This window comes from Apteryx rowi, unplaced genomic scaffold, assembly GCF_003343035.1.
Source record: "Apteryx rowi isolate R43461 unplaced genomic scaffold, aptRow1 scaffold_581, whole genome shotgun sequence".
Classification (NCBI taxonomy): domain Eukaryota; kingdom Metazoa; phylum Chordata; class Aves; order Apterygiformes; family Apterygidae; genus Apteryx; species Apteryx rowi.
The window spans coordinates 494,305-566,393 of NW_020450851.1; the positions used below are offsets into that span (position 1 = coordinate 494,305).

General features: G+C 40.3%; 1 protein-coding gene across 5 annotated transcripts; it reads right to left on the reverse strand.

Annotated features, from left to right (window-relative positions):
- Window positions 1–15,808: 15,808 nt before the first annotated feature.
- Window positions 15,809–50,285, reverse strand: ZBTB20 (zinc finger and BTB domain containing 20). 5 transcript variants are annotated; one of them, XM_026082576.1, is made up of 5 exons: window positions 45,797–45,827; window positions 44,614–44,681; window positions 42,419–42,606; window positions 21,832–23,439; window positions 15,809–17,285 (listed from the first exon to the last, which is right to left on the reverse strand). In XM_026082576.1, the coding sequence occupies exons 4-5, from the start codon at window positions 23,417–23,419 to the stop codon at window positions 16,867–16,869; spliced, it is 2,007 nt and encodes a 668-aa protein (XP_025938361.1). In that variant the 5' UTR covers window positions 23,420–23,439; window positions 42,419–42,606; window positions 44,614–44,681; window positions 45,797–45,827; the 3' UTR covers window positions 15,809–16,866. The 5 variants fall into 5 exon arrangements, with proteins under 5 accessions (XP_025938361.1, XP_025938362.1, XP_025938360.1 ...); XM_026082577.1 differs by lacking the exons at window positions 44,614–44,681; window positions 45,797–45,827 and adding an exon at window positions 50,225–50,285; XM_026082578.1 differs by lacking the exons at window positions 44,614–44,681; window positions 45,797–45,827 and adding an exon at window positions 18,776–18,845 and having other exon boundaries at window positions 17,205–17,285; window positions 42,419–42,482.
- Window positions 50,286–72,089: the final 21,804 nt, after the last annotated feature.

The window sequence follows — 72,089 nt, forward strand, 5'->3', positions numbered from 1 at the left end:
TACCTTTTTTTAATGAAAGCCAGAAGCTATCCAATACAGCTACCTCAGTGTCTGACTAGTTGCTTAAAGTAGAGATAACCCCAGTTCTCTTTCAACCTGGCCAGGTTTATGGCATATGCTGTTTTCTGTGCCTATCCCTTTCTCTTTTCCCTTCCTGCTTAATTGGCCCCTTCCAAACCCACCACATGTAAATACGTTTCAGTAGTGCAATGCAGTGCAGTGCAGTCATACTTAGTGCAAAAATAAAAAGCCTTATCCAGACCAAAAAAGCACAAACTCCCTCCCCACCCCACCCAACCCCCAAGAAATCAGCTCTCAGTAAAAGTATATGAATGCCCCAAAACAAAGGGGGATTTGCAGTCTCCCAGCCACGCTTTCACATGCCTCATTTTCTCTCCTCCCACTCAAAGCAGAGTTACTGTTAGTAGATAGGACATTTATTGAAAAAATAATAAGACAAATGACTGAAAATAGAAAGGAGGCAAGTCATTGTTTAGGGACTACAGAAAGAAGAAAGAACTAAACGGATACAGCAAAAAAAGTCAGTAGTGGTTTTAGACAAAGTTGTCAGATGCAAACTTTGCAAGGTACACCTTGCAAAGGGCATGTGTAAGTGTGGATAAAAAACCTAAAAAGCTTCCCTGTTCCCAGTATACAGTCCTTATTTTAACAGTGCCCAGGCTAAGGTTCTGTAGTGCAATCAACTCTTCAAAGTGGCAGCTCTTTGTGGCCACCCTCAAACAAATGGACAAATCAACACTAACTTGAGTTCTCTCCCTCTCACGCAGACACGCGCATGCATGGACAACTCCCTCCTCCTCCCTGCAAGTATACACACTAGTGTGTATATAGGATTTTTTTCATGGTCCTTTCAGGGCAACAGTAGGAAAAGCAGGAATTTTAATTACAGCCATGTACGCTCTTATGTACCTAAAAATGAAAACACTTAAAAAAAAACAAAATAAAACTCACTAATAACAAAGGCAAACAGGTTAATGAGTCCCAGTCGGTCTATACCTCCCCTAGTCTCTCTCTTTTAACAAAACAAAACATCTGCCAGGGCTTGCCACTCATTAAGGTATCATTTGGGAAAACACAACACTTTGGGGTACTCATTGGTTTGGAGATTAATTCCAGTTTGGACAGTCACAAAAGCTTCCATCTAACCCTCATAACAACTAGAAAGGAGTGTGGGGAATCACTAGAGCAGCGTAAGAGGCCACAAAAGGGAAGGAGGAACTAGAACGGGAAATGTATGGAAAGAGGAAACGTGAGGGCAATTTTACTGCTGCTTCACTAATCTCACTGTAATTGCTTGGTATATGGAGGAATATTGCATGATACAGATTCTAGGCTCAGGCACATGCTTCCTCATCTCTTCTCCCTCTTCTCCCATTCCCAGTCCCTTGATGAAGACTGCAGTCCACCCCAACATGTAAACAAAAGCAAATAGCAACAAAAACCCACCAATCAATAACTGAGAAACAGGTTCCTCCTTTTCCCTCTCTTGCAAAGATGGGAAAGTCTTGCCCTCCCCTCCAGACACACAGATACACTCTGTTTCCTTCCAGTGCAGAAACAATTAACAGAGTTTCAAATGAACTGAAATAAGAAAGGAAGGAGTCTAAGAAAAGAAAGCTAAATAGGGATGCAGTGATCCTGAAAATCCATCTCCAAAGTAGAAAAATACCAGGCCATAAGAACTTTTGTTTTTAGCAACAATCCTATCATGAAAGATTAAGAGAGCACACTGGAATCATTAGCCGTGGCAAGGGCCCAGTGTCTAAACCCACTCTTTCTGGGTGCAGAGTTACAGTGGTGTGCCCATGTCAGAGAATATACGAGAGACAAAACTGTTAATGCTTGTTTGCTCTTCTGTAAAGTCTATAAACATCAACTTAGCCAATATAATCATCAGCAACACATTTTCTTGCTTTTCAGCTGGCTGTACTTTGAGGGTGTCCTACATGTTTGCTGAAATGCTAAGCTCACACCAGACTGCATGGGTTCACATCCATTCTCCTGCATACACAGTGCAGTAGCATATATTAAAAAAAACCCCACACAACACTACAGAAAAGCTTTCCGCAGTGCTATACAATTCCATATTTCACTGGATGGATATTCTGAATTTGGGGCTATATAATCAGATATTACAAAGAAACAGCTTTCTTTCACCTGTCTGATTTTATGTAACCATCTTCACAGAAAAGGTATGGCCAGGGAGCTTCTGGCTAAAGTAGTTAGAAAGCTAAAACCGATTAACTCCAAATACCACTGCTGCAATGTCACTGGGTCATAGCTCTCATTTATGCCACAAATGCTTCACATCATTGTTCTGTCAATAGAAAAGTGACATAGTAAGGGTGTAAATTAGGGAAAACACGATTGCTGTGTAACATGTATCTACACTAGCTGCTGTGGCTTACTATTTAGTTATTTAAGTATTTTATTGAAGACAAACATATGCTACCACTGATTAAACCAAATTTTTAAGCCTCCTAGCAAGAAGGAAAGCATATTTAATCACAAAGCTCTTAATACAAGCAAAATGTGCCTTGTGGAGTGAAATCAAATCTTGGGTCCATTTTATGAAGGACAGAAACATACTAAATTATGGGGGACAGTCCTGTGACATCTTAAAGGGTGTATGTGAAAACATTTTTTGCTGTAGCTTTCTGTAGGATTAAGTTTGCTTTATCTGCCAGAAAAGATGCACTGAAACCAACAAAAGAGCACGTATGAGTCAGGCTTGCAGAATCTGGCCCAGAGAGAACTGGTCCAACCAATCTGCAGCATTAAATACAGACCTCACTGATGCTGACGAGAGAGGTTATGCAGCACACCCTGCTTGAACTGAGCAGCCCATATATCTTACGTTTGGTGACAGAAGTTGATTATGGGTGGAATTCATGGGAAACCACCAATTTTCTGCCTCCTTTGAATGGAAGAATTTCTCTGAATCTGAACTTTGGAGTAAGGATCACAAGGACTGAATGCTCAGCACATATGAACCTGGGAATAAGTGAAAGATCTGAAGGATCCCTATGAGTTTTGCACCAGGTCAATCTACATCCTGGCATTAGGACAAAGGACACGAGGCACACCGAAAGACAATGAAACTTGTTGAGGATACTTCTGAACAAGTTTACCTCTGACTACAGTAACTGAAAAAGTGACACCTCTTCCACCAATAAAAAAGAACTATACATTTTAAAAGATATTCATATTGAAAAAAAATAAAGAGCAGCAGCAGATGCTGGAGCTTCAGTCTTTTCCTCTAGGCAGCATGGGTGAAGAGCAAGTCCCTTGTATGAAGTTCAAGCACTCCTCTCTCCTGGGAGGCCCCCCGGTCTTTGGTGCAAGCACCCCCGAGGTGGGAACTCTCCTTCTGTTATTATTCAATCTTGCAGCGAAGAGCTTTAAAATCCCTTTCTGTCCCTGAACAGCAGCACAGAGCAATGTTCTGTTTGTACAAGGTTCTCCCTCTCGTCATGGCAGTGCTACCTACTTAAACTGTTGTGTTCCTCAAAAGCTGTATAACACAGAGAAGAAGTGCAAAAGGGAGCTAAATATAAATGCTATAGACCATAGCAACACGAGACCATGGCTTGCATTAGCCCTGAAGGTCTACTTGGTCAACAAAGAAATGGAAAACAGAAGTAATAATGAAAACCATATACTAGAATAAAGCTAATATTTGGACATGGCCTTCCCTTAATGTATCAGTCAAGGAAAGTCTCCAATGCAAGAATCTATAAATCTGTAAAGCCAGTATCACCTTGTGTTTTCTCTCTCCTTAGAAAAGCAGAAAATATGTACATATGAAATGAGTTTCTTAGACTATCACAATTCTCGAGGTTAGTATTTCTTCAGAGAATGAAAAAGAAAGGCTACATTCAAAAAAGCAAGATTTCTGGATTCACAAATGACTGACTGTCCTTTATGTTAAAGATAAGTTAAAGTAGTGTTCACCAGCCGATTTTTTTGTTAGCTTCACTTTCCCTTAGGCAATTGTATCTGTACACACTGCATTCTAAAAGTACAACCTCTAGTGTGGATAATCTACCTGTTTGGTACCATCCTGTTTGTAAAACCACTTCTTAGTCTAAAAATATAAACTGTAAACTGTATAAGATGCAAAATGAACTGAGGTGCTTAAAAAAAGCGTCAGGAAAAATAAAAGGCAACAAAGAAGTTAAATCAAGAAACATATTAACTAGTAATTATCCTAAATGAATTACCGAACCTTACAAAGGATTAGCAGGGAAAGCGTGGAATGGCTAAGCAGCTGTTTAAATGATCAGGCATTCTCAGTGAAGGGAGAACGCTCTCTAAGAAAATGTGCACGATTTAGAAATCAGTCAAAGGAAAAGGCAAAGACCATGATAACAAAATTGTGGACCACTGAATCAGCATTCTGTTGCAGCAGCTAACTGGAATTAATTTGGGAAAGGGCACCTGTTTGGATTAATGGAATAAAAATCCTCCTTTTCATAATAGGGTAATTTAGTTTTGTTACCTGTGTAATTAATATTGAGAGGATAGTCTCTTTCTTCCCTCACAAATGGATATACACAGAATAAAGAAAAGCCAGACTTAGAAATCACTGCTGGAAGACCATGACTTTTAAACTGCAAGTAGAAAGAAACAAGATGTGGTAGTGGTCTCCATATAAGTGCAAATGGCAGATGACAGGAGTATATAAGGAAAGCTAGTACTTGCTGATTCCTGCACCTGAAATTCCCTTCTTCTTATTCTGTGGATGTGGCTCTTTCCCTCTCTTCCCACTCCAAAACCAGTTTTAAGTTTACTGATTTGCAGTGACACAGCTTTTCTCATTATCAATGACAGCAGGTTGTAATGGATGTGACCATCCCCCATTTCTCCTAATATTTACAGTTAAGAGAAATGAGATACAATGAATGCTTCTTCTGCAACCTCCATCCACTTGATTTTGCACATTTTCATTTAGGAGTGGCACGTTATCATCCAAAGAAATAAAGGTCAGCTGAGATGTACCTGAATTAGAAAAGCAAATGTAATTTCCCAATCTCTTTTAAGTTTGGACTCTTAAGAAGTTTGGATCCAGACTTGCTGCCTGGGCCATCTGTTGCAAGATGAGAATACAGAAAGGACACCCTGAGCCTTGAGGCTTGGGTGTCCATCAGCTTCCTCTGGACTATTTGGATCTGGATGCTGACATATTTCTTGTCACATTTTTTTCAGCAGCTCTGTGGTGACGATGAAAATCCACTGGGACTGACGCAAACTTCAAACTCAACAGGAACATTGTATGAAGACAAAAAAAAGGCAACACTTTCCAACAAAAGTTGGAAAACTTTTGAATTGAAACTCAAACCTGCTAGAGGTTGTTGTCATTTGAAAATGGTGAAGATCAAGCAGACAAGTAAAGATGCAGTTACAATACGTTAACAGGAAGAGGTGGAGGTAATTTGTATCCTGTTCCTGTCAAAATTCACTGGCCACATTTAGAATAACTGCACAGACAATAGTATTCTTCTACGCCCACATTACTGTGGTGGAGATTTTAGGAAATCTTAAAACTCTTAAGAAATAGAACTTGGAAAGAGTGAAAGATCACTTACAGCATCTTTCTCCAAGGCCAGTAAAGGAAGAGGAAGTCTGACATATACTTTCACAAATGAAACAACAGGACATCTCCAAAGAGAGCTAATACATAATCTTAATTGTTTTGATTAATTGTTTTTCTGATATGAAAGGGATAGCAGGGAATAATCTCTAACTTTTTGTAGAGCCTAATACTGTTTTACCTTTTCTTAAAAAAAAAAGTTATTTTCCTACATCTTGCTACATAGAGATTAAAAAAGCCTGAAAAAAAAACTTTTAAAGACGAGTAAAGAAGCCAATAATATGAAAAGCACACTAGAGCTGTAATAATGATTGTTAAATGCTTCAAATAGCTGCAGCAGTTGATTGGATTGTGAATGATACATGTGAAAAATAATTTTTCTATGATCATAGGCAGATGCAAAAGTTAAATGATTATACTATGTATATATATTGATATAGAATTGCTATATATATTGTGTACTGTATGTTCTAGCTTTCAGAAATACTGTATTGTAGTGTACTGTACTTAACTAAGCAGATCTAAATAGCAACTTGTCATTTTCCACAAAGTCACTAGTACTGTTAACAAAAACCAAAAAGTCTATTTTTTCCAGTAAAAGGAACACGTACTGTTACAGTCACAGACATTTTGACTATAGAGAGACAATGTACATTTAACCAAAAAAAATCCCTAAACCAAAAAAACTCACCCCAAAAGCAGCCAGCCAAAATTGTTGCATTTATCATCTTACTCAAAAGGGGAAGGGAAATGCCACCAATACACGAAGAGGAATAATATTTACTCAAGTTTGTATGAGTGAAAATGAAAGAAATAAAACCAAAAAATCCCCAGTAACCCTTTCTGTGACAAAGACAATCCCCCAATCTGGCAAAGAACTCTGGAGTGAAAAGACTAACATTATTTTGGGGCCACATGTTCCCAAAATCGGCAGCTGTAGCTAAACATACTTATTCAGCCCACTAACTAAATGAGAACAAAATGAGTTCTAGAAATCCTGCAGTTTGCACAGATTAGATGCTCAGTACTCTCACTGACCAATTCCTTCTTCTTCTGACCATCTACCAGTCTTCTAGACACAGTAAACACATATATTCCCGAAAAGATTTTAGCAAAGGTCACACAGCTTTCAAGAGAGAAAGTTGTTAGTCACTGAACATTCTGACCAAATTGTTTGAATTGCTTGTAAAGGTATTCAACAGCCAATGTGTTGTAGAGTCCATGAGGTGGGGAAAGAGCTGTTTTATATGAGGCTTTGGAAATAAGACTTGAGACTCTATACCTTGATTATTGTAAGTGCCTGTCCTATCAATACATTGTGTTGCTGTTTAATGACTTCATATTTTTTTACTGTTATTTTAAGGGGAGCAGAGAGGCAAGTTTGGATTATATCACTTGCTTTTTAGTCCTCTGCCACATGAACATGATGAAATCCAATGGAAATGAGTGACCGAACTCAACAGTGTAGCTCCAGAGCTGTCAGCCCTCATAAATATACATTTCTGTTAGTGAAGCTCGCTGAGCTGGACTATTTTATTTATTTGGTGGCTGAAAGGCCACATGAGGCTCTGAGAGGCACACTTTGGCCTTCCCTGCAGAACGGGTATGTGTACTCACAAAAATAAACTGGACTAAATCTTGGAGTCATTACTCATGTTTTGAACGATGTCTTATTTGGGCAAACATCCAGTTAAGAGAATTTGACCTACAGAATGTGTTTTATGAATATTTGTGTGCATACATACTGTATAAGTGATGTACTACAGACTCATGCTAAGAGCTTCACAGCTAATGTTGTAACCATGTTCCCTGTAAACTTTTTCCTGAACCATGTGTGTCCTCACACCCAATTAGCAACTGAATTAGTAAGGCGAGAAAGAGATAGCTAGCTATCCCCTACATACACACACACCCATGCACACTCACACATACGTCTGCATGCATACACACACACACACACACACACACACACACACACACACACAGAGGCATATAATTCAGTTTTATTCAAGGAGCTCATAGATACCCACAGAATATGGGATAAATGAAAACTGCCTAAAGGACTTCATGGGAAGAATGAGAATAAAAAAGCTATGATGCATTTCAGGGTACTAAACAGCTGTGTGAATGTGATCACACCTACAGAATATCATGTTTGTTTTCAGTTGAACAGCTTATATTCAACATGAGGGCGCTTTTGAAGACTCTATAAGCATCAACAAAGAACATGGCAATATCCAGGTGTCAAAATCAAAAGGAACAAAATGAAGCAGACAAGGTGCCTAATCAAATGTATGGATCTCAGAAAGATACCTGTCTGTTTTGCAGGAACAGGAAACTGCAGAACAGGACAGCTGAGCACAATCAGTAAGTATCTAATCACGCTCTGCCCATTCCTCAAGTGTCATACGACTGCTGAACTTGGCAAAAATCACTAAGTCAACTGTATGAACTGTGCACGCTGCAGAAGAGTACAGTTCTCCCTGGAACACAGCTAAAGCAGGAAATGCTTTGCTACACTGGTACCAATGCCTCCAGCAGGATAAGCTGCACTGGGACCTTCAGAAAGCACAAGGGCTACTGTAATACTTAAGCGCAACTTGATTTAGAGCATTTATGAGAGACAGTTGGGGTGCGGCTGCATGACTGGGTGTGAAGCTTTGCAGCACAAAGAAGGCTGAAGTGCTAATAAAGATCGCATGAGGAGTGGAAACAATAATGTACCTGATGGGCTTAACTGGATAGAATTTCTCATGCATGATGGGATAGCCATGCTTCATTTATTTGTATAATGATATTACTGCAGCAAAAGGATATTGTTAGAATGCTTTTTCTTAAAAAAAAAAAAATCACAACTGAAACAATAGAAGGGCTTACATATTTCTCCAGTGACATTCATGCAATCCCAAAAGTGCCAATACAGGTTGCACTGACAGAAATTAAAAACAGAATTTGTCACAGGGAGGCAGCTTTTCACTGGATTTCTCTGTTATGAATTCACTGGTGGGGCAGGCCTGGAGTCAGTAGTCAATTCACAAAGCCTGACCTTCACATTATTAAATTCAAGGGAAGCTTGGCCTAGGAACATGATTTATCCTCCAATGTTTTACAGGGAGCTGATGCCAACCCCATGAAAAGGAGGAGACCATTCTGGAAGAGGACCAAACCTGATGCCATAATTGAAGGCAACAAACAGCTAAGAAGCGCCATGCAATATAAAGAGGCCATGATGCATCACTAATACTTGTTGACTTATTCCCTACCCTCTAAAATAGGAAAACACGATATATTGCATTTCATACGAAGGGAATGTTTAAGATGAAACCTTGCTACAGACACAAAACATAACTACATTCCAAACTGCTCAGACGCATTTCTGTTTTAAGGCAGCAATTGTGTATGAAGCTGCAGCGTATTTGCTTCCTAAAGAAATATCTTACATTGTTCCGTTTTTTGAAAAATAGTTATAGGGACAGAATTCACATTAGTTGCTCAGGACAAAAGTGTAATTTGTGGGGGAGGGTTAAAACCCAAGTTGACAGAGTGCTTGGAAGACCTTCCTGGTCTTCTTACCTCAATGTTACCCCAAAACGTTGCACTCCTTTCTCCCTATTTCTCCTTACTTGCTGTATGTATTGCAGAACCCTGTTCAAGACAAAGGGAAACATTAAGAGCCTTCCTTGGGCATATGTGGTTGTGCACTAAATCTCAGTTCACTGAGTGCTGGGAAGGGAAGTGAGATTGTGAAGTAGGTTTAGTTCTGGCAGTGGAAACTGTAATCATGTGATGCTATTAGAAGAATCATGTTATACTAGCAGAGTTCTGCCTCTCTTAAATTTGCCTCTTATTATTTTAAATGCTTTCACTGAATAATTCTGGGGGGAATTAGCATGTTAAAAACCATGACTAATTCTTCTCCTGATGTGGCTTTGTAAGAATTATGGTTAGGTTGAGTCTGACTCCTTTTATTTTGTAATAAACCCACAAACATCTTTACTTGAGATACCAATTTCAACTTAAGTAGTGACTTAAAGCACATTCGTGGTCAGATTTACTTTTTTACCTTGTTCATAGTAGATCAGTCAACTCTGCTTCTCCTACGCTTGGACTCTCTTGTAACATCTGGGATCAAGCACTGCTGCAGAGGCTTAAATGCAAAAAGAAGCCAGTACCACTGCTAAATTTATCATGAAAAACATCTATTAATATTTAACTTTTTTTTCCCCACTAGAAACATAAATTTTAGATGAAAATTACCTAACGTTATCCTTGTGATTATAAACGTTAATTTAGAGTGCTGCATGTCCAGATACAGACAGACATACACAAGAAACCAATTCTTCTTTCTTTCTCCCCCAAATTATGCACTTGTGTAACTCCACTGCCTTCATAAGAGTTATTCCTGCTCTATACTGGAGGGATATCAGAAATAGAAACATTGAATGCATAACACTTTTTCTGTTCCAAGAGGCATAAAACCTAGTTGATTAGATATCAGCATTGGGAATAATTAGACGGATATACACTATTACCTAACACATCCTTTCTCTCATTTACATTCTTTCTTAGAAAAACAAAACAAATACTCCTCCTTGCGTTTTGCAAAAACAGGCCTAAGAGAGTGAAGCATTCTTACTTTAGACAGGTCCTCACTCTCAGTGTCATACTTGTGGACCATATCTGTCTGTTCTACAGTGAAGAAAACATAAGCTGCCCCTTGGTTTTGTCTGAATTAATTTGAACAATATGCACATACTCTAACTATTCCACCTAAAACGCTCTTTCCCACTTCAGTCATCTGTCAAAATCTGGGGACTACTTTGCTCCTGCTGAAGCCAACTGGTTCACTCAGTGACTTTAGGTGGAAGCTGACTCAGACCTTAAGCATTACTTCTAGCAGGACAAATAAGGTTAACAGAAAGCAGCAGTAACACTGACTTAGCACTGGCAGAACATACCCCTGACAGACAGGAATCTAGCATTAGGCCACCTTCATACACTTGGCTGTCTCAGCATGCTGCAGAAACATGTCATTTCTAGTATCTGCCCCTCTGCAAGGATTTTCCTCTTGATTTTGTTTTTTGTCAAGGAGACGCTCAAGGAGACACTTTCCACTATATTTACAGACTCAGGACTCCAGATTTAACATACTATCAACAGTTTCTCTCATATGCCTTCCTTCAGGAGAGCTGTGATCACTTAGGGGCCAAATCCTACTTAGTGACAAGTCTCTTGGGAGCTCAAGAGGCTCAGAACCTCTCAGGGCCATCTCTTAGTTCTCATCACATTATATCTCCTTTAGGAATTTTTACAGCAAGCATAAAAATGAATTGGGGAATGTGAAAAGCAGCTATTACACTTCAGCTGATGAGATGCTGCTTCAGTTAAGTACCTGCTGATTCATTTCTATCAGGTTTATTTCAATAGCTCAGAGGAGCTGGATACCAGAGCAAAAGGCATGGATTATCAAGGTCTAGTTTCCCTTGACAGAACAGCCACCAGATATTAAATTAATACTGTATTTGTTTTTGAGCAGCAGTCAATTTCAGCAGTGAGAATTGGAGAATACCTTAGCATAAGACTGTCAGAAGGGTCACAGACCTGCAGTCCTAGGCATACAAGGGATCTGGTGATGTTTGAAATGAATTGGGTGCTTCTGATCTTGGGTTGGACTCAACTGTCCTGCAAAGAGTATCTTTTGAGCCTTCTCCCTATGGGATTTTGTTTTCACTGCTAAGAGAGGCAGGATATGCTAGCATCATACTTGCTAAAGGCAAGAGATTTGTTTCTCCACCAGGCAAATGATCCAGCATTCATCAAGTACCTCAAGGCTGACTGAAATCAATCAGTTTTGGGTTAGGTAAGAAGTAAGGGGCTGATGGTGTACTGACTATTACTCATCTCTCCTTTGGATGAAAAAGAAATCAAATTAACTAAGAAAAATGGATGTCACGTGACCTCTTTGATCTTAGGGCAAAGGGAAATCTCATTCTCTTTGGGAGTCAATATTATCATTAAACGCTACATTTCTCTTTTAGCTTATTGTGAATTTGGGCTGGTTTTGAAAGTAGCTAATAGCATGGGCCAGAAGCAGGCCTAGGGGAAGCTGAGAAACTGTCCCCAGAGCAGCTCCTGCAAAACGTCTGCATCTATTCCCCTTGTGAGAGACTATTAATAGTGTCAGGAGTTTTGTGAGAGAAGGGACCAGCTTGAAATGATCATACTACAATTTCTAAAGACTGATGTATTCTCTTGCTATGTTCTCATTATTTATGACTTGCACCTGCTACTCCTGTGCAAGAGATTATTGTAGTTGAACCTCACTAATTCACACACCCCAGACACACACACACAAAAGCTATCCTCTCCTTACTGATCAGCAGAGACTGACGTTGTGGTCCTGCATTCCTTGCGGATTCAGATTTCCCAGAGAGAGGCAGACTTCAGCAGAATGGGCAAGAGAAGACAGATTTTGGTCCTCTGATTTATACTTTCAAATAATACATGAACAAGGGGGTTTCAGTGAACAGCAACAAATTGAACCTGAAAAGGAAACACTTTTTTTCTACAAGGCAGTAATTAATCAGCAGAACTCACTTCCATAGGATACCACTAGGGCCACCTAGGAATTAATAGGCTAGTTCTCTATAGGATAGTGAGAATATTTGCCATAATATACAACTTCCATATGGCATAAAAAGTTAAGGCCATAAATTATCATGTCTTTAGGCTAAAAGCAGATATACAGGTAATGAGGCTGATAATAATTTTTCTCTCTTAGGCTTATTACTCCACAATTATCCAACACAGTCTTTTCATTTTCCTCCAGACCATGTGAAACCAGCCACAGCCAGAGACAGAATACTGGGTCAGGTGGACCATAGGGCACATTTGGTCTGGCCATTCTTACATTTTGGATTGACTTCACTAGCCTCAGCAGCAGTAAGAGAAGGCACTTTCTCTCATTTACCCTAAGGCTTCCTTTATTGCACTTCTGCCTTGTAGAGAGGCCTTGATTCATACACTTGTATTGGTGCCCTACTAATGCCCTTTTCCATTGCCAAAGCAATACAAAGAGCTTTAGGGATAGTGAGAATCAGGCTCAAGGAATGCAGGATATTTCATGCTCCATCAGAGGGATGTGCTACAGTCTGCTCTTTCTCATCCACATCATTTTATCAGGTATTTTGAAGCAAGCCTTTCAAGCATGCTGAGACAGATGCACTCGAACAGTGTCACTAGCAGTTTGCAGATCATTGTGATTACTAGTGTATTACAGGTATTCTTTCTACTAAGGAACATAGTAGCAATACATGAAGCTTAGAAATACCTGCAATATTGGGATATTGTAGTTGTTTCTACAGACAGGAGGAAGCATTATTAAAAAGAACTGAACATTTTAAAAGATAAAGGGGTTGATGTCTGAGCTCCTAAATCCATAAAGGGGCACTTAAAAAATAAGTGACCTGATGAGCAATTTCAGCTACATTTGTAGTCCAGCTGCCAGATCCTCCTTATCTTTACAAAATCAAGTCACTTATTTTTAAGCCTGGAAGTTCAATAAAATCAGTTTATATTTGAGGCAGCCATTTGTGAAAACCTTGGCCTAAACTCTTTGACAAGTGATTTAAAATTCAGTCTCGGATGCCTTAGCTTTACTTTAAGAAGTTTGTTTACTTTTTAATTGGCACCTTTCATTCAGTCACAACTGATCTTTAATTCACTTAAATATTGAAGATGCTGTGTTATAAATTTGCAATTCAAAGATGATGCTGCTTTGATTTAGGGAAGGTTGAAAAATGGAAGAATCAAATTTGTACAGGATTTTTCTTTCTGAACATGGTTGTATTTGGATTTTGGTGGACATAAACCCCAATTCTTATTTCATGTACGCTGGCATATCTCTTCTGATATCTGAGCCATATTTCAGAATGTGTTACATCTTGACTTTAGCTCACAAGACTTATCAACAGCTAATTAAACAGCTTTTCCCAGACCTCAGATGGCAAATGAGCAGCTATAGTTTTGAAGCTGGCTAAAATTTTTCATGGAACTATATGGGAGAACACAAAACTTTTTGATACCAAAGATCTCAGGAAAAAAACCCACAAAACACAACTTTCCTCAAGGAAACACCTTCAAATCCTTTTGTATACCTTCACCTCCCATTCTCCCCTCCCTCCCCCTTGTCTCTTGAACATTAATTTTTTGTACAAATTTCTGTACAGAATGTCTTTACATAGCAGACATTAATTTGCCCTCTCTGTGTCTTAGGTTTTGTCTTTCACTTCATGGTTTACATGTCAGCATTGATTTTATCAATGCAGCTATGAGAATAATATTTGTTAACTAACTTGTGCTCCTTCTCTAGCCCAGCCAAACTAATGGAGATATTTTTAAAAATCCTTAAACTACCCAAAACAAATTGGTGACAAAAAAAAAAAGTGCTACCAAGTAAGAGGCTCATTTGCCCTTGCCTCAAAGTCTCTTTACACTGTCTAGTGCAATTGAGAATCAGGCCTTCAACATTTAGGATCTGCTGAACAATACCTTGCAGGTTACAAAAAGATTCAGAGACTGAATTGTCTGTCAGTTTTTTCCCCATAATAAATCAGTAATGGAACAGGTCTAGAACATAGCAACAAGGTTACCTGTGCTGAATCACAGACACCCGATACAGAAGCTGCAGGTGTAAAGAACACTCAAGATTTTATGTGGAAATCTACTGATTCATTATTTAGAAAGTTGTCCAGCATAAAAGAATGCCTCATGTGAAATATTCAGTGTTTACAAGCAACATTTTGTAAACTTAAGAAAGCTTAATTTAAATATAGACACATGTAAAAGCTAAACTAGCAATTTTTCTTTTTTTTCTTTTTGCATATTTTTGTTAGGTGCTTCTTCTCTGCCTAAAATATAAAGTCCAGAGTGCAGCTGGTGCAAATCCTAAGATTTCAAGCAAGACAAAGATAGTGTCAGACACTGATCCAACTGAACTAAGGACCCATGTACTTTGGGAGTTGGCTTTGGGGGGAAAAATTCTCACATAGATACACAGAAGACTAGGGAGAACACCAGCCCAAACACAATAAAACATAATACAAACCACCAACATATATAGGCAGATCAGGAACCAATCTTTCACACTGATCCTACATTCCTTGCATAGGCTTGGGTATGCAGAGAATGCAGGATATGGCCCTTAAGTTAGACATTTTTGCAAATGAAGAAGGGAAGATTATTTGCAATGGTAAAATATTAAGTTATTTTGGCATCAGCACAAATTACAGGGGTAGGATCGGATTCCCACACAAATATGGAAGCTCTCTAGTGAGCAAGGCAGGGATGTGAGAACAATACAGCAGATTAATTCTTCTCCAGTGACCAAAAAGAAGGGAAATCCTAGTTATTACACATTTCCAAAACTTTCATTATTTTTTCAAATAAGAAAAAAAGAAGGAAAAAAAAAAAGTTTATAACATCTATCACCCCAAAGGCCAAGGGAACATTGCTAGAAAATCTCTTTCTCAAAAGGAACCTTCCTTCAACAGAAATCTGAGATGGAACCAAAAAAAAGAAACAACAGAACCCAGTAAGAGCCAAAAGAGAACCACATAACTCAAAAACAAAGTAGCAGTTCAAATGATACTGCAGGATGCACAAACTCCAGTAGATAATCTCACAGATGACTTCACAGAGCCCCTCATCGACCCAGGTAATTCTTGATTCCATTAGAAAAAAAAGAGGGGGGAGAGGGAGAGAGAGAGAGAGAGAGAGAGAAAATAATACTAGAAAAGAAAATTAAGAAACATTCTTCCTCTTTTCTAAAAGAAAAATCAAAATCATCTCCCCTCCTCCCCCCTCTATCTGGAAGCAGGTTAGCTAACCTTAACAGTCTCAATTTAAAATAAAATATATATTTATATATATATTCATATATATAATAAAAGAGAAGATATTAGTGGCAGTGTATGCAAAACAAAAAAGAAGACAAAGAAAAATTACTTTTAACAATCTCACTTTTTTTGTTTTTTTACACAAATACTGTTGTAAATATATTAAAAAAATCAGCATTCTATCTGGTAAACGTCACTTTTGCCCCTCTATAAAATTTTGAATTAAAAAAGTCCCAAGAACTCTTTTTTTTTAATTTTTACTCCCCTCCCCACCCACCCTCTATTCCTCCTCCTTTCACAAGAATAAATCTTGATGCAACTTTTTTTTTTGCAAAGATTGTGGGAACTAACCCTTCTCTTGTACCTAGATCCATAGGTTGCAACCTCTGATATCTTTGATTTTCCTCTGTGTTCCTCTTTGCCTTCTATGAAAGTCCCTCTTGATTGTGCTGAGGCCCTGGGCTCAGCGAAGACACTGAATAAATTACAAAAAGCCACCGTTGCTCGTTGTCTGACTCTTCTTGGTTTCTGCTGTAAGGTGGTAGTGGTGGTATGGGAAAAGCAGTGGGGAGGGTGAGCCAGAGAGCGTGGGATGGAGCAGAATCCAGGTGAGGAACCTCTGATTCTCCTTCCTCATCCTGCAGGGACTCCACACTATCCAAGCCACACTGCCTTGCACTCCCCTCAGCCCTTTTGTGTGTGTTGTGGATGCAGGTGTGTGTGAGAAAGCAGACGTGGTGGAAACCAGCAGGGCCTTGTTTCCTCTGGTTGCTGTTCAACCAGAAGCAAAATATTCCACAGTTCTAACTGGATACTGTGAAGTCCAAAAGCGGTCAGAATTGTGAATTATGTCCATTGAAACACTGCGAACGGTGTACTTATAAAGACAGTAGGCCTTGTAGATTTTGTAATATATTTTGTTTTGTTTTTTTTGTAGTGCTCTTCACAAGTGAGAAAAAAAGAAATTGTTTTTTGTTTTTATTTTTTCTGTCTGTTTTTTTTTTGTGTTTTTTTTTGTGTTTTTTGTTTGTTTTTGTAGTAAAGAAGGGTTGTATTTAGAGGCCAGTAGCTAGAGATCCAACCAGTGGAGCTCATGAAGCACTACCTGGCCTTAAGGCCACCATCCAAGGGAGGTTGAGAAAATTATTATTCACCCAGCCTCCAGAAATGTAATGTACCAGCAGGCAAAAAACAGTTCTTCATGTAGTACAAAAACAACAAAATGAAACGAACCCAAAAAAAGGAGGAAAATAAAGGTAAAAATGAAACAAAAATCATTTCTTAAATTCTAGTGCCATAGCTTTTTTTGTTGTTTCTATTTTTTGTTCATAACAAAGAGAGAGAGAGAGATTCTACTTATCCATCTGACACATGCATCCTCATGTGGTCGTTGAAATGCTCGATTTGGTCAAACTTAGCTGGACAGACAGAGCAGACATACGTGGTCCCCTCTGTGCAGGCCACCACCCCAGCAGGGACGGCCCTCGCACCAGTGCCCGTGGCTCCAGGTGTGCCGTTGGTGGCGCTGTGCAGGGCCACATGCCTCTCCAGCAGGGTCTTGTGGGAGAACTTTTTCTTGCAGATATAGCACTCGTAGGATTTCTCCCCGCGGTGGAGGCGCATGTGCACATTAAGGGAGCTCTTCTGGGTGAAGCGCTTGTTGCAGATACTGCACTGGTATGCCCTCACGCCAGTGTGTGTCACCATGTGTTTGATTAGGTAATCCTTTAAAGAGAAGGAGCGCCAACAGATGCTGCATTGGTGGGGCTTCTCACCTGCCCATTACCAGAGAGAGAGGAAGAGAAAGAAAAACAGACAAAAAAAAGATAATAAAATTAAACCACCTCTGTATGACTCTTTGTAATAAACTAATGGTTAAGACTGACTGGGATCTCTGGAGGGATGCTCTGGCTAAGAGAGAATAATTGCATTAATAACCGTGCTTTCAATACAAAAAAGTATTTTGTGACTAGAGGTTTCACAATGCTTTCCAAATGAGGCTGTTGGTATTCCCTATTTACACACAGTAAAAAGAAGCTCAGATGATTTGTTCAAGTTCACATGGTAAGTGGTGGCAAAGACAGGACTAGAATTAGAAGGTCCTGGCTTCCGCCCCTGTGCTTCAACAACACAGCCTCTGCTGTCCCACAGGCTGAGGGAGAAGCCTGGCGTTCCTTTCTTGTCCTCATTTCTAGAAGGTCTTACTCAAGTTATGTTACCTTTAAGTGCCTCCATCTCTCTACTTGTATGCAATAAAAATATGGACAAAGCTAGCGATCTACCTGCCTTTCACAGACAGCTGACCCTTAATGCACTCTTGTCACATTGCTTTAAATTTCTCAGAAAAGAAATGCTAGAGGAATGCAAAGGAATTCTGCTCCTTATAAAAGGTTTACATTTGTTGTCCCTTTTTCTGATCAAATCTGGTAGCTGAACCATGGACAACAGTAATTAAAAGGGTGCTTCAATACACAAAATGTCTTAGGCCATCCAGCACAATGGAAATGGCAACCCAACAGATATACTTTCAGAATAATGGACATGAAATTTAAATGCTGTGACTGCCCATTAAATAAAATACCTAATCAGGTAAATCAGAGATATCTACCACATTGCCTTCCCCACCCACGGCCATTGTAAAACTGATGGCAGCAACTTGTATAAGCGAACTCTGACCCCATCCAGACAAACCAGTGACTATGAGGATGCACTGAAGAAAATATTTAGCCCATTACATACGACTGGTTTGTCCAGACTTCTCTTAATTGTTCCTCATGCTGAGACTTCTTTTGAGAGACAATGCCATAGCCTCGTATTTCATAGGATGAAGCAACATTTTCATGATACGCAGCCATATCGATAATGTAGCCAAGTCCCTGAATGCCCCATCAAAATCTCTCTTTTAATTTGTTTCCTACACTACTTGTGGTATATTTCAGGTGTGGCAATTCGTCATCGAGAGAGATGGTATCCTAGCTCTGAATCAATCAGAATAATTCTCTATTTCACTGACTGAAAAATGGTTTTCCTTTGGTCATTCTGCAATTTCCTATCTAGTGGAGATTCTTCACTTCCACAGACACCCCGCTTGCTTCTTCTTACAATCTATTTGGGACTACTTTAAACTCTGAAGAGTCAGTCTTCAGGAACCATAACGTATCTGTGGCAATATATCATTTACTCTTTGTAGAGCGAGATTACAATACGCTACTTATATCAATTTTAAGAGAAGACAATTAATATAGATTGGATGGGAAGGACCTACATTTTTATTTCCTCTGAGTCTTCATTGCTCTCTCTGAGTATTTCGCAGTTTGCAGATATGATGGTAACATCTGTGAATGAAATTCACAGGCTGTTCCTCCTTGCACCAATGATGAATTTGTCCCTACTTGGTGAAAGACACTTGGTCAAAAAAAAAAAAAAAAAAAAAGATCAAGTCCTTACTTTCTCTGCTGTGCCAACAACAGTAGTGTGGTAAGTGTAGACAGGCCAATATGCTGGACACGTGCATGTTATGTGGAAAATAATAGCGTGCTAGCTCTAATCATGCCAGATTAATGTATGAGAGACTGATTATATTTACCTTGCTCCTTTTTGCCTTAGGTGGTGTATCTCTCACAGTCTGTAATAAGATCTCTGCTCTAGACCCTGTTAAGACTATGCTATAAAGCACCCTAATTTTTGTCTATGCATATTTCAAATATACAGTGGGTTCTGGCATTCTAGCCTTAACTTCAAAACCTTACTGGGAATTCTTCTCTCTTAAGAATCTCACAACATTTTAGGTTTTCTTTTTTGAATGCAAATTTATTTGCTTCCTAAGTGAACACTGTGTTGCCTTTTCCCACTGTGGATTCTTTATTCTCCTGATTCTTCATCCTGAAGTCAAAGAAAGCATTGCTCAGTGAATTAGATGTGTACGTTCCTCCTCCTGGTTCTGTATTTCATACTTGGCTGTTTTTAGACAACAATATGGGACAGCTATTGCATATTAATCATAGTATGATATGAAGGCAATGATGAAGAAGGCAATAATGGCTTACAAGGTGCAGAGACACTGCATGCGTTCTAAAGCCAGTCTGGAGGAAGCATAGCAAAATATCAACCTCTATTATGTTTGCATCTATGTGAGGCAATAAGGGGAGGTAGGTATGTGCCTACATTGCACTGCTTTCCTTGCATAAAAAGCTAGAGTAAAGTTTTTGAAAGCATAAAAAACAGGCAGAGATTGGGAAGCCTTTAGGTTGTTGGATCCTACCTGAAGCTTTAGACTCTTCTGCAGCTTTTCTTCTGAGCCATTACAGGCAACAAGACTAATTCAAACACTTGCATCTCTCAAATCTTCCACTTTTTCCTTGGATCCTTTCCAGAGTCATTTTGCCTGGCTTCTTCTCACAGGGCTGAGCAAAGCCATTTCACTAGCCACCCTGACAGTGGGCACAGCAGTCTCCTTTCACAGGTCTGCCAAATGACCCTGCCCAGCACTGGACAAGGTCGCAGATACGCTTCTGCTGAGGCTGTACACTTAAAGGCTGTTTTCAGGAGGGTTTTTCTGAGCCCTGTCCTCTGTTGGCTAAAGCGCTATTATTTTCCAGGACATTCTAGGAGCCAATTAGTTCCTAAATGAAATCATGAGTCATTTATCTATCCAGTTGTCTCCTTCCCATTAGAAGTTCATTATTTTTGGCATTCTCAGACCCACACAAAATATTAATTCATGATTGGAGACATCTATCAATTGCCTTGGTTGAATGTATGATTAGTAGCTAGGAATAATTTAGGCCAGGTCTTTCAATATTATTCTTCATCTGACTCCAAATTCCAAATGTAGTGCACAACTGGGGAGAGAAGGGGGAGAAGCACCTAATCTCAGTGAAGTTATCTGTGAAAATGCCTTTCTAGCTTTATGAACAAGGATGAAGGCAAATATATTTGACTGTAATTTTATAGGGATATTTTTCTGAATGACACAATACTGTCTATATATTATTTTAGTTACTCATCCACAGCAGAAAGATTGAGAACTTACACAAACAGCAATCTTGGGATTCAGGATCCTTGATTATTGCAATTATATACTTTGTATTAGTCCTGAGAACTGGACTTTTTATATACGCATATGTACATGTATGTGTCTGTCTTAGATATTTCTGGAGGAATTTGTCATTTAAGTGATAGTTATACATAAATAGAAGTTAAAAGTTTATATACACACATGGAAGTGAAATCTATTTGATACAATAGAGAGGCATGCATGACTTACATTTCTCCCATACCTTAGGCAATTTCTCCAGGTTCTACTCCATATATCACAAATGGAATATTTATTTTAAGATTTGATGTTAACAAAGCCACTGTTTGGTGAGATAAATATTTATTCTATCTTTTTCCGAACTAGAATTTCTTTCTAAAGTTCAGAATAAGCTGAGGTCCAGGGCAAGCAAAATTTAGTTCTGATCCCAGGACAGCATCTCCATTTAAGATAAATCCTTGCTTTAAAGACTCATAACTTGACAAAGCTAGAAAAGGCAGTTTTGACTCAGTAGTAAATATAGTTTCCTACACTGTCTTAAAAGACCACATAGTAAAGCAGTTGCATTTTTAAACAAAAATGGTGCTTTTGTAGATGTTCTACATTTATTATTTTAAATTTTTCTCTCACTGAGCCCTAAGTTTTTGTACTCACAGCTAGTGAAACACCTGACTTACCAAGAGACAGGAGATTACAGTAATCAGCATCAGTGAAGTACAGAAAATCTTCCTGAAAAGACTCCAAATTTACTTTTCCTATAGAAAATTTTCTTTCCTATAGAAAGATGTGATATGTAGAAAACATGACAGTTCATGTAACCCCCAGGTTTGGACCTACTGCTACAACTTCATCAGTAGTCAGCTTGCCCTAAACTCATGCCAACCATCATCACATGAGCCTAAACCTCCATAACTAAAACTTAGAGCAAGGAGCCCTTCCTCAGTACACACATTCTTTTTTTAATGACTTCATTAGAGTCTTATGCTGCTTCTGCTGAATGCTTACCACTGCTTGTATGGATGCAGAACACATTTCACTCCAAGTGGAAAGAGCTTGTTTCTGCATCATGCACAGTTAGATCCCTATATGGGACCTATATATGTACACTGGGGCTCAACTTTCATGTAATAAGCTTAGGAAGTGTTCAGTGATACCAACACTCAGGATAACCTCACTATCCCTACTGTTTGTGCTGGGGGCTAGCAGGTTGGGATACAGAATATAGGTCCGTGTTTGTAAAGGGCTTTCCCTGGCTTCGCATATAAGCCGAAGGGACACACTCTTACCTGTGTGTACAAACATGTGCTTCACGTAGTTCTGCTTGGCAGTGAAAGTCTTGTTACAGAGAGTGCACTCGTAAGGCTTTTTTTCGCCCTGCCCACCTGCTGTGCTGTGGCCCGCAGACGGGGCCAGGGGCTGTGGGGCTGGCAGCTGGGCAGTAAAGGTTGACAGGCCAGGCTGAGACACTGTGACAAACTGTGTCTGTTGGCCAGCTAAGGGCTGGGGCAGGCTGAAGAGAAAAGGCTTAGGGCCACTGCCAGCAGACTGTGTGGTGAAAAGGGCAGGCAGGTAGGTGTTGCCAGCTGTGCCAATGACCTGAGTGTTGCTGGTCAGAGTCAGTGGCATCCTCAGATTGCTGGTGAGGGTTTCTGTCTGGCGTAAGTAGATCTGTGTGGTTGGCAATGGTTGGGCAACAGTTGTATTGACAGAAGGCTGCAAAGCCCCCTTTTCGGTGCTGTTATTGACTGTGAGCACTTTGCTGTCCATTTCAACGTCATTGCTTCTCTCTGGCGAGGAAGAGTTGGCATCTACATGCTGCTGCTGCTGCTGAGGCTGAGTGCCGTCAGCAGGGATGTCGGTTTGATCTGCTTGGGAAGGTTCTTGCTGCCCGTCTCGGCCCAGGCCAGCCATAAACTGCTGCTCCATGGAATCGGGCTCAGTGCCAATGGAGGAACTGACTCCCGAGTCAAAACTCTCCCCTTTGGGCTCACTCTCAGTGCCTTCTGCTTGGTCAGTGTCCTCAGTGCATTCCTCAGACTCATTGCGCTCAAGGATCTGCACCCTCTGTTGGCCATAGTAGTCATAGTCATCCTCCATCTCCTGCTTAATATGGATGTTGCCTACCAGGGTTTGAATTCGGACAGGGCGTGGTTGCTTGCGGCAGTGTGTGGTCTCTGGAGTGGTTGCAAGGTACCGCTCCATCTGCTGTGATCTCTCATGGATCCGGGTAATCCAGCTGGGGTCTTCCATGTGATGGTCCCTGGGGAGCCCCAGGGCTGTTTCGTGGTGGCTGACCACAGCCCCGCTGTAGAAGGAGCGCTCCCCGCTGCCATTTTGCATGGAACAGGCGTAGAGGGCTGAGTAGATCCTGTCCACGCTGTGCTGCGAGTGGCTCTGCAGGTAGCCAGACTCCGTGTCAGTGCTCTGCCCCGAGGTGCCTGATTCGGGTGTTCCCCTGGGTGTCTCCTGGCCAGAATCCTGAATCACCGGGTAGACCTCTCCCACATTTTGCGAGACAATCCTTGTGCACTCATCAATCACAGTCTTGATCTGCAGGATGCTGGCAGCTGTGAGGATTTGGAGGGCCTCTGACTGCGAGACCCGCAGCACCCCGCTGTACATGAAGTCAATGAGCTTTTGCACAGATTGGACTGACACCACTGAGGGGATCTCAATGTCACTGTAGCCCAGCAGCAGCTTGTCCTGGAAGAAGGGGCTGCCAGCCGCCAGCACGCAACGGTGGGCGCGTAGCATGCTCCCGTGGATTCGGACCGTCACGTCACAGAAGTGGCCACGGTTGCGCTGCTCGTTGAGGGTCTCGAGCACAGAATTGCTGAAGTTGTGAAGGTTGATGCTATGAATGCGCTCTGTCATCCCCTTGCAACTGATGTTACCTGTAGCAAAGCAGGAGACAAAGCAGAACAACAGATTGGGTCTTGTCCTCTGCAGAGCCACGTTCAAGACACTGGCTAAGGTGACTGTCCACTGGATAAACAAAACAGAGAATATTGCAAAAATCACATACAAAGGCACTGAAAAGAAGACATCACCTTTGTTAAAGATAGAAGTAAATTTCTGTCAGTCATTAGCAGTTAATGTCCAGAATTTTTGGACAAAAGGAGACAAAGACAGGTGTAGCTAGCCCAAATTCCAGTCACATTCCTGGGCGTAGGATTTCCTATCAGCTTATATGGCTTAGTGAGTCTAGAGCCAGCCAATTGTAAACACTGAGCATGTGGATTACAGCTGGATTTTAGGCTGTCTGAATGGGGACCCAAACCAGGAAAGATCAGATTCTTACTTTAATGACTCTTTACACCAAGCTGTTAGCACAAAGAGTGTATATAAAAATCTGGCCTCTATCTAGATCATGATTTTAAGGAATTTGGATCCTGGGTTTTATGATTCAGTCACTTGTATCAAAAAGTTGGCAGTGATTTTGTAAAATCCAAATCTGATTCAAGATTTGAGATTTTTGTCTGGAGTTGTGGTTTAGAACATTTGTTACCCAACAGTGACAAACAGTCCTCTATAAGAAAACAAAGCAAAAAGTTAACATGAGCTATCCCCTTCATTTTTAGCATATCCCAGGTTCTGACTGGCACCAGAATGTCATCATATAAAAACAAATGTTCTCCTGCTGTTATTTACTTGACAGAAACTGGAAAATTACAGAAATTTTCATTAAGGAAAACTTTGTCTTGGTTTGGCTGAATAACCTAAGTAAGGAACAGTTTAGAAAAGCACTTAACCAATTTGGGTATAGACCCAACAAGTCCTTCAAAATAACTTTTACAAGTGACTGAAAAGTAACTTTTCAATTTGTCAATCCAGTGTTCCCTATGTCCATCTTGCTTACTTTGGTTTTAATACTTTTTGGTTTCTCTTCTTGTTCGTTACTCATTTTCCACCTATTTAGATTTTGATGGTAGAAACTACATTTTCATCTTTAACTGTGAAGAACCTCCTGCCCCCTGAGGGCTAAATAAATAAAAACATTATTAATAATTTCTATCTCTTAGCACTTATAGTACATACATCACCTTGGTTCCCAAAGTGTACACACAGAAAAGTAATGCAAAAGTCACCACTGGTGTTACAGGTATTTTGTCAGAAACATTCCTACCAAAGCTACAGCTCCTCTTGCTGCAATTACTTGTTAATGTGTGAGAATCTAAAAGTGAAACTTGGTAGAGAAGTATGAGAAAGTTACACCAGCTTACTGTCACCATCTGTTCTAAGAGAAACATACAGAGCAAATAAATGGCATTGAAAGTGGTTTTCAAACAGGCCTTTTAACCTGACAGTAACCCTTTGACTCCAGTGCAAAGGGTGCTTTACATCTCAGACCTAGGCAGCAGCATGCTATACTCACTGCAATTTGCAGGAAACTGTGGAGTCCTCCCTCTCCCTCCTGTTCCTTCTCATTTATCCACTCCTGTCATCTTGAGCACCCTCTATTCTGGTGCTTCAAGAGAAACAACCTTGGACACAGGTGGTTATTTTAATTCTCTGAAGCAGCTGATGATAAAAGGGAAGCATAAAGGTTAGGAACTGGAAATCCTAATGGAGCCAAGCTGTCTGAAGAAGTCTGACGCAAACATATGTAAAGCAGTCAGTTTCAGAAGGGTACTAACCTCCACGTGAAATCAGAGCACTGGGGGGGATGCTCACATAGCAATAACAAGGGGCAAACCACTAACAGTATCATGGAGGTTGTAAATTACATCTGTCTTGTTCATAAACTTTGCCAGGAAACCTGAGCTTCTTTCTCTGATGAGACTGATTATAGGACTGGAAAAATGTTGTCCTAGAAACTGGGATGTATCTCACAAGGCCTTTCCTTCACAGGCATTACAGCTATTATCACCCAAAATAATGTACAGAAGAGGGTATCCCCTCCTCTTTCCCAGAGTCATTTTTCAGAGGCCTCTAGGGTGTTGCAGATGCTTCCCTTCACAACATGTCAGATCACAGAGAATTCAAAATCAATTTAAATAAAATGTGGGAGGTCTTGTTTTGAAAGGAAGAGAACTTGGGAAAAGTTTTATGCCGGTAAGGAAATAGAAAAGTGGAAGGTTAATGATGAATAGATAACACCTTTTTTAAAATCCACTATAGGCCATGGAAACTGGTTGTATAGCTCCCCGTTTCTCTGCATTTCCCTCTGAGTGATGGTCTATCAGTATGTTAGAAATCCTGCTGTCAATAAGTGCTGATCACTACTTGGTTTGCTCCTAAGGATCGCTTTTCATGCAAACAGGTCTTTTAAAAAGTGCTCCTGAAACAGGAAATGGCTTCTAACTTACATTCTGTTTTATCAAATGAGCTATTTGATCATAGAAAGAGATATGCAACCATCTAACTCAATAAACCAAATCTCCTGCCTTGCATATGTTTGGGGGGTGGGGGGAGAAATGTTCCACATGTACCAGAAGGATGCTATGGACAGGACTTTTGACTTGAGTAGGTGCAGAGAATCCTACTGCATTCCTATGCACGTTGGTAGATAAAACTAATTGCGTGAGTGGAACTCTGAGAAGTGTGTCCTTAGAACCAAATTCATCTTAAAAAGATCTGATATGTATCAAGAGACCAGCTGACGTCCCTGGGAAAGTGAATTCTACTATTTATCTGTAGATATGAAAAGCATTATGTACAGAAAAGAGGCAGGAAAAGGTTCGTCCATAAGTTTCAGCAGCCTTTCTCAGGCCCTGCCTGCAGGGAAGAGAGAGTTACAAAGCCACAATGCATTCAGTCACCAGCTTACTTGATGCAAACAGCCAGCTGGGATTAATGAAAAGATTTTTGTGTGCATTCATGAGAAAGTGATATGGATAGTTCTTCTATAGGAACTGATCTAGGATGTTAAACTCCTTGAGGTTTAGGAACTGCACTGCAAGTCACTAGAGTCACTTCATGTAAGGCAAAGAGTAAATTTTGGTTGCTTTTGCTAAAACAAAACTTTCCATTCAAAAAATACTCATTTCTTTACTTCTTCAAGTGAAATAGGAACATCTACCACTTCTTGAACCAAAAAATGACCGAACTTCACTTCTTAGGGACAAAACAAGAGGGATGGATGTAAGAGACATACAGCAAATGGTAAAAAAAAAAAGCTAATGCAGATTTTGAGGATATTTTCTCTAGGTCACCTTCCTTGACTTTCAATACTGAAAGCCATACCTATCCAAAGTACAGACAACCAAATCTTTTGCAAGATTGTCAGAGATGCTAACACACAAAACACAGGAGTATAAAAGAGCAGTAATTCTCTTTAACAAATTCCAGAGATTGGCCTGGAGCAAAATCCACTGTCCCATGCAGCTCCTCTTTCTCTCTGCAGAAAACCCTGTCCAGATCCAAGCTTTGTGGCTGTCTCTTACTTGTACATTGTTCTCACCCAAAAGTGCCAAGCCAATGCACTCCATAGAAGATGGGCTTATCAACACAGGTCTGAGTCTAAAGTAAATGCCACATTCTGATAGAGAATACTAGAGCCTTGGACAAGCCAGGGAGTGTAACAGCTCCTTACAAGACTCAGCTACCTACCCCCCCCCACACCTACTTGGCACTGGCTCAAGAAAAAGCCTGCTGTCTTGGTCTCTTCTCAAGCCTGCCCTTCTATAAAACTCAAGACAGCGGGAACCTTTCTGTGGAATTCAAGCAGTCTTTGTTAAGTGTGTCCCCCTCCCCGCCTTTTTTTTGTCCAGTAAACCTGATGTAGAGATCCCAATGGATTCATTCTGAGAAACTCCTGTAAAATGGTTTTGTCCCCTTTCTGTGAAGCAAGTTCTGATTGGAGGGGTATTCACAAACCATATAGGAAAGAATGGGTGTGAAAATGCAAAGACCATTCTTACCCAGATGGGCAATGAATAGGCGCTTGGCCAGTTCAAAAAAAAAAAAAAAAAGCAGAAGAAAGAAAAGAAAAAACTCTCAGACAACTGCACAGATTATGCACATTTGCAATCCTCCTGGGATGTAATTTGAAGCTGGCATGGCATAAAGGTGAACCATATTACTGTGCAAGTTTGAAAAAAGCTCCGTTTCCCCATATGCAAATATACTGATTAAACTGTCAGGCTATTCACAGAAACACGCATGGAATTCATCCTAGACTAGTAAGAAGGAGCACAACATGGATGGGAAAGGGAAAAACTTTTGTTGTGTAATACATGACTGAGTGCTTAGTTTAGCATTTTCCTGAATCTCATCCACCACTCCCGCTGACTTTTATGCTATGGGTATTCAAAAGGAGGATTTTACCATAAGAATGACAATGACAGCCTCTCCATGTACAGTACCAAAGGGGAGGACAATGGCAGAAGGAAACAGCAGGCAGTAGCCTGCTGGAACATACTACAGAAAACGTGGAAGTGTTGTAGTGAGATACAGAAGTGTGGAGCAGCATTAAAGGTGGCCTTCTATTTCCCAAAACTACCATACATGGACCTATACAAAACTGGAAAGGTATGGCCTGCAAAGGTGATTTTTTTGTTTGCCAGAAACATAGAAAATGATCCCAGCAAACATGTGATATAGCAGAGCTACAAAGATGTATCAAATACTAAAGACTGCAGACCACATGCACATATGTTCAGGTTCTACATTTTAAAATATATTTAGTAATTTTTTTTTGTATAGCCACTAGATGTCCCTTTCTGCAAAGCAAATGCTTGCTGCTTTAATGCTTACAACTGAGAGATATCACAGAATTTGATCTTCTCTAGTGTCCTTTAAAATTATGGTACCTCAAAGCTCATCGCACTATTGCTAGAAACACAGTGACTAGGCAACCATCACAGCTATTGTACTTCAGCAGCTCAGCGCATAGCCTTCACCTGAACCAAATTGCCTAAGGCACTGGAATCCAAGCTCTTTTTTGAAACTGCTCTGGGGTCTTTCACAGGAATATCTAACAGAGTGTATCCAAAAGCTCTGTTTTGCCTTCACACTTGAGAAGCAAAAAAAATAACCATCTTATATCCTTGAGAGTTGGTGGGGTTGTGGAAACTGATATGGATTGAGTTTTTATCTGAATTTTCTGCAGAAGCAATCAGCAAATTGTTTTGCAACCCACCTCACTGATGTTTAGACATGCTAACTAGAACTAGTTTGACATTACTATTTAGTTTGTCTTCCTGACAAACTTCTTAGGCTTTGCATTGAGAAAAATACACATTCTGAGAGACAGTAGATAAGTTACAAGCATTGTATCTCCTATAGAATTGTATGGTGTCTTCACAATTTTACCACCAAAATGACAAATGCCTCCTTAGGTGGGAAGATATCCTGTGCTAAGACAAAGATCTGGGAATTGGAGTTGGTAGGCTCTCTTCCTACTTCTAAAGCTGTTTCTCTGTGCATCTGTAACCCAGCTGCCAGGTCCTGGGAGCCCCACAAACTGAAGTAACCTGCTGCTGCTGTAGCACCACTGGAGACCAGCATCATCATCTGCTCCTTACCCTCTTTGTCTGCTGTGGAGTAGTTTTGGAAATCTCTAATTCTTGGTCTCCAAACCATATGTTGGAGCACCACAGCCTTCTGGTTGTACCAAACAGATGCACCAGGTTTTTCAGTCAGTCATCTTGTCTATTCCTCTTCTTTCTGGTGGGAACAATTTACTCAGATCACCTCTTCAGAAATTAGTTTAACATGTTTGCGAAAAACAGCAACGTGGGGGATTTCATCTCCCTCCCCAGATTGTCTGTTCTCTCTCTCTCTCCTAACTCTAGAGCAAGAAAGTTTTCCTAGCATTTGACTTTGAAATCAGTTAATCATCCTCTCTTCCAACAGACATGGAAAATTATTGACCATTTTCCTCTTATATATTGGAAGATGTCTCACATTTCTTCTTTAGACTTATGTTTTCTAGAAAAAAAAAATTTTTTTCAGTCATCCTTATTGCATATATGTTCTGAACTCTTTCTCATTCTTACCCTCTTCTAACTTCTCTCCAGTTTGTCTCTCTTTTATTTACACTGCAGCACCCTTCAGTGGAAAAAGTACTCTAGCTGAGTGAGCTGAATGAAACAGTTGCCTGAGATGACAGATATAGGATACTTTTTAAGTACCTTATAGAATAAATAAAACAAGCAAACAAAGCCCTGTTACCAAAATAAAACTCTACAGATTTTCCTTAAAAAAGGCATTTCTCAGTAAAGAATACTTACTTTGGAATGAAAATCTCAACTGCTGTACAAATATGACAGTTCAGTGGAAACACAGGATTTCCATCACAATATATGAAAGCTCTTGTGGTCCCACAGTTTCCATAAGAAGCTTTCTCATTTCCATGTAGCTGTGTCTCCTGTTCAAAACTTAGCAGCATAACCATGAGTGGGTACTTTCTTCAGTTCCAATGGCCTGATTAATCCCTCCTGATCCAGTTTTATTTTCTGCTGTTTTCAAATTAGTTATTCTAAAATAAAACTGGATTAATAGAGCAAAAACTCATATCTATTATTTCCATACACATAATCAGTCCTGCACCAGGTGCCTACTCTCTGGGAGCAGGAACTCTCCTACTCTTAGTATATTCCAATGATGCTAGAAAGGCAGGTCTAGCCAATCCTGCTCAAACTGATTTTCCTGAATATTTGGCCTCATTTTTAAATGGGGACTTCAAGAGGAAAAGCTTGTATGGAGTTTCAGGAACACAGAAGAACATTTGTATCCTCAGCAGGAGATCTGACCAGGAGCAGCCCTTGCTTTCTGTTGCTTTAAAGGTTTGCTGGAGTTTTCACCCAATCATCTGCTTGAACATCTTGAAAATCAGTATCTCCTTCTATAATATCTATCCAAAACAAACACCAGATGACACTACATGAATTGCCCTAACCCTACCAGATTGTTGTTAGAATCAAAATATGTAGCAGTCTACATTTAACAGGAAGTACTGTATTTTTACCAGCACCACATCTATTAATGTGTCAGCAATATACTCTATGGAAGAAAGTATCACTGCATGTTCAAAGCTGTCAAACTTCTCTAGATTTCATAGTCTAATAACTACATTTATTTGAAAGGCAGAAATGCATGCACACACAAACACAACCTTATTCTCCAAGGAGCAAACATATCAGGTAGACGGCTAATGAGTTTGTTTAAACTTTGTTCAGAAGACAGGCTCTTCCTGAAGACTAAGGAATGCTGAGCAAATTTCCTACGGACAATTTATTCAGTAAATTGTCCTGCCCTTTTTTAGCATCTATCTAATGACAAGATATCCATTTTACACATAATCGAAGACTGAACTGTAGGTGTGCTGTACATAAAATTGCTCCTACATCCAGTGCACATAAAATCCCAAAGCTAAGGATAAAACCCTACATTTCAACCTATATGCTTGTGGAGCAGCCAATGAATCATTTTCCTATGCTTCGCCTGAAAGACTGCAGTCCATCAGCACTAATTCTGTTTACTCTCAAATTTGCAGAGTGGCAACATGTGTGCTTCAGTTTGCTTCATATGTAGAACATGGAGAGCCTCATTCACCCAATTCTGCAGAAGAAATGCCTGACTTGATTAATCTTTACAAATTGTTCAGCATTCCTTGGATAAAAAGCACTATAGAAATACCAAGAAATAACTCCATAGGTTTCTTCAGATTTTTTTCTCCTGGCTTACAAAAATTAAGTTTTCCTCCTGCACTACTTCGGTGCCTTGATTCCTTATGGTACTCCTTATCCTACTTATAACTGTGATATACCAGGTAACAACTAGTTCCAATTCATAGTATTTTGGTGACAAAGTGTTATAGCATGTTCAGCTATTTTTAAGCTAGAGAAGTACTCCATTTCCGGACAGGGCATTTACCTTTCATGTTCTCTTTCCAGTTTGTATTCTTGCTATTTTAGGAACTTCAAAGATACTTCAGAAAAAGAGGGCACACTCTCAAAAGCCACTTTTATTCCCAAGTACATATTTGGGGTTCAGACCAATACACCTGCACTATAAATACAGGCACATATACACACATAGCCTGTTTCTCTGAATTCTCTGCTCCTCTCTCAGACCCTCGGTTGCTATAGCCATGCCTATATATCTCCCTAGTGTGGACACAGACTATATTGATGGAAGAAGTTTTTCCTGTAGGTATCTAAGCACCTCCAAGCAACTAAACTAGCAGAAGAACCACCAAAGCTGCTATCACAACTGCACTAACAAGGATTTTACTGGGCTTTACAAGGACGTTAATTCCTGTGCCCTGGACAGCTGTAACCAATTTACATTAGCAAAAGATGGGATCACCAAACAGCATTAATAAACATAAAGGGAGAAAACTGTTTGTACAACAGCCCTCTTGCAATTGGAAACAGACAAAACCAAGTGGCCACATGATGGCACCATTTCCTAGGAAGAGAAACCAGGTGCTGCTCATCCCTCCCTTCATTATGGAACATTTTAAGCTTCCAAATGAAAAGTGTTTCGACTGTGTTCGCTTGTTTCCAAAGAGTTCAGGCATGATTATGCGAAGCCCCTGCAAGACCAACTGTTTTAACTGGCTGTAATTTTAAGGCAGTTTGGCTCTTTAAAAATCTAGGTGCTTCTTTTGCTAGTTTTAATTCCCAGTGCCAGGTGCCATTACTTAGAGGGCAAGCTGCACTAGGGGGTTTGTAGTAAACCTGCCAAAGAACAGGTAAGAGGTAAGATGGGCCCACAATGCCCATGAAGTTACTGTGTGAATACTTTCCATTTAAAGAAAGAAGAGAGGGACACTTATTGGGAAAAAGAACAAATAAACTTTTAGAAAGATGTAGACTACCATGGTTTATTTTGCTGCTCCCATGGTCCTGATCAAAAGCTTACTGTAGTCATTAAGAGCTCTTCCATCTGTTATAAGGGGCTTTTGTTAAGAGCCTTGTAGTGTATTTGGGACTGAAGACCTGTAAGGAAAGTGAACAGAGATTCCCTTTGGTCATCTCACTGGGGTGGATTGCATGAATTTATGTCCTCTCTCAGAAGCATGATTTAGGGAGGAGAAATGGCTGGGGTTGGGAGCTGAGTGTGGAGGAGGAATGAATTAGAAGGATAAAAGGTTCAAATACATTAAAAAGTGTCTCCAAAAGAGACAATTGCTATTCCGTGAACTCTTTCAGATTTGCCCTATATTGTTAGTTTTTTTCCCCAGGCAGAAAGACAAGGAGGAAAGCTTATCAGTTTGAGTGTGGTTAAATACAGTAAGCCTGAAAGCCTGTGGGCTTTGGGTAAAAGGAAAATATAGATTAAAACCTCTTAAGATTACCTGTTTAGAAGGTTTCTATTCAAGCTAGAATCCACTACAGGGAGTGTTTGTAGCAGTCTGTTAGGAAAAGGGTGCAGTCAGAAATGGTTGGCTTTGGTGGGAGAGCTGCAGTCTACCAAAGAGCACTGTTATACTCTACACGTTTCCTGAGAAACACTTTTAAATGTGAAAGACTTTGTTGTAGTTGGAGAAATAGAGGTTGATGGGAGAAACAAGGAATAGACACCAAGTTGTAAATGCCAGTCCCCAGGACTGGGAAGAGGATTCTTTTCTCTCTTTCAGTAGCCGTGTCTCAGCTCCAGTTAGAGAGAAGCTATCACATGGAAATGATAGATTTCATTTGGTTATTTTTTCCATTTATCTTTTTTATCTATTAGTGAAAGGCTAATTGTTAACTACTACAACTGTTTGCTTTGGTGAGTATTTCAACTTAGAAATATCGTGAGACAGATATTCATACTGTGTGAGACTGTGGCCTCTTTATCTTGAGTTTAGGGGGAGAGTGCTCCGGCCTGCTTATAATTCAGATTTAAATATCAGTGGGAAACAGAACATGCTCATGTCATGGATATTGACAGTCCCAAGGAAAACTTCTGTCCTCAGTTAGACCTCTGAAATCTCTGGGAAGAAGCAGAGATTTCCAAAATCACCTGCTTAGTTTTTGTAGGAAGAAAAGTATATGGCAAAATGCTTTAATATTAATAAATAAAGGCAATAAATAAGAGTACAGCATTCTTGGGTGGCTTAATATTATCAGACCGATCTGTATCATTAAACGTACGTTGTCAGCCCTAATACTTTTTTTCCCCCATGAAAAAGGCCCAGGAATTACATGTATACACATAGATACAGATGCTAACAGGTGATACTAATACACTGCATAACAGCTTTTTCTTGGATTTACCCTCAGGCACATTCTGCCTTTTACTCAGCCAAAAACATCAGAGATAGCATCTGGATGTTTTACTTCTGAATACAGGGTGGGCTATGCCCTGTATTGAAACACTACATAGCATCAAAGCACAAGCTATTTCTATTAAAGTTGACATGGTTGCACACAAAGGCATGAAGCTGTGGGGAGAAGTCCCTTGCTCTGTTTTTATTTCCTCTATCATACCCCTTTTCACACAAAAATTGCTACTTTGTGGTTTTTTCTCTGTCTGTGTAACATCAATAAATTACACGTTATCACTCCTATCATCTACTTATAAAGAGTCTTTCAAGATTTTTAATAGATGCACAATATTGCTACACTTACATTTTCACTGGTTAAGAACTCAAAAATAGCTGTTGTGAGATTACTCTTAATTTATACTACTTCTCTCTTGTGGGCTTTCAAGAAGAAGCATTTCACCACCGGTCACAGATTGATACAGAGTGCCGGTCACAGATTGATACAGAGTATATACTGTGCATCCCAGCTGGGCAGAGATCCTTTGGGTATTTAACACAACAAAGCTGGGATGAGTAGGGGTTCTAGTATTTGTTTATCCATTTTTCCTAGGCGCTGTTAATTCCTCAAGGAGCTATTTGTGCTGACAGATTAACTAGAGATCCTGACTTCTCTTTGTCCTGCAGCTCCTGAGTGGTGGATACATGATAAGACTAGATCTCACGTCATTTTAGCTTTGTAAATGATTCTGTGAGACAATGAAAACAGGCATAGGAACATAAATAAAATGGTGGCACAATGGCATTTTCCCTTGCAATAATAATATTTGGAGCACTGTGGAACCCAAATACACAGCACTAGCAAGAACATGCAGTTGTGCTCCATTGTTATAAACCAGGCTGCAAGGACAAATACCCTGACTAAATTGGAGAGGTTTAGTGGCACTGTGGTGGCTTACAACTGATTTTCACCTACAGAGTAGATCAAACATCATATTTCTTGTGGAAATACAATGATCTTTTTTCTCACATCCCATTGCATGCTTTATAAACATTAGCAGGCTGTATAAATCAGTATCTGGTTTCATGTTTTAGGTTCTCTCCCAGCACCACGTTAAGACTTCACTTCAAAACTGTTTTGAATGAAAGAACTCTCTGTGCAAACAAGAACAACAAAAGAATTGTTTTATTTTTCTCTCCTTCAAATACTGCTCTGGCCCTACCTTGTTCTAAAGTTATTGAGTGGGATCACAGCACACAGATTATATGGCTACTTTACCATGGATAAGCAAGAAAAACGAAGAGAAAGTGACCACGGAAGCTCAGATGAAAAGAGCAAAAACCTCCAATGCTAGACAGATCAGTGCTGAAAGAGAACATAAAGTGACCAAGTCTATTTTTACATCAGTAACTCTAAGCGTAGCTGCAACAAACTGGGCCAGCAATGTGCCAGCCAATGCTTCACAAAGTGTGGGAGGTGTCTCCTTATAGCATGCAAAGAACTAACCAAGAGAAGTGAGCACTGAGTTATGCAGGGCTTTAACAAATCATAGCAGGAAAAAAGGACGTGTGGATGCAGCTGCTTTTGCTTCCTTCAGTGAAGACTCACCTCTCAAATGTTCAAAAATCTTTTCTGTTTGACTCTGCTACATGAAGTGTCCCACTGTAGACCTTATTAGGGAAATGGTACGTTTAGTTTAGTCTTTGTACCCAAGTAGGACTGAGGAGATGGCAGCAGTAGTGTGCATGGTTAAGACATGAAATAACAATGAACAGCACATGATAAAGTTTGACACCCTTCAAGCAGATCATATGAAAAGGTAGTTCTGGCACATGCAACTTCAGGATGGAGGATCATTAAAAGAAAAAAAAAAAGAAAAAGAGGAAGTTAGTCAGAAAGAGCCTGAAAGGAAAAGATAAGGAATTAAAATCCATAGGATCAGCAGGGAGGTGGCCTGAATAATACTTTATCAGAATCAACATGCATATCCAAGGACAACAAAACCAAAAAGAAAGTAGAAAAACACTACAATGGTTAAATAACAAGGTAAAAGAGTTCATTAAAGCTGAAAGTGTATCCTTCCAAACATGGAAATCATGCCCAAGTGACACTAATAGAACAGAACATAAGCTGTAGCAGGCTAGATGTAAAACAAAGATTAGGCAGAGCAAAGAGGAAATTTAAAGAAAAACAGCTAAAAGTATAAAGACAAACACTGTAATAAAATACCTTTTAAATACATCAGAAAGAGGAAGCTTACAGGGCAATGACTGGTACCTAAGAAGTGCCTCAGATTATATAGATGAATAGATTAAATAGACAAGTAGCAGACTTGGTGGGTTAGCCAGACCACTGATGTATGAAAGCAGTAAAGTAATCAAAGAGGTTATAGAAATTGTGCAGTGGAATTGATATTTTTGCTTTAATTTTCAGATGGAGGATGATGGGAAAAGGTAAGCTACCTCAAGAGGGGGAAGAGGAAAACACTGTCCTGGAGAGCATTATTTAAATAAAAAAAAAGTAATAGGACATCCTAATAAATTAAACAATAATAAATACTTAGAGTTGCATAGTACTCATCAAGGAACTATGAGTGAAATAGTTGAGACACTAAAGCCATATATAAAGCACTTACAGGAGGACTCACAACTTCAAGTATGGTAATAAAAATCTGTGGGGGGATTCAGAAAATACGAACAGATAAATTCAGAAACACACTGCAGATGTCTTATTGGACAGTTAAAAATATGTCTTGGTGGCTGTAGTATGATTTACAAGCAGAAATACCGTAACAGTATCAACCCAATCACCTCAAAATTTTAAGAATGGCTTAAACCTATGAAATTTTAGAGTAATAGACTTTTATCCTCTTTCCTGGTACACAGAAGGAATAGATGCAGTGGGGACATCTTCAAGTTTTACCCTGAAATCATGAAAGCCAGAAACTTGAATGACTGTTTTAAATTGAATCTGAAATTATGAATGTTATCACTTAACTCCAAGAGCGAGAACAGTAAGAAAACCACTAAACACCACAAGGATTGACAACCCAGCATCACGCCAATATTATGGTCATCAAATAAGGGAATCAACATTTACGATAATTAGACAAGATTTTCAAAAGTGTCTATGTGATTTATAAGCATAAGTGACTTATACATTAGTGAAACTTAGGCTCCAAAGTCACAGTTGCTTTCGAAAACATACTCATTGACTTCGTAACTGAAGTACCATATGCTATTAGTCATTTCTCATGAGAAGAAAAGCCCGAGAGACCAACCTGACAAAACTCACTTAGTGTACTGATTAGGAATACAAAGACCAGTTCTAATCAGTAGTACAATATTCTGCATCACCAATCCTTTGGTGTATTGTGATGGCTTTTTCAGCAGAGGCAGAGTGAGCTCAGCTTATAGTTTTACATACCTGTACTTGCACTTACTTCTGTATGCCACATGGCTCTGTACAATTCAACCCACATATCTGCTTCTATGAAACCACAAATCATTCCTGGCTGATATTTCTTCGATAATCTTAGAAATATAAACCAAAAGGTTATAGAAACCATCCATGGATGTTAAAAAGAGAAGTATTCACTATACAGAATTTCAAATATCCTGCAAGACAAACAGAAACTAAGTCTCTTGATGTCAGTATTTGAGAACTATGGATGTCCTTGTTTTCAAATCAGCTTGCTACAGAGAAGGCCTGTATCTTTATAAGTATATGGACTAAAATAGATATCTAAACATACATCATTTCTTAGGTCACCAAAAACAACCTAAAATTTTTCAGCATTAGCTAACACATGCCACACATAGATTAGCAAAATACAGATGAAATTACTATTAACACACTGTCTGACTCTGAAACCAAGGAAGCTAGTAGCATCAGTACTTCTCCTTTGAGAAATAATCATAGCCACACATTTCCAGAGGTTAAAAGGGAAGGCCATAAGGCCATAGGTTTTCTTCCTGCCACAGAACCACAAAGAGAATATAAAAAACGTAAAAAACAAAGATGAGGCCAAACTGCCTTCAGATTCATCCAGCCTCTACACTAGCCCCAGGCAAAGCAAACCTGTTAATTCATAAAAAGCGGATATAGGACCCCCCTAGCTGCTCAAGAAAATGAAAAGCCAGAGTTTCCATCCTCACTCTTAATGCTCTGTGGAGTTTAGAAAATTGCAAGGTACAGAATTCCCTCTCTGCCTTTCCTCATTATACTGGAAGGCTACCATGCTAGGAAAATTAGACTTTAGGAGGAGAAAAAAAAAAGGACTGGCTCAAAGTTCTCATCCTGTGAAAGTTAAAAAATGTTGGATTCAGACCAAGTCAGCCACATCACTTGAGCATGTATGGACAAAGGGTTCAGAACTGGTCCATCACCAGAAGTGTTTATAAAATGCATTCTATTTAATACGTATGAGCCCCCTGTCCCCTCAAGAAAAAATAATTTTAAAAAGTCCTCCCTCTTCTCAACCTCTTGCCAATGATTGTTTTTTTTTTTAAATTGTCCATGCCTCACTTTCCTTCTTGACTTTCACTCCCTATCAGAATCTCAGACCTCTTTTAAGGATTCTGTATTCTCTAAAAATCATAAAGATCACTTCAGCAGATTTTTCCAATGATTGTCCAACCTGCTTCTCAGTCCTATGAAACTCTTTGCTAAGATGTTGCTTTTCCCTTGTCTGGAACAAATTCCTTCACAGATGGACCATCCAATGTCTAAGAATAACTCTTTCAACTATCAGTAGAGACAAAGAGATTCAGTCGCACTGTTCCCATGGGATTCCTTTGAGTTTGGACACATCTGTTAAAATGCATACATCACAGCCTGAATGAAGTTTTTGTCTGATTGTATCTCTGAGCACTTGTGGAAGTTTCTGCCAAAATGATCTTATCTCTTGACACTCCCAAAACATAAGTCTATGTAGTTATGGATGCCTTCTGAAGAGCTCCTGCAGTAAGTGGCCTATAAAGACCAAATCAATTTGGACAGAGCCAAGTCCTGACGACTTCCTTCCCTCTCAGCAAAATTTTTGGAAGCTTTACCTGAGCGAGTTCAGCCTTCAAGCCTAAGACACTACCAACATTACATGTCATCTATCCGTAAGCAAGAAAACGTGGAAAGTTGCAAACAGCATCGTCATATACCTTACCTTTGCTTCTTTGAAACCCTTCCAGAACCTGTGCCTCCATATTTGTCTTTGTAGTCTTTCGCACAAACTCCTTTCTTCTGGGTAAACAGCTACATCTGTTTGTGACAGCTGACTAGCTAGAGGTATAACTCATTTGGAGCTCTATCAGCTCACTCTATGATATAATTCCAAATTAATTTGAAGTGGTGCTTATTATCTGCCAAGCCCTACATGAAACCAGTTACCTCAGGAAGCACCTCTTCCTCTAACCTGCATCTCCAACTGCATTGTGTGAGCAAGGATTCCCCAAAACTGAAAAGGATGGGAATTGGACACAGTACATGCTAGGTTCTGGATTTTGCTTCAAGGATTCATCTGCACTGGAAATATATCATAAATGTTCAAATCCCAAAATCTAAGTCCTACAAGAGTCAGAAATAGCGCAATTTCATTACATTGGGAATAAATGTCAGCAGAAACAGCATGCAGAATACACTACATTACAGGACTAAGTCCTAAAAAGAGCTGTGTCACACATGAATTTACCCAGACTTTTCTGCTAACTACTTGTTTCACTAAGACTAGCATTCAGACTACTGCCTAGGCTTTCTTCACCTCTGCATTTACAGCTGAGGAGCAGGTGGCTATCCTAGAGTTTTTATTGCCTATGCTTGGAAAAAGTATTTTTATATGAATCATTCCAAAAGCACCCTGATTTTTTAACGTAGATTGCTTACGAATATTCCTCATAATAAATATGTGGTGATGTTTTCTGCCAAGCACTAGTGATTGTGCATGCAAAATGGTCAGTGAAGATTTCAAATGGATTTGAATAGGTGGTCCATAAAATCCAAGTCTTTCTTCCAAATACATGAATGAGAGCTCATGGAACCATCTGTACATCAGTAAATTTTTCCAAGAATTTAAATACCTTACACGCTGACTTGTGCTGGGTGTTTCTGATATTCTGCATCAAACTATTCTGCTCAAACTTCTTGTGTAATACTAGTTTTTAAGTATCTTTAGATTATTTACCATCCTCTAGAAAGCACTTCATCAGAATGAAACATCTCCTTTTGAAAATGAAATACGATCTGCCCCGTCAGGGTGGTAGAGGCAGTATTGTGGTCTGGGCAAGGGAGGAAAAGCAGTATTGCAGTGTCTGGAAGGCAGAAGGATAGGAAGTGCTGCTGATCCAAAGTAAAGCACCATCACGGGTCCAAAAGGTGAGGGGAAAAAGATGTGGCAATGTAGCTCAGAGAGGAGGGGAGGTGAAGGGCAAAGGTAGGGATTCTCGGGTGCGAGGAAAGAACCAGTCCAAATGGCAAGAGAGGCAAAAAGTAAGAAGTTGGTAATGGCAAGAAAGTTCACTTAAAAACGTTGGGAGCCACAGATATTAATCTCTCAGGTCAACTAACGTGTTCCAGCACTAGGGACTGAGGCAATTAAAAAAAAAATTACCAAATGACACAATAGATAGCTATAGTAAATATGCAGACATAAACTTATCATATCTCATTTTTATTTCATGTGAAAAATTGGTATTGTTATTTTTCACGTGTGTGCCAAACACTGATTATATGAATACTGCCCTAAACAAATACAGCTTGATAAAGATTATAACCTACTATAAATAATAGGAGTTTTTCCATTGGTTTCAAAGCATATAGGATCAACTGACAGAGATCAACCCCGCAAGAGGCTTAACTTTTTTTTAATTTTTGTATCACTCTAATTGTATTATGGGAACTAATTTTCAACACTTACTGAAAAGTAAGCGTTCATCAGTCCTGAAAATGTTATTAAACTTCTTTTCTAAAAAACTAACTTCAGTGTGAAAGGAGTATCTGATCTGGGTTTGCAATTTTTCATTCATATTTGTATTATGGATTTAGTAGGAATGGAAGTTGATTTGTGAACATTAAAATCTTTGGGGTCTAAAAGACTCTGCTTGTCCACAGAACAGGTAGAGCATGAAGAGTGGCAGGCTCCACTTCCCCATACCACCTTCTGCCAATATTCCTCACCCTTGGCTACCTCAAAAAGCAAAAGCAGGAGTTCATTCTCTGAGTTCCCTACAATCCTGCTGGCCTCTGTCCTAAGGTTGCTTTCATGACTTTCCATTTGTCCTGTCAAAAAACATCAGTGTGAGGTTTCAAATCCCATTTGCTAATGAACTCTTTCATCTTTATGAATGGGATAAAGAGATTCTTTGTTTGAAAATAAGGATTATTTTTTCCTGTTGTTCTGCTCAATTTGTGCATCTTTTCACAAGCTGCTTGTTTTCAGAAAACATTGCAAGACAAAACTGTACCCTGGTTTTAACAGTCTCTGACATCTCAAATTTGAAGGTAATTCTTGTATATACTAAACTGCATGGTGCCTGCTGCTCCATTGTTTCACATCTCCTTCTCTTCTCCCCCAATCACCAGGTGAGATTTAGGGAATTTTCCCCAATGTTTTTATCAGTTCTGTAAAAATCAAGATCTCTAGAAGAAGCTCATAATGAATAAAGTCAGAAGCCAGTAGGAATGAATTGTAGCTAAAGTGATTTTGATAGTGATGATCCTTACAACCTGACTGCTTCCAAGCTCGGCCCTGAGGCAGGATTTTTAAATTAAAAAAAGAAAAGGATATACATAATTTTTAATCTGATTTTTTATTGTCATGCCCTGATTTTTTTATAGGCCTCTGCAAAGTCTAGTTGACTTCTGAGCTCTTGAAACCTGGCATCATCATCTTTCTTTCTCCTTTTCCCCCTTGTAAGTTTTACAAAATCTTAAAACCACCTCAAAGCAGGTAAACTATATATTCTAAAACTAGTAAATGATAAGGCTGACATCACCCTCTGTGTCCCTGCCCAAGAGACTTCCAGGCAGGGAATACTGTGAAATGATAATGTTTTGAAGAGCTGACAGGGTAAATTCTGACTTTCCAAAATCCAGTTTAAATCATTCCCTTCCTTGTTTCAGTTTTTTTTGGGAAAAATGGAAAAGAGCATTTTTTAAAAGGCCAATTAACCTGTGCTGAGTAATCTCACAGTGAATGCACTGAAAACAAGGGCCTTAAGCTGGTATGGCCACACGGGTTTCCAGAAATCTTCCAGACCTCTTGTAGGTTAAATCTCATCCCCTCTCCAGGAGCACTCCCCTCTTTCTTGGTGGAAATCCTTTCTAATCCTGGCTGTCAGGGCCAGACACTTGCTTTCTCCCACTGCAATAAGGCATGGATTGAAAAACCCAGTCAGCAGATATGGTTGGGTAATGAGAAGCATGACTACCTGTACAGGAGTAACTACAGTGCTAGTTAGAAGACATGTTCGAGGGCTCTTATTTTATTTCTTAAGAAGTAGGAGCAGCCAGCGATCTGACTTAACACACTCACAGGTTCCTCTGGCTGATTGCATTATCATGACCTCAACAGAAAACACTCTCAGAGGTAATTCCCACAGAAAGGAAAAGGTAAACCCTGAGGAAGTCTTGCTCATGCCATTATGCAAAGAACATGCAACTGGCTGGAAAACCTTGTCTGCTATCAGGAATGTATTTTTAAGAAGCCCAGAGCAACCCAGCAGTGTGTTGGTGTACTCACAATCAGATGACCCTGTGTGTGCGTGCAGGTTTGTTGGTGAATGTGGTGAGTGGATGAGGGCCGGGCCCAGAGACGGAACAGCTTCAAGGTTCAGGCAGGGAAGGCCCGGCTTGGCGCTGCATGCACCCGTCTGAGTAATCTCATTCTCCTCAGACGCCTCCTGGTTTTCAGCTGTCTTGGGTTTCTTCCTGAAAACAAACAAAGAGACCTTTGAAGGGACTGACTGCGTACTTGGGAAGAGGCATTTTTAGAATCTGTTAAAGATAACTTTCTCTCCCCTTCTCCTCCTTTTCCCTTACAGGGAGAGAGGCAGAGAAGACTCTCCTCCATGCTTCTTGTTTGGAAACAAGCTGCTCCTTGTTTTGACTCTGATGCAATGGCCCCGAGACTGTATTACAGCAAATAGGCCAAGCACGAAGATCCTCATTCTGCCCCTACTGATGACATATAAAATGAAACTCGTCCCATCGGTTTAGACAGTCGGAGCTCCATTTGACAAATATTAACTAAGGCTGTAGCATTCTGAAGAGTTATACAGAAATGTAACAGATTCGTCTGAAAAACAAACAAATATGAAAGTTTCCAGTTCAACACAAATCACAGCAAAGACTCGTTTTGTAGAGGAAAGCACTGAAGTAATTTTGAGATGCAGAGGTCCTCGAAGTAAAGCATTAAGATTTGGAGCCTGAAACAACTGATTACAAGCACAATGCACACTAGCTCTCCATGCCTTCCTCTCTCCTGAACCTCAGAGCATTTTGTAAACACAAAGAATTAAGCCTCCGAGGAGTATTAAGCAGGTAGTGATTACCGCCTCCATTACACAGATGGGCAAACTGAGGCAAAACAGAGGGAAATGACGTGTTTGCTGTGTTCAATCACACAGCAAACCTCTGCAGGGAAAAGGCAAGAGCCCACATCTCCTCATTGCTTCTCCTCTGTTTTAAACTCCCCCCAAATGCTCTGTACATTGCTCTTGGAAGCAGGTAGCTGCTGAGCTTCAGCCACAGCCTCTCACCTCGGCCACCACTGCCCTGACCCAACGGGCAGCCGCTGCACTCAGCTAAGCACCTGGCAGCTCCTCTCACATGCCAGGGGCTGTGGCAACGCTGGTGAAAACGTACAGGAGCCAAGGAGGCTTGGGTGGCCCAAATAAAATCCAGTCATCTCCTGACAGCCCCTGCCATGAGCAGTGATGGGTCATTTGGGGGGGAGCAGGGGAGCTTCCTCAAGGTGGCTTCTCGCGTGGCGTGCGGTTTGGGGGCTGCATTTGGCCCGAGCGAGGCCCATGCTGCAGCACAGGCGCCGCTAAAGGCAGCACCCAGCCAAGGGGGGTGACCCGCATTGGCTTGACCCAGGATCCCCTTGTCCAGCAAAGCCCCTCCCTAAGCACATTAATTTGCCTCTGGAAAGAGCCGAACCGGCCGCCCTGGCCACCATGCCGTGGCCCCCGCTCCCCCAAATCCTACCTCCAGCTGCTTGCGAAAGCACGGCCACTAACACCAGCAAAATGCAACTTTTTTGAGGACCGGCCCAGCCTCTGGCTTAATTTTTAAACAACACGATCTTAAAGAATGAAACAAAACCCCGTGGAGCAGGCTGAGGAGGGGAGGAAGGCGGGCGGCCACCTCGCCAAGGGAGCAGAGCCCCCGACGCAGTGCGGCGCCGGCACCCTCGGCCGTTACATAAAGGGGTTACATAAGGGCGGCCGCGCCGCGCCGGGCCCCGCCGCCATTTCCCGGCGGCCGCCGGCGGGGGGCAGCAGCCGGCCGAGAGGCCCGGCCCGGCCCGGCCCGGGGAAACGGCCCTCCCCGCCGGCGGTGTCGGCGGTAGCGCCCCGGTGAAGTGTCTCCTGGGCCGGAAAATGAACGCTCCGGAGGAAAAGGAAAAAAAAAAAAGTAGTTAAACGGGCCAAAAAGAAAAAAAACAAACCCCAACTCTCCCGCTAACGACCCACAGCCCAGACAAAACTGAAAAGGCGAAGAAAAAGGGGGGAGTTACAGGGGAAAAAAAAAAAAAAGGCAGGCACCGTGTGCAGAAACCTGGACACACACGGAGAGGCCAGGCGAAGGCCGAGCAGCTGGCCGGGCGCCCGGTCCCGCTCGAGGCTGCGGGGCTGCTGGCACCTGCCTTGGGCTGGGCCCTGTGGACCCCCCCAAACACCCCAAAACACACAAACCCACTTTTTTTATTACCTCCTGCTGCCCTGTTTCTCCTTCCAAACAGGCTCCTCTGGGGGGTGTTGCAGGTTGCAGGAGAGTTTCTAGATGAATCGAAGCTGATTTAGGCTCATGTTCAACTCAAGAGTGCTGGCAGCTCTGATGCATTTTGGATTATTGGGGCTGCAAGTCCCCAAAGCAGACCCATAATGGGACAGAGGGTACTGTCTCCTGCATTTTCCACACAGACAATCAATATGCTCAAATATACTGGGCCAAAATCTGATCCCATTTAAATCAAAAGAAATATGGGATGACTGAACTGACCTTACTTAAAGTTGTACAGATATAGCTAAGGGCTAAACTGATCTACTCAATTTTAAATTGAAGAAGAATCAAACCACTTAAAAGCATGTATTTTTTCTGAAAAGTAAATATAGCATCTCAAGACTCCAAGTGCTGGCACCCTTTAGTCTGTTCCCCATACTGTCATTTGGATACCTCTCTTGCTACGCGGGTGAGGATGCATGAGATGCACAGTTCATACCTGAAGATGTATTTGTTAAAGCATACAGATTGCATATGGCTTGCTCACAAGCGTCTGTGTAGATCTTCAGAGTACTAACTATGGTCACTTCCACTACACACCTTCGCACATCCCCTTTCCAGACCCTATGACTTTTACATATGCATCCAAACTGTGCTGGATCCTGTGGGGAGTATGTGTCTAAAGCAGTGCTTTAAAGTGCTCTAAAAAGCTCTGCTACCTGAGAAGCTTTCAGGTGGCACCACTCCTTGTCCAGGCAGCAAAGGACATAGAGGGTTAGACTCTGGATGCGTGCAGTAATAATGAACGTCCTTGTCTCTGGAAACTGAACTGCCATATCTAAGGTCTGTTTTTACCTCAGAGTTAACTCAAGTTATATCCTGCCTCTGCCTCAAGCCCTATCCACACACAAAACTGCTTCCCTGGGGCAGGACAGTGTTTCCATTTGCGGGGGCTCAGTCTGCATGAACACAACTTGTCAGCTGCTATCACAGCCACAGCGTGTTGTTAGACCAAGCACTGGCCTGAACTTTATTTCATTGTGTGGCTGATCCTGCTTGTGCATCCCAGGCCTTCAGATCTCATTAGAGGCACAGGTTAAAAATATTTTAACTACAGGTAGTGACACCAGCAAGGCCTTGCACAGCACCCTCTGCCTCTTCCTATGCAAACCTGTGTATTTGCTGTTAAGGCTGACACTGTATTATCAAGATGCTCTTCCATCATCGCTTTCCCACATCAGAGTCCTGCAGCTTGGTGACTTGGGATCACTGGGAAGGGAAGAGAAGAAATGGTGCTGACTGGCACTAAAGGAAGTACTTTTCACAGCAGTCCTCCTTTCCTCTTACACTGTTTAGAGAGCCTGCTCTGCATCTCAGTATTACATGAAAGAAATGCAGCCTTCCACAAAAAGAAGTTTGAGTAAGGGAAATGGCCAAATCAGCTCAGGAACTAAAGAAAACTTCAGAAAATAAAAATCCTAGGGACACTGTGGTCAAAACTGCCTATGAAGCAACCCAAACAAGGATCCCCTTTCTTCTTTTCTGGTCTGCAAGTCCAGATTGCTATTGTCAGCTAAGGGCAATAGACAAAGTCAGTAACCTTGCTCCTACTGCTATACTTATATTGCTATCCTTTTGTTTTATCTTATTGCTCATATAAAAAAAAGTCCTACTGCTATGTTCTTCACATATATTGTAATTATATATTCTTATATTCATTAACATATTCTACATATATTGCTATCTTACTGCTATATTCTTCACAGGAAGAGTTGTTAAGCACAGGATCAGGCTGACAAAGCAGGTTATGGAATCTCCATCCTTGAAGATTTTCAAAACTTAATTGAAGAAGGTCCAGAGAAACCTCATCTGGCTTGCAAGTCAGCCCTGCTCTGATCAGGGAATTGGATTAGAGACCTCCAGAGGACCCTTCCAACTTAATTTTTTCTCTGATTCTACACTCCTTCCATAACACTTCCATCAGAGAATTCTATAAAATATCTCCATGTTCCAGAAGGTAAAATGGGATACTAATTGTAGAAGAATATGACTTGTTTTAGCTATGTCAAAAGAACTGAAAGCCCAGAGGTGGGAGGGAGAATGAAACAAGCAATAAATATTGATTGTGGAACCTCCCCAAATCATAACTATTTATGTAACTTCTCCAGACTGCATTGACTGACAGTTCTAGAAGACAATTTCAATTGTGAGGGTCAGTCTACCTTGCTACTTTACTGCATGTGGTTATGTTCTCCTCTACGGATTAATCCCGGAAAAAAGATCAGTTTACTATTTATTTGCTGCTAAGGGTAATGCAAATTGCAACTTATTTGCAAAAGACATTGGAATTGGCCCTTGGAGCATAGGATTGGCCCTTGGAACACAGGACTGGCCCTTGGAGCATAGGATTCCTGTCTGATTTGTAGCTACCTCTGAGTTCTTTCTCCATACACAACTGTGGCACATTACAAGTTCTTCCAAATACTGCAGACTATCAGAGGGCCATCTTTGCTTCTTGTGAAGGACAGCAGAAGGCCAAGATAGCAGAGAGGACACTTCTATATATGGGCCGGATGGATGGAATACCAGAAGTTGAGGACAGAAAGACACTGACCTTTCTCAGTTAATCTAAGTCTCAAGGGTCACTACAGAATTGATATTTTGTACTGATTTATGAAAGATTTATTCACTCTAGTTCGAAACATCCTGCCCGCTCCATCTCTTTAGATTACATATCCTATATTCAGATACTTCTCTTTCCTTAGTATTCACTTTCAACATTCCTTTAAATGCATTGTGTAACTTCTCATTATATTCATTTATACCACTTACAATACATCCTCTTCTTTCTTGATTGTATGCTCTCCAGTACCTAATGTCAGGCTAACTGCATCCATGGTCATCCCTGAACTAAACTGTGCATATCAGCGCTTTCCAACTTGTGTGTTAAACTGGGCCTACCACCACTGCCATTGTTTTATATTTGTTTTCTGAAACTCCTCTCTCACTATCTTCATTGCAATGAGGCATTCCCTCTTTTCCATGTACCTTAATGCTACAGTATCATATAAAAATGGCTCAGATGGTGCACAACTCACAATAGTACAGCTGCTGCAGTGATCTGGACACTGTCTGCAAAGTAGAAGAGACTCCCTTCTGTTTAATTTGAAGGCAGAATAGATAATATTTTGGATGTCCTAACCTCAGAGCTATCTAGAAAGAGATTGCTACCTCTGAGCTTTGGAATGCCTTTAAAACCCCTTCTTCTTGCTGCCAGTCATGCATACAGCCTTCTCTCCCCCACTTGCTCTCCACTCATGATTTCTTTGCATGTACCTGCCTTACAACAATTATTTGAGTTTGGAATGAATTTTCCCTCAATGAGTTTACATATTCTCATAGTCAGGCCACCAAATCAGGTCTCTAGCAGGCAATGTATTTTGTTGGGCTGCTAGTACTTTTCACATGCCAGCTCTAACTTCAGTGAATGCTTGAGCCTTCCCTTGTATCTGGAACCATGCTACGTCCTGCAGAGACACCAGGTTAGCAATGAACAAATTAGTGCAGGTATTGGAACCAGTGTAGCTGCACAGAACCCATAGTAGTACTCTGGCTCTCAGGGAAAGCTATGATAATGTAACTGTATGAGAATAATTCTACATAATGAACAATAATAAGGCAGTTTTCAGTCTCTGAATACAGAGAAGGTTGGGTCACTATCCAGACCTATGTTCATTGCATACTAAATAGCACTAAGGGAAAACGCCACAGGGTTGCTGATGTTGTTACAAGTGCTGCTACTGACTAAGTCTGCCCATCCATGTTCCACGCAGTATTTCTCTTCCTAACAGAGATACAACATCACCTTCTAGCAACTGCCCTCAGGTCAGAGATGCCTGTATTGCCTGTGCTCTGTGCTTACTCATTGATGTACAGTTTGTCTGTAACCTTAGTAAGGCACAGAGACTGTATATAATTACAAAAAGTCTGGCTATTCAGATCCTAAAAATATAAAAGGGTGAAAACAGTTCACATCTGATTTTAAGCAATATTTTTCCTGAGCATTCTGCTGCACATTCTTCTTCTGCCTGCCTGTGACTAGCACAGCTCCCGGTATCAGTGGTTATCACTGCCAGTGTTGTGTCTCTCCCAGGCATGACATTGACAATACATATTTAGAAACTGACAAAGTGAAAGAGAGAGAGAGAGAGAGAGAGGAGTACAATCATTAAATTTAAAAAAAGGCCCAAAAGAACAGTGAGAAGCACTGGACTCTGACCAGAGACATAACCACAAAATTCAGGGTACACTGAACACCAGAGCAGAGGCTGAAGCTTCGTGGGACAAGCTAACTTTAAACTACCTGAGCCATTCAGCCTTCCTGCCAGAAGTGTTGCTTCAGTAGTAAGAAGTCCTGCACAGGCTGACTGCCTGAATATTCACACACTTTCTCTGATGGTTTTGCAGCAATACTGATCTTCATGCTGTTACAGGTACATGACTGGCAATTTGTGTAAAATCTCTGCAAGTTCACATCATACAATGGAAAACACAAATACCTGAAAACATCATCATAAAACATAATATGAAAGAGGAATCCCAACAGGACACTGCAGAACAAGAATGTGACGCATGGAGAACTGACAAGAGAGGCCCAATGTTCTAGTGCAATAAAAACAGAAAAATAAAATAGTCTCCAAAATCCTTTACAGGAGACTGATTAACATGATTAAGTTAAACTTAGCTTGAAATTTGCTGGGTCTGTTTCAGACCTGAAGTAGGGCTTATATGCCCCAAAATTTGTCTGTTTTTTCCATCTAAACCACAGGTCTCATAAAAGTTATTCCCTGCCTACAAAGCTTGCCTCACTTAAAACCTCAGAGCATCTTGGCTACAGCAACACTGCCACAATACTGGCAAGCACTGAGATTTGATCATAACAAATCAAAGCTATGAGATTTACAGGAAAAAAAAGTCCAAATAACATAAAACCGATCATTTCAGAACATAATAAAATCACAACACAAAGTCAAAATTCTCTTAGAATCTCAGCTTTACCAATGCAATCCAGCCAAATTTACCAAACTGTAATGGCTTACAGAAACTCTAGCCCAAATCATAAATGAATCAAGGCCTGGAAAGAACAGATTAAACCTTTAAGGAGTTGCACTAACTTCAATCTGTATTGCATGAAACAGCAATGAGAGGAAATCTGGAGGTTTCCAAAACTACAGAAGTCAAAGGTGTCTCATTAAAAAGTAATAAGAATAAAAACCAAGACAAACACTCCCAAGAGAAAAATGGATGAACCAACTAGAACAGCGTGAACTAGAGCAGTAAGCAGGGAGAACCTGCCAAACTAAAAGATAAAGTACATCAAACCAGCCACTGCTGAACTATGCTGTGAGACTACAACTTAAAAATTTAAGTTTTTTATTGACATATTTTTTGCCCACTTATTTCCTTCTAAATTTGAAAAGCAAAACTTAGCTTACACTCACCAGAAATGCTCACAGGTGCTGTAGTTTGTTTTTGTTTTTTAAATATGTCTTTTTTTGCTGAAACAAGAAGTCTTTTATAAGAGATAAAATATACTTACAGTGGTTTCCAATTGGTATCACTCTTCAGGTAAATTACTCCAAGCCTTGGACTTAATGCAGACGTTCATTGGGGCAGGGAACAGAGAGAGGCTGTGTCTGTACCGGAAAGAACCAAACGGAAAGGTCAGGGGGGAAATAATAATTATTTATTGAGAGTAAGAAAACTTGCTGCAATGCTAACTGGCATTCTCCACTGTCAGTACAGCTGGCTGAAGCCTTGTAGGGCCGAATTCTTCCTGGTTCAGTCTCTCCAGCCCCAGCTGTAAATGACAACAGCATCAGCCGCTGGTTACCGCAGGCTATCCATGCAACCTATTGTGGCAAAGTTAGGATGACAGGGAGGATTAGCTAGCAAAATGCTATCAGTAAAACTCATTCTGAGAAGCTGCTCACTCTAATGGCATGAGCATGGAGAAATGATGGACAGCTAGCATAAACTTGGCACTAACATGCATCCCATCAGAACAACAAGGCTAGCCCTGTTCAGAGCAGCAACAAACACTTCCTCAAAACTAGAAGACAGGAAAAGGAAGGAAAAATTCCCCTTCACTTGTTCTGCTATCTTTACATCACAAAAATGATGGCTCATGCCACAGCAGAAACTCCATTCATTTGCCTTCAGCCACCAGGTTTACTGCAGTGAGACCACTGAAATAACTTATTGTCAAGCTTTCAGTAGAGATTCAGCTTAACAGCAGTTTTATGTCTGAAATGTCTTGAGCTAGAGAAGGAGTTGGGCTCAATGGACTAATACAGAAACGAATCCAAAGAAAAACCTCAGCTCCAATATTTATTAGAGGGTGATTTCACCACTCAGACCTAAGTTTTTGGGAGTATTTACATTTTTGGGCAACTTAAATCCTGCTCTAGACTAACAGAACTCCTCCTTTGCTAACTTCTTATGATCCTTGGGTGGCTCATTGTGGATGTTGGAAGTATATCTAAAGTTAACATCCAGGGACTGAATTAAATCCTGCTCACTTCTCTTATGCAAAGAACTCCCAGGACATCAGCATATTCAGTCCTGCCCACAGAGAAGTCAATAGTGCTATTACCGTGAATAAATGATTTTGCCTACTCTGATCAGACAAGAAAAGCAAATATTTGCTTTATCAAAGAAATCAAGAAGGTGAACAAAAAATGATAAGAGATGTAATTGTTATTTCACAGGTAGTTAACGTCACTATGCAAGTCTGAATTTATGTTTGTAAATACAACACAATAAAAAAAACCCACTGTTCAGTACAGCAGGAACACTGGAATCAGTGCCAGCAGACACAATGAAGGATTTTAGATGACACCGTAATAATGTACTTCACAAAATATACATTCAGTTTTATGTTCAATTTACACATTTTGTAATAATGAAGTTTATTGGTGACTGGGATATATGTTACATACTCCTTTTAACAAGTGACACAAAACCTGGCAGCTACACTTCACAGGGGCTCAAGCAAACATTTTCTTTGATTCCAGTTTTTGTGGGTTCTCTCCTCTTGAAGTCTGCTTTGAATTTCAGATTGGATTAATTCAAACACAACCCCCCCGCCCCCTTCAAATCAGCCTGACCCTCTGAGTTTCACCAGGATTTGAACTGGAAACAGCATCAGGTTACCTCCAAAGAATTACATAAAACACTGACACCTTTGACCAATATCAAGGGCTGAATTTCAAAAGTGCAATAATGCCCAAGAATTCTGTAATTTTAGTCCTTGCTAACACTTAGTTTGGCTTACGTTTGAACTCTCCTTCCCACTTCCATGTATGCCCCATCTATCCTCCTGTTAATTCTGACCTTGCTTCTTATATTCGCTTCGAACACAGTAATCTGTCTTTTATTTGGCCATTCTTCACCTTTTTAAGGCGTGAATCCTGTATACCTTAAAGAGTGCCTGGTACTTCAGTTCACATGCATTTTTAACTCATATTCAAAGCAGAAAAATCACAAGATCAGGACCTTAGTCTTTACTTGGGCAAAACTCCTGCTGACTTCACTTCTAATTTCACACAAGAGAAGCCTAAGAACTGAATGTACTAATCCTGCATATTTTGTCACATCTCTCTTTTAGTGTCATTTGTTGCTCTTCCAATCTCTGAGATCCCAATCCAAATGGTTCTCTGTTGTGGCACTGCCTAGCACTCAATCTGGCTTCACATCAAGGGTCAAGGAGACAAGTTGTTAGAGATAGGCTGTTCAAAGTCTTCTACAAAAACTGGGGACTAAAATCCCTGTGAAAATCAGCACTTAAAATATCTTCATTTTTCTCCAGCATTTTTGCTATGGCCTGGAAAGATACAACTCTTTTCCTCCAGTCTGATGAACATAAAGCAAGCACTGAGAGCATCAGCAGTTGATACATACATTTTGAGTGCATAGAATCAGCAAAGCCAGTGGTGCTTTAGAAGATACAGGGAGCACAATGTAGAAAGAAAAACTCCAATGTTTTCTAAAAGTCTTAAGCTACCTAGGGAAAAACAAGAGGAAAAGGATTTTTGAACTTGAAAACATTGGGCAAAATGGCAGACCAACAGGATAGCAGGGGAATAGAATGTGTGACAGTGGGTCAAGCCACTTTGCCCCTCTTTGCCTGGGTTTCTCTATCCAGAAAACATTAACATCTGCTCCATCAGGGTACTGTGTGCTCAATTAAGATTTTGGAGGATAAGTTTTCTGGATGAATGCATTGCAGACATGCAGGCTATTATTAGTTAAAATATTTCCACTAATGATAATAACTTGGGCATTTCATATATGTTCACATTTATTCCACCTCACTCTTCCCAAACTTTATTTGATAATTTAGAGGGAGTGAGGAACATTTATCATGTTACTGTTTTTATTAAGGAAAGTCCATTTTATGATAGCAGCAATGTACTACAGATGATTGTGATTTAAGATGTACAATTTTGGTCAATTTTTGTACTGGCTTCAGTGGAATTGCAGTGGGCATAAAGTCAGCTCAAAATTTGGTACTTTATATAATAATGCTCATGATTAATGGGCTACCAAACCATAACTCCATATTCTGATACACTCGTCTCCCCTTCCTCTCTCCTGAAATTTGTGTCTTGACCCTTTCTTTACTTGTTTGCTACCTTTCCAGAGCTGTTCATTAATCAGCACCATTGATCTGATGTGGTCTGTCATATCATATTACTTAAAACGCACATAAACAAACATTGGCCTGACTCTGCTCTTTACTCAATACACCATCACAATATTTCTTTTACAGATCACTTAAACATTATAAACAACAGTTTCCTGCCAGTGCCCAGTCCTGAAATTTGCTTTTTCTAATATTGTTCCCTGAGGGACATTTCTATCTGTGCCCCTAACTCTACTTCTTTCTGCTCAAAGACACCATCAAACTCTTTCATTACTCCCTGCTTGCTAGGGTCATTCACCTGTTCTACCTGCAAGAGACAGTCAGCAGAATAGTTTGTCCTCTTTGTGCAAAGGCTTGATACCCGATACCACAATCTTCTGTTACGTGCTCTTTGTGACTCCTAACCAAGGGGGCTCAACTTTTTAGTTCATTGCTATTTATTTTATCCCTGTGATACTCTTTTCCCTGAAACCTTCAGAAGTCTGCTTCTTTCTGCTTTTCGTGTGAGCCCTACTAACAAAAAAAAAAAAAGATGAGATCCTCGTGAGCTTATTTCTTATGCTTCCCATTTGCTGTGCTGGTACAGCACTGTCTATATCATGAGGGTACTGGAGATAAGAACTTCCTCGTGCCACTGAAGTTAGCACATCTGATCTCAATCCACATATTGTACAGGTCTCTTGAGTAAGGTGGGGTCAGTTTTAATTGACACTTTCACTGTCACGGATATATTTTCAGACCAGGTTGTCTAGGCTAAATGCAATTTTTTGGTCACTTTTTCTCTCAGGAAGGAGCATTTTGGATGAAATTCTTAAAATGGCAACAAGAACTAGAAGATTAAAAGAGCACTGTTGATGATCAACAAATGTGACTGAAGAGTCAACTTGTTGCATAAAGGGGGTGATTCCAGATGCATTTTAGTGATTCCTTTTCAAAAGAAGGTACATCCTCCGACAAGGACAGACGGCAGCATTTATGTTAAGTGAACAAAGTAGGACTTAGGCCCCCGGCTACCTGTAGGCACATATCTAAACATGATGTCTTACACAGAGATCAAGATGCACTACCACACACAAAACACCTTTACAACAGAGGCCAGAACTTGCCCCATAGAAAACAGAAAATGTTAGCAGCACAGGACACACTATCAGAAGACCATAGCAGGATTTTTTCACAACAGGTCATGGCTTCATCTATGAGAGCAAACTGGTCATTTCTGTGCTCTACTGGGAGCACTGTCTGTCCACTTTCAGTAATTGGGTCTGAAATTAAGAAATTAATTTGTTAATGGATTGACATTTGCAGAAAGATAGTTTAAATGGGATGGACTACTCTAGTCTAGTAAAGGCCAATTTCCCATAAAGACATCTACTCAAAAGTACTGGAAAGAAAATCTCTCCCTCAAGTCTCAGGGGTTCTTAATGAAATCTGGAATAGCAATTCATGTTTGTAGTAAAGTCTACATCATGTTCCCAGTGTTTGTCTCACATAGCCTGTATTTTCTGTATCTATTTCTTTTCCCCATCTCTCACTCCCTTTTATCTGACACTATACAATTTCACTTCCCTCAAGCTGCAATTCTTTTCCTAAGTTAGGATTTGGCACTTAGAATAGGAATTTTCTATGTCTCATTTTCATCTATTGATTCTCCTGATACTTCTTTCTATTTTGCAGGTGGTGTTCTCAAAGCAGCAGCTAACTATGTCCAAGAGCTAAGGTCCAAAGGATAACTCTTCTCCTACTGCCCTTCCAATCCACTCCCAGTGCTGGATGGCCCCTCCTGCTCTAGGCAGTGGTACAAAGTATCAACACTCAACTTCTGGAAATGTTCTCTTTCCTTTAAGATATAATTTGAGGTGCTGCCTATTTTCCATTAATAAAGATCTCATCATGCTTAGTGTGTTGGGTGAGTAAACCCCACATTGGCAGAGAAATGTGTTAGACGGAGCCTAATCAGAKTTTAGTTAACTTTCTTAGCTGCACCTCGCTGTGGGCAGAGAATGGAGTCAGTGGGCACACCCTCACACATGTTGGAAAGTGGGCTGGGAAGGGACCCAAGATAGCAAGAAGCTCAGCTGTGTTACCCTTTGGTGTTGGTCCTGAAAAAGATCAAGGAAGAGGGTAGTGTCTTGAGAGAAAAATAAGAAAGTTGGAGATACATCGAGGAGACATTGGAAATTCAAGCCCAGAGCAGGCATTTTTTATGTAGTATTCCTGCTTGGAAATTTCTGGAGTGGGCCTCCTGGTAAAACCCTGTGGCTCTGAAAGGAGAAAAGGACTGAAGAAAGCCAAGATGTGCTACTTAGAAAGCCATGTTAGACATCTGTTGGGACCTTGCACGTCTGATTTGAAATGTTGAAGACAACTGGCACCTGGAAGAGGTGCAACTAAATGTGAGTAGATGAGGGAAGCAGCAGATCAGTGAAAGGCCTGATGTAGCATTCAGCAAGACATTCAGATGTAAGCAAAAATCTCTGATACCAGACCAAACGATGAGGGTGTGTCAGACCATGAGTTACCTTTTCACAAATGGTAAAGAAACTTTACCATATATATAAAGTACATGTGGTTACCATATGTACACCATATATAAATGTACCATATATAAATGACTATATAGCTGTATACACAATTATTATTTTAAAATTATCTTATTCTGGAAATATATTACTGTGTGTAATAACACAGGATTCTCTATATTCCTACAATGGAGCCATTATAAAGGTATCTGAATGTTGAACAAAACCTCATACCTTTCAAAGCAATTCATAAAAGTATGGTGTGACTGAGGCCAATACGTAAGGCCATGACTTTATTCATGCTTGTGGAAAATACAGGGGAAATCTTCTGCGCTCAGTGGAACTGCACCTACATAAGCCTTCCAGGGAAGAGATCAGTTTGTGGGCAGTGCTTGTATAATGCTAGAGCTGTTGAGTTTGAGTGCTGTGCTTCTACAGACGTTTACTATTAATAGAAGCAGTTTGAGATCAGAAACAGCCCCATGCATTCATGTGTTGAATGTGCTGACACTGTAGGTTACAATGGATCAGCATTATGGTATGGAAGGTGGGAGGAGAACAAGGTAAGAGGTTAAGATTTTGAAGCCATGAACACTGCAGATGGCCAGCACAATTGGTGTATTGCCTTGTTACCAAGAAAAAAGCACTTGGACAACATGACACAGCCTTGCTACGTTAAGCAAGGTTCTCACAGAAACAAAGGTATAGCCATGCCGCAATTATCACCAATGTTTCTGCCACTGAAATATGAGTTGCCATCACTGCAATCATCAGAGACCAAGAAAAAGTGTAGAAATTAAATTGTTACAGTAATATATCCGTCTAAGCTACTGCTTTGGCTAGATGAGCCAGATTAGCTCATGACAGATGAGCTTCATGAACATTTCATTGCCAAGGAACCCTGTCAAAATATTGGTGATTTCTTCGAATCTGTTCAACATCATGGAGATGTCAAACGAAATCTGAAAGGACATTATTTTTCAGGAAGAACAAAAACAATGAAAGCATATGAAGAGAATGAGCTGAGTTTTTCTCCTCCTCCCCTACAGATTGCTTTGGTTTGATTGACTGCTGTCCTTGCAAATACTTTAGCATATCACTGAAACTCTTAGTCCCATAGATGTCGGTGAATTGAATAAAGTATAGGATGTCCTCAAAGAACGGATCTCCATGTCTCAGCAACCAGGTTTGCAAACTGATAATGTATTTTTACCTATGTGCAGGGACTGCACGATCTCATCAAATAATCCAATTTAATGAAGATTTATATATCTATTGGCAGGGGCTCTGCCATAGCCCCCCTCATGGTCACAACAGTACAATAGTTGATGTACCAATGTCTGGCCAGAAAATTTTTAGTTCTCATGTTGAAAGCTGATCTCCACCATAAGCCTGAACTACACTGTCAAGACTATGGAAGAAAATATTAAATGATAACTGATAAAACTCATGAGATTCAGTTTCTTCTTGGCTTGTTGCTTGCAGAAACTGAGATGTTGGTTACATTCATTTATGGTATATTTCTATGCTGGCAAGTGGAATACTACCAGATACAAATTTCAATGTATTTGATCCTTTTATCACAGAAAGAAGAACAAGGTAAAGTAGCAAGTGAAGCCTTCATCTGTACATCTGGTTTTCTAAAGCACCAAGAGCCAGGTTATCATGCAGATAAACAGAATAATTGAAAACAAACTCCCCAAACTTCTCATCATCTTGGTGGAATTCTCTTCCTCCCTCAGTGAGCTTTTATTATGTGACTTGTTTTAGAGGGAGAGGAAGAAACTTGCTAGCTAATACAATGATGCCTTTACTAGAGGAAGATTTATATTAAAAAGCTTGTGTGCATGCATTCTGAGGGGCAAGACAGAGAATTTAATATCTAGGTTTTAAAATCCATAACACCACTGCCCAAATGCTGACCTACACAATAATGTTACTGACTGTCAGGGAAAATACTCAAATGTTTTTCAAGTTTTTTTTGTTTTGGATGAGTGTCTCATGTCTCTGAAGACTTCCCTTGCAAGTCAATCATTAAAGACTTGGTAACCAATGCAGTGAAAAGGCTAGGTAAAAAGAACTATGAACATGTTTTCCCAAATACGCATACCATTCTTCCTGTGTGCTTGCTGCCTCTGGCCTCAAACTGTACAAATGAAAGCTTGTTTGATTTATGTCAAAAACTATATATAAAATATCACACAGGATCCATGGAGAAACAGAGTCACTCTGGGCTTTGGTTTCATTATCCACTGAGGAATAACTGACTACAGCCTTGGAGTATGTAGATCTGATCAAAGTGTTTACTTCCTCACAAGCAAAGAGAAATCCACTGTAGATTTCCCGTTTCATGCTTTAGTGCCAAAACACAATGAAAAAAGGTTCTAGATGAACATGTGAATTATTCTAAAACATTGTGCAATCAAATCTGATGGCTATACACATTTGTGAAACTCAGCATTTCAAATGTCACATCACTGACAGCAATGTGTCTTCAGGTGTGATGTGTATTTGTGATAATTATTTGCTTTTTAAAGTTATGTATCATCTGCATCAAAACAGGATTTTTTCTTAAGTATGTCTGAAAAGTAGAGAGGCCATTATTACGGCTGCAATATTCAGATTTAGATTTAAAATACTGACGACCAGGAATGGTCAAAGTCAAGATAGGACTACAAGCCCATTTTTAATGCACTTTTGAGTTATTTTTCACTTTTCTCATAAAACTGTTTGCTGTGTGGCTGATGCAGAATGATTACTAACTTTAACAGCAGCTGAAGCAATTCCTACTCTGTACAATATATATAGCATAATGCATTAAAGAACATATCATAGCAATAATTGTTGTTACTCTTATTCCAGTGTTAGCAAATGATAATCTCTGGGGATTTATTGGAATTTAGTGTTCAGCTCTCTTCTGTCTGTCTCTTCTGGCCATTTCAAAAACTTTCTTGAATGAAACTGAAGGCAGTTGGCTCTGTTGTTGGATAAGTACTGCTAACGTAGGAGTGCTGTCTCCTGAGTGCTAAAAAGACCACTTCCAAATCTTCAGCATCTTCTTCCTTGACAGCAGAAGTTACTACACAGAATGGTTTAGATGTTGCTAAACTGAAATTTTACAGGAGATGTAGAATCTTCCAAGAAGAAGCACTATAAGGAATGGCAGTGGGACACTGACTTGAGGGGACCTGATGGCAACTTCAACACCATTTATTTCTGGGAGGTGACACTCAGTAAATAACTACACCACTGCTGTTCGTTTTGGTGTTCTGAACATAACCCTTTCTCCTATCAGGGAGGAAATCCTGTAAGGAAGAGATTGGAGCTTTGGCCGTAGAGGAGCTGGCGGTTACTTTACTCCTACATCTCCCAAGAGAAATTGTTATAAGAAAATGGTTCAGAAGAACAGAATTAAGAAGGAGCTTTCAGATATTCTGATCTCTGCCACGACCAGCAAGAAGTACTTCAGGAGCTGGATTGGGAATCTTAGCTGTAGGGGAGCTCAGAGCTATTCTAGTTCAATCAGATTTCACAATTTGCACTAATGAAAAGTGCTGGCAGAAGTTCAAAGCTACTCCAGGTCTCAACTCTCCCTCCACATTACTATAAAAATGACTGTAGAAGTGTTAACTGCAGAGGAGCCAAAAGTTGTTTTGGTTCCAGCCTTTCCCAGCAGGAGTAACTGAGAAAACAGAGTAGGAGTGTTAGTTCTGCTCACAGCTACTTCAGCCTTGTGCAGAATAGTAGAGCCACTGTTGGGAATGCTGTACGAGTGCTGTCCACTGTCGCAGCTCCTGCAGGCTCAGCCTCCCTGTGCAAAGGCCACAGATATAGATGCATCAACCTCATGGCTCTAGGAGACTTCAGAATTAGCAATAACCTCCGCTGCTGATAACCCGACAGCTTTGTCTGAGAGGCAGAAGGTATCAGAATGGCTGTGTTCAGCTGGCATTGATTTCTTCAGCCTTTTGTCTGTGTCTGCTTTCTGTCTCGTTTGGAGGTGGTTACTGTTACTACAAGTAGCATGAATCATGTTTCTGTTAAAAAACAGAGCTTCAATTGTCTTACATAACCCCTGGTAACTGAGTGTCTAATAATAGCAAGCCATTTCCAGGTAGGGAATCTGTCTACATCCCAAACCCAGACACATACACACACACACACACACATAAACATTCATATTACTCCTTACACCTCACTTCTGGGAAAGAGTGAGTTTTTAACATGCAATACAACAGTTCTGAGCTGTAGGACCTGGCAACTATTATTTTAAAATGGCATTTTTGCATTAACTGCCTTGAGAAGCCAGTCCAGTATGTGCAATTTGCTTCACAGCCCAAGCAGCAAGAGAGAGTGACAAGAAAACCCAGCAAAACTGGTTTTGAGAGAGCTTTGAATGGCAAAGTCTGTGGCTGGTTCCTGATCTGAAAGCTTTATTCCTTCTAGGCGTGAACTGTCCTTCCATCTCTTGGAGAAAGCCTACATTTTGACAAAGTTGTTTCTCTTCATGGTTCTGACAAGCCCTTATTTTTTTCATCCCTCACTTCCCCCTTGGTAAAATGAAGGAATATATGCGACACTGTCATTATTGCCAGGCTAATAAGATAAAGCTAAAAAACTCCAAAGAACTCTTCAAATGAAAGTTCTTTAAAAATTCAAAATATTATATGTATCATAATCCACAAGTGGTCCTCAGAAGGGAGGAGTTCCTAAAGATGAATATGGTCTTACAGAAATGCTGAACTTTCAGAAGGAGATCAAGGAAGATATTCTCCCCAGTAACGTTACTGTTGTACCGTGAGACATTGAACTGTCTGTTCTTTTGCCAAACGGGACAAAACTCTGTTGAAGTGAAACATGCTATCAGGACCATCGATTTCAGCATCCGGATTCTGATTAATAACAAACTTATGACTCTTCAAAGGAAGAGAAAAATGTAAACAGAATGGATCTAGACTGTTTCACTAGGTTTTCCAAAGAAACCATTTCCTTCTGACCTCTAGCTATCAACCAGCACACTGGCATGTAAGCTCAGATTATATGGTATTACCAAAACCAAACGCAGACCTCAGCCATTCCAAGCTGCTATATTCTCTCAGTTTAAGAGATGGATCAAAGCCAGGGATTTGGAAAGTTGATTTGACTTCTGGATTTTCATCTTTGAGAGTTTAACTCAGGTTCATCTCTTTTTACATTGTGGGAATGTAATAAATAGTTAAAAACTTAATTGATGACATAATGAAAAAAGTTTTCCATCAGCTCTTATTTCTAAACCTATTATCTTTCTCAGTTCAGATGATCTTTCTTGAAAATTTGTTGGAAGTGAAAACAGTAAGGCTTAATGGCCCAGATGTTAGACTCTGGTTCTATGCTTACTTCTGACCAGGATGTAGTTTATAACCAGGTAGTACTGGAGGAATTGTTACTTGCCTGTTACAGGATTTATGGACTATAACTGACAATTTGCTATTTTTATTATGAGAGTGCCGGGATCCACAAATCACCTGTTAGCAAAGACAAAACTGAACGAAAACTCAATTGTATTTCAGCTCACAGTTGTTGTACAACAGTAACTGATTGGTCTGCTCAACAGTTACAGACTGACTCTCATGGATATCCTCCAAATAAGTTTGTCTGTAATACTCATATGATCTCACAGGCAGATTTCTGTGGGTGCAACTGGGGAAAAAATTGGGCTGGTACTTTTATTTGTAATCAAATAAAAGCCTAGCAATAAGTTCAGTAGCAATAAGCCTACTGTGAAAAGTCCAAAGACCCAAGCAAGTGAAAAAAAACAAATCAAACAAGAAATCTGCTGAGTTGTAAACTGCAGTTTATCAGTATCACGCAGTCATGATAAGCTGACTGTGTTACTGCCCTAGGGTAAGAAGTTCTTACCTTTTCTGTAGGAAGTCAAATAATTAATTTGCCTTCACTATCTAGTAAACCTCATGTCAAGCAGCAAGAAATTCAGATATTGGCCACTTCGTGTTATGGTGTACTATTTAGAAAGTTGAAGGAAAGAAAGAAATGAATGGAAACCATAGATGAGGACTTGCAACACTCCTAATAAAAAACAGGATTAATATTTTAATTGCTATCATAGCACTATGCACTAGATGCCAACTAAGCATCTGGGAACACAACATATCTTGTGCATTTAGGTAGTTTTTATTAAAGCTCCTGCAGGAAAATTTCTGTAGTGGCCCAGTAAAGGGTTAAACAAAAGTTGGACTCAAGTTTACAAAGCCATCTGAACTGGCTTCAAGTAGACATGAAACATCTATGCATCTGGAAAATGGAGCTTGCAAGTGACTGTTCTTTACCATCTGCTCTCAAGAACATTTTCTGCTTGGGAGTTGCATAAGCAATGAAAAAAAGCACACAAACAACTTCCTGTACCATGTTTTTGGTCCCTTGTAATGACGCATTACAAAGTAAACCAGCTAAATATGCACAACTGTGCCTCACTCCAGATGACAACATGTATTATATAAGAGCAATCCCTAACAGAGAGACATTTACTTTAAAATATCATGACACAAAGAACACCCAAGGGTAAATATTCACTGTATGTGAGAGTTGGGGGCAAGTGAAATGGACAGTTTTGCCTGTGTCTTAAAAGTCCAAATCCAGTTCAGAAGGTATGAGTGTAAAAAAGAGGACTTTTTTTGATTACAAGTGCCAGTGATACAACTTGTTGCATCTCATTCTGTAAAGGAGAGTTTAACTTGTAATGACTGTCAGTTTTATGTTGTTATTTAATGTCACTTTAACACAATTTTAGATTCAAAATTATTCCTATCCCAAAAGCTTTTTAAAAATATCATTTGTTTAGACTGGCTTTGTCTACCTATTGGGAAGCCATGACCTGATTTAATCCCTTATTGTGACAAAAATAAAACAATATCCACAGGAATTAGAATAATTTAACCAGTATAAAAATACCTACCTCTCCAAATGGGTTCTGAGCCTTTAAACTGTGTAAGTATGTATGTGTTTGCCTGCTTCTCTTTCAAGTGATTCAACTAATGGAAGCGAATGGAAAAGTATGGGGAAAGCCCATAATCAGTAAAAGCTCAGGGAAGCCCTGAAGAAGGGCAGTTGAAGTCTAGCGTGAGACAGAGTATGGTACTAAAGCAATGCAGTTTGTCTCTACTTTGGTGGATTTCTGATGCTGAAGTTGAGATGAGTTTCCCCACTAAAGAGCAGGCTCAGGCTAGGAGTCCACAGCCATTAATGCTGGATCACTCAGCAGTATAGATCTGTCCCAGTTTGGGTACGGGCACATGATCACATTACTATCAAATTAGCAAGAGTTTATGTTGCTGCAAGAGAACAGACGATATATAATCTAGCCTGAAGTCAGAGTGGCGCAGACAGGTGATATCTGATCTGGCATAAAGCCTGGCATATAAAGTTAATCCATTTGTTTTGAAAACATTTGAACCGGTACGTGAATTTATCCTAGATCAACACTTTGTGTGATATGGCTACAGTGTTTTTGATAGGGTATGACAACTCCGATCCACTGTGCCATCAAACCACAGCTTCACAGTCTGTTTATCCCAGAGATTCTGCACTGACGCAACTAATTCCATAAATCGACAGTGTAAATCTGGGGGTACAAAGCACTCCAGGAGAGACACACTCCAACGCACCTGGAAGGGAAACTACCCTTGTAAAGAATACAGGTGCTCACTTCCAAATCAGCAGCTATTACCGCCAACAGTCCAAACAGCCTTGGACCACTAGATTTTCTTACTACCTTCAAAATACGGTTGCCTTGCTTGTTAACATAGGTTTTTCCTAGATAATGGATCCTGAGGTCCAGAGTCTGTAGGACCAGATTATTTTCTCAGGAAACCAGTTATTTCTAAAAAAATATCTCAGCCTGTGGCAACAAAGTCTCAGGTTAATGCAAACTGTTTTGTGATTTCATCTGAATTAAGCAGGTGCACAGCTGACACAGGTGACCCCTGCATAGGAACGAACATCAGTATATTTTCTCTACCTATAATTCATCAGTAACAAAACCTGGTTCATATTCTCTTTGCTACGTCAAGCATTCCTCTGTGTCCCTTTTCAACCCAGCCCCCTTTCTGACTCTAACGCCTTACCTCCAGTCGTCCGAAGGACACCATATGAAATTTTGTTCATAATTACACTGGCACATCTCGGGTTTTCATGGAAGTTACATCCTCATAAATGAGAGCAGAATTTGGCCCTCTGTCTTTTCCAAAGGAAGGCTAACAATCAAATAATTTTATCACATCTCTGTTTGCACTTTCACAGTCTGGTTACATTGATTTGTGTCTCATAAGTAGATGTTTCCTTTGTTGGTTACAAATCAATGTTATAGACCTAGGCTGCCTGCACATTTTTTCCTTCCTTCTTGCTGCGTGAAAAACAAAGTGCAGTTTCTTCTTGCTTTATAAATGTGAACTTTTCTTGATGAAGTGTAAGAGACAAAAGCAGATAAAGTTCCAGCTCTCCCTCAAAAAACAGGAAATGCCTGTGCTTATATTTCTAATTACTGAGATGCTTTATGGTATGATAAACACCTTTATCATTTCAGTCCTACCTCAGCTTTGTTAACCTACTTATAATCCTCTCCGTCAGCTATCACAAGATTTCCCATAGCAGCCCACTGTGATATCACAGACAGCTATGACTTCATGGCATGAGTAAGGAAAAAGGAGGCAAAGGTTTTAGTCCGCAGCAGGACTGAGCTGCCACAGAAATCTCCCAAAAAGGGTGGAAAAGGATTTGCAATTGGTTACTGAGAGGCAATGAGCTTTTTGACTGGAGTACGAAAATACAACAACGAAGATAGCTGGATATTTTACTACAAATGGATACGTGTGACAATAGAAAAGGAGCAGTATGAAAAAGAGACATCAATCAGAATATACCAAGTGAAAGAAGCTACAGGTGTAAATGTGGAACATCCCAGTTTGATTTGCCTTTATTAAAGAGCAAAAAAAAAAAAAAAAAAATTAAAAGCAGCTTCAAGTCAGTCTCATCAATTTTGATTTAAATACTACAAAGTAGTTTAGGAAGTGACAGTTCCACCAATTTGATGGAAAACTCATGGCTGCCAAAATAAAAATAGAAATAGATTAGAGCTGGCATCAATAAAAATAATAAGGTTTAAAGTCTGTGAGATCAAAAAAGAAAAAGTTTTACCAATAGGAAACAAGGCTTGCTATGCTGTTGTCAACTTCATCAAAGAGCATCTTCAGTAGTCAAAAGGGAATTTTATTTATTTTAAAGAACAGCACTAGGAATCAAGATATCTGGGTCCTATTTACACCTCTTCTGGGGAGTTTATGCATGGCCTTGAGAAAGATATTTCAGTGCTTCATGCTTCAGCTACTCTATAAGACCAATCAAGATAATAACAGATCAACTTCACAGGCACCTTACAAAGCTTAATTCGTGAGTGTTGAAAACACACTTTCATCTCTTTATGTAGATGCTATTATAAGGAAGGAGAGACACGAGAGAATGAGAAGATGTGGAAACAGGTAAAAATAAGATGTCACAACTCAACCCTATCCTGGAAACCACAGGAAAAAATCAAATCACTTCCTTTTTGTTTTTCTTTTCCAGAGGAAGCTTAAAGTTTCTCAGCCAAATAAGCAAAATTCTCAGCAGATTCTGCCAGCATGATCACCTCCCCCCATCCCCAAATAGTTCAAGAATCACAGAGGAAATGACAGCGGGGAGCCCTGGCTTTGCTGCATGCTTGTTCAGCCTCATTCTCTGCCGGACGGCAGTGTTGGGACACTGTAGGTGTGCACCCACTCCCAGTGAGGTAATACAGTGCTGCTGGCCTCCAGGGAAGAGAGATGAGGAGATGCTATGACCAACCACATCTACCTTTCCCTCCCCTTGCACCAGCAGCAGGCCAGGCAAGAAGCCAAATCTATTGCCAGAAGACTTTGAGGACCTGCTATTCAATCTCTCTGTTACTATTTGTAGTCCCATTGGTCCACAACTGTAGGCAACTATCTGCTTTGCTTGTGTTTAAAATGGGCCTGACTTTCTAAAACTCTTGAGCATTGTAATAGTAAATGTGGTAGAATAGCCCTTGATGGATTAAATCCACAAACTAGGTTAGAGAGAAATAGACAGAGATACAGAATGAGAACATTAAAATCAAGAGAGATAGAAGAACAAAACAAAATTATTCTGATTCGACACGACTCTTCCAACCCATTTTACTTAGATGCATATGACAAACGGAAGATGCCAGGCTGCCAGAACTAAGACCTGTAGGATCAAATCTATCCATCAATACTGTTTTGGTAGCATGCATCATTGTAGCAACTGTGTCTCTAATAACAGTTAATCCTAAAGAAAAAAATGAACAGAGAGAACTGCATGAGCTTGGGTTAGTTTACTAAGAATGTAATTACCAAAAAACCCAAGGAATGATTATATAGTCAAATAGACTACTGCAGCAATTTCAGCTGTAGAATGGAGAAAGCCCAACACGCATTTCACCACCACATATATTTATAGCTGCTTGTTTACAGCAAATGGTGCCTTCCACTCTATTCTGAACATTTTTTCCTATCTTGCACTATCAAAGTTAGTAGAGAGTGGAGATGTACATATCTTTTTCTTATCTTATCCTGAACAGGCTTCACTAACAAGGACATAAATTCTGTCTTTTCGATACCAAACTGCAATTAGCACAGAGGTCCTGACATTGCAGTTAGTACAAAGGTCACACTAGTACAAGTACCTGTGGATATCCACACTGGAGCTAAGCAGGAGCCCAAAGCACCCTTGCAGACAGACATGCATAAGCCTTTTTATGTCTGCATATATGCATAGTAGGTGTAAATATTTAAAGAACATATAACATGTGTTAACATGAGAATGAGAAAAACAATGGTCGTAAGCATAACAATGGTCAAAATATCTAATTGCCAAATGGACAAAATAGATCTACCTGGTGGTGAGCACTGTGGAGAGAAAGTTTTGCCTTTCACATTTCCTGTATTTTAAGAAGCTGCTCAGATTGTTTATTTCAATCTGACGTAAAGTCTGTTGATGGTCAGTGCTAGAGCAATATTGGTATCAGAAAACAAACACCTTCAAAAATTCCCAGGCATCTGGATATGCGGTTTCTTTTCGGTCCCAGCATTTTGCAGTAGGTTCATGTTGCTTTAAAACCTCATCTTCTGAAGCCTCATTACAGGATAGTATGATTCACCTACCCTAACATTTTCAGACAAGTGTACTTCATTGGCTTGGATGGAGTTAGACAGCTAAGGCGATTGTCAGTATTTGCTACACATTGGGGTGAGTAGTCTCAAAATGCCAGCCCACAGGATTGGCTCTGAAAGCAGGTGTAGCTGAACTGTTAAACTGCAGTAACTGAAATAGAGGTAACGCGAGAGGATTATACTGTGAGGTCTGTGACAACTAAACTTTGAAGGAAAAAAAGGGGCAGCAAGAGGGCTGAAGGAGCCTGAAGGGAAAATTAATAAATTCAGATCCATGGAACCAGCCTGGAGGCTGCTAAAAAGTCCCTTTTAAGAGCCACAGATGATGGCCACAGTCTAGACCAAACACACACAGAGAAAAGTCAAGATAAATCAGCACCATTAAAAGCTAAGTAATCACATCACATAACAGTGAGATACAGCGATAGTCTCTCTGTCTATGCTCTGAGGTGAAATCACCTGGAATGTGACATTTGTTTTGGGACACTTCCTCACCAGAAGGATCGGAGAGGGTTCAGAGGAGAGCCACCTAAATGACCAGGGTGGTGGAAACACTGAATTGTTAGGAAAAGAAATGAAGAGCCACATCTGTATAGCCCAGGTACATGCCAATGACTGGCAGATGAAGGAAAAGGCATGAAAACAAGCTGCATAGAATTAAAAGGTGCAAATGCCCCCCCACCCCAAAAAAAAGGAAAAAAAGGAGAGGGTAACTAATAATAAAGAGGCATATGGATAAAATTGAGAGCAGCAACATAAAGCTGAAATTCCAGGGAGCAAATAGTGTAAGTCTGAAGAGCAGTGTCCCCAGGGAAGGAACTGAAGGTTGCTTGTGTATTTAAAACTGCCCTAGACAAAACACTAGACATGTGATGCAGACACAATCCTTCACTGGCTCTGGGGAGATGGGCTGAGCAGGTCTTGATTGTTTTTCCAGTTTGATGACTCCAAGGTACACTGTGTTTTTCTGGCCTAAAACCATTCTTAAAAATATGGAAACCCACGAAACACACTTTGGCAGGTTAGATGATGATTAACCAGAAGGAGACTAAATTCATATTCAGTGGATAATCCCATGAATTAGACAGAGTGGTGTAAGGAGAAAGGAGTAAATCAGCAAGGAGCAAATCCTAGAGGGCTGAGGAAATGGTTCTTTTAGCATCAGATGGTGCAATGAGGAGAAGCCAAACAGCAGAGGGGATAATCCATTGCATGAAGAAGGCTGCACCTATGGATCAAGCAACAGATATGACAATGAAGTGGGGAAAATCACTTAAAAGAATATATGAGCTCCTGAACCATGAGCTGATCAGCCAGTATAGGGAAAGTTTAGGTGACTGCATCATAAATCTGGAAACCTGACTATACAAAAAGAGAGCTAGATCTCTTTCTATAAAACGTCCTAGGAAAATCAATGACAGAAAGATCAGCACACAAAAAGAGTGTTGCACTCTTCCAAGCTATTGAACAGTGGACTTAAGCTTGTAAAAGAAAGAAACAAACAAACAGAAAAAATCCCTCCTCTTACCTGAGTACTGAAACACTGCAAAAAGCTGCACACACAGACAAAAAGTATCAGAGAGCCATGCAGGGCCTGGTTGCAGAGGGAAGGCAGGTGTCTGGAAATGATGAGATGGAAGGCTACTGTCACTTCCCATCCATAACCCCCCCCCCCCCAACAGCAAGGACAGCAGACAGGAAAACTACCAGCTAAACCTGAGACATAAAAGCTTTTACATAAAGCAAAACAGATCCTGCCTGATTTCAGCCTGCACTGGAAATAATTCTTAGCTTTTTTAACTGGAAAGTAAAGAGCTAACAGGTGAGAAGCAGGGGGAAGGTAGAGGCAGAGGAATAAACTTGATTTTGCTGGCAGTTTTCAGCAAGAAAAATAAACTTTGAATTTACAACAGTGGTCTTATCAAAGGGAAAAATAAGGTTAGTGGTATATTCCTTTGAGTGTTATTCTTTTTATATTTTTAGAATGAAGGGTAAGAAGAAAACCCTCTCTGGACCAAAGACACCAAATGATTTAACTCCCCTTTGGCCTTACACATGAGGAGCTACTTCAGATCTGGTGCCACCATGTAGCCCCACCAATGCAGCACCTTCCTGACACTTCTATCTCAGTCTAAGATCTTATGAGTACAGCTCGGCTGACTGTGGGATCCTTTTATGATGTGAAGGAAAAATCTTGAGAAGTTTCGGCTGACGTTATATAAAGTCCAACTTAATTGTGAGTTATTCTTCTGCCAACCTTCCTTGCTGGCTCAAATATGATCTCTGGAGGACTCTTACCCTTTGGCTCTACCTTCATGAGCATGACTTCAAGTTCAGCATTAAAATACATCTTTGGAGAAACGGAGGTGTGTGTATCAGCAATGGTGCTCCCTGCCCCTGATGGTGAACATGAATGCAGTAGTGATTCCTCTGCAGATCCTGTCCTGAGGCTGAAAGTCCAATGAAACAGTGATTTCAGAATTGCTATTGAAGGTATTCACCTTATTCCTCAGCCCATTGCAATCCCTCCAACGATCCATGATTTAAAGAAAAATTGGTTCTCTTTGTCCATAGCCCAACTCCACAAACAGCTGTGTTGGCACAAGTGAAGGAGCTGTGAACTGTAATGTGTTGGCAAGCTGGAGGAAATCTATTTAGCCGGTTTGGCCCCCGAAGCCCTCGTATCATCAAACCACAGCCTGGGTGACTGACTAGCCTTCTGCAGTCCCCTGCTAACTAACTGTATGTACCTGTTCATCTACAGAGCCAAATACAGCTCCTCTTAAAAGAACAACAAGGAATCCCTGCTGAGCCTGTGAAAATATAAGACAAGCCCACCATGGGTCTGCCTGGTACTGTGGAGCCCTGTGACTAAAGTGGCTTGAAGCTGTGTGTTTATTTTCCAACTGAAACACATTGATAACTTGTCCTCTACACTTACAAGATATGTGTAATAGTTCATTGCTTACCTCTACTTCTACAGACCCTGTATCCTAAAACCTCACGTATGGCATAAAGGAGAGCTTCCAAGCAGCTGTCAGACAAAACACTTCTGACAGCCATTCTGGCTGGGATAATACTTAAATAGGAGGAGGAAATACAATGCTGCTCACTCCCCCAAGTGCAAACTAATTTTAAAGTTAATACCATAAGTCCATATAGATAGGACATTTTCATTACCTCCAGCCTGTCCAAACCAGTACTCCTAACCCTATGGGCACAGCTGATATGACTGACAGCTGAGAGCTTTTCTGAACACCAAGCGGAGCACTACAGTCACTAGTAACTGAAACTGCTTAAAATGGTGTGATTTTTTATCACTTTGACAATACTTATGACAACTCTCTTAATGCATAAAGGTTTTTTTTCTAATTTGCCAAGAATTATAAAATGAGCCTACCTAAAAACTTGATGTGTGTATGTAAATTGATCTTTAAAAACACATACAAAGAACAGTCTGACTTTGCCTTATATCACCATTTAAAAAAGTCTCTCAACTCACAGAAACAAGCTTGACTTCCCCTCCTCAGTTTACATAGCCTCCCACTTAGTTCACTCTTCCACAAAAAGCCTGGGAAAATAGATAGGTCTCTCCCCCCAGATATAACAATCTTCGTCTTCCTCCAAGGAAGGGGGAAACATGAATGTGATTATGGAGCCTCACTAGTGAGATAAGGAGTGTGAAAGAATGAATGGCTGAACTGATCAAGCTAATTCAGTTATTAAGAAAGAGACCAAAACCCATAAAGCCCCTGAAAAGGTCAAAAATCATCTCCTAGATTACACCTGGAAGTCAGTGTCATCTACAGAGTATTAATATATCATATCTCATGACAGTAAAAATACTGTGCAAGCAAGAAGTTGCTCTGTATATGAGCTTAAGTTTCTAAACTGATCCCCACAGAGATAATCATGGCAAGATCCACCACTAGAAAGATCTCGTTACAATTCCCCACCAAATACTAATATAAACAACCCAATGCTTCCATATTCAGAAAACATCTACACCTCTGACAAGTCTTCTAAGATTTCTAAGACGAGAACAACAAAAGCCAGTCAAAGCAAAGGAGCTCTTAATTTTCAGGTATCTTCATTCAACATCCAAAGGGGGCATTAGAATTCCTTCTGGCCCATAAAGTAGGTGTTAGACTACCTAATCCCTCATTTACATCTGGCTCAGCTCCTGCTAAAATAAAAGATGCTGGAGGATCCATATGTGAGGTTAGGACATCTCAAAAGACCCTTATGTTATTATCAGATCTCGTTGGCTATGACACATAAAGATGCCTTCTCAGGCAGCAGCAGTGAGCATGGCGCCACCCAACACAAACTGTGGTCCTCCTGGAAAGAGGCTCGTCAGCAGAGACCTGTAAACCTCCCCCTGGTATCTCACCTTCTGTGCACCGTCAGCGTAGGTGCATCTACTGCTGGTGACAACAGATGTTAAAGCAGGAAAATCTGACTCCCAGAGCATAAGGATTAATGGGGCATTAATATTAGGTCCCCAGTTGTGGCCTTTTAAATGCTAACAGACAAGTTATCCAAAACACAAGCTTGCAATGTGATCTACTAGAACTTAATTATAGAACATTTGGGGCCAAATTTTGCCCTGGGATATGCATAAAGTTATCCTCATGATGCTAATGGAAACCTATGTGCTACATATTAGAATAACAACTGGTTCTAAAAAGGGCTATTTTAAAGCAGAATGTAACAAGTTAGTTTTTACTGAACAATCCTTTTGCGCAGCAGTGGCAGCGAACAGACGCAGCAGTTTGCGCAGCAGTTCGCGCAGAAGGGCGCGCGAAGGGACGCGCGAAGGGCCCTTCGTTTCTGTTCCCTGTGGTGTACGTTTCCTCAAGTATGGTCGTGACACGCCGCACAGCGCGTTCCCCAGTGGCTGTTGGAGTTGCTGTGTCAGAGGCTGGGACCCAGACCGACCCTCTGACAGTAGATGCGGCTCTACAGGTCTCAGGCTGCAGGGAGTGCTTGGGG

Coding starts and splice junctions, on each gene's coding strand:
- ZBTB20 (XM_026082577.1), bottom strand. CDS start 23,419: ATGACAGAGCGCATTCATAGCATCAACCTTCACAACTTCAGCAATTCT. Junction 17,286..21,831: donor GCACATGTTTGTACACACAG/GTAAGAGTGTGT, acceptor GGTAATGGGCAG/GTGAGAAGCCCCACCAATGC.